Source organism: Mesocricetus auratus, unplaced genomic scaffold (assembly GCF_017639785.1).
Source record: "Mesocricetus auratus isolate SY011 unplaced genomic scaffold, BCM_Maur_2.0 Super-Scaffold_4256, whole genome shotgun sequence".
NCBI lineage: Eukaryota > Metazoa > Chordata > Mammalia > Rodentia > Cricetidae > Mesocricetus > Mesocricetus auratus.
The window spans coordinates 26,702,707-26,774,795 of record NW_024429182.1 but is presented as its reverse complement, the minus strand read 5'-3'; the positions used below and the strand labels follow the sequence as shown (position 1 = coordinate 26,774,795).

General features: G+C 40.4%; 1 protein-coding gene across 2 annotated transcripts; it reads left to right on the top strand.

The window, feature by feature from the left end:
- Positions 1 to 13,842: 13,842 nt before the first annotated feature.
- Fas (Fas cell surface death receptor) lies at positions 13,843 to 47,178 on the top strand. Of its 2 annotated transcripts, none has more exons than XM_013112078.3 (9): positions 13,843 to 14,027; positions 31,269 to 31,422; positions 36,050 to 36,187; positions 37,215 to 37,323; positions 42,464 to 42,525; positions 42,682 to 42,738; positions 43,200 to 43,264; positions 44,646 to 44,670; positions 45,351 to 47,178. In XM_013112078.3, exons 1-9 carry the CDS (start codon positions 13,998 to 14,000, stop codon positions 45,680 to 45,682), a joined length of 972 nt encoding a protein of 323 aa, XP_012967532.1. In that variant the 5' UTR covers positions 13,843 to 13,997; the 3' UTR covers positions 45,683 to 47,178. The 2 variants fall into 2 exon arrangements, with proteins under 2 accessions (XP_012967532.1, XP_021080660.1); XM_021225001.2 differs by lacking the exon at positions 13,843 to 14,027 and adding an exon at positions 14,131 to 14,412.
- The last annotated feature ends 24,911 nt before the right edge of the window (positions 47,179 to 72,089 follow it).

The following is a 72,089-nucleotide window of genomic DNA, read 5'->3' as shown; positions in this document are numbered from 1 at the left end:
TATTGCCTTAACCTTCATAGTAAATGGAAGATCATTCCGTTGTCATTCATGTTATAAATCAGAAGACTAAAATCTCAGAAAAACAAAGTTCAGAAGGTCCCTGACTTAATAGTGCCTCTGCCATGGTCTTTTGGTTCCATGGTGCTGAAGTGTAACTACATAATCATTCTGGGTTTTCCTCTGTGTGGGCAGTATTCAGTAAACCAGCGTTAACAGCATTGTTATAAAACAGGCTTTGTGAGGTCAGGTGTTGTGGCACATGCCAGTTATTCTGGCATGCAGGAGGCCAGCCTGAGCTACATAGAGAATTTGAAGCCAGCGTATATAGGTACAGTTCCTGCTGTCAAGGCCCTACCAAGCTAATTTTGGACCCTAACAGACAAAGAAAGCCAAAGCCCAAGAGCAAAAATTGTGCTTTGGAAGACCCAATAATGGATGTCTTTCCTTTTGGAATTTTATTGTTTATTTAGTTATTTACTGATTACAATTTTCTGTTTTTTTGGCCCAGGTATAAAGGAAAGAGTTTAGTTTAGGCACAGCAAGAATTGAAGAGAATGTACAGAAAAATAAGTGGACATTTCACATAATGCATCTGAAATAGAAACTCAAGAAGCTGGAGAATGAGGTATAGATATGCATCCCCAGAAGAGGAGACCATTGGTCTTTCACACTAGGACTGAAGGAACAGAGGCTGCAGAAGGATGCCATGCCTCATCAGTGTCGGGGACAGGAAGACAACAACCAGGGCAGGATGAGAACTGGAGTGTCCTGTCTACCCTAAAAAGGTGCAGAGAGGCCATGGATGATGATGACAGGTCCTTGAATGTGTCATCTGTTCTAGTACAGCAGAACTTGAAATGAAACTGGGACCATCCTTATCCTGCCTACCTACGGCAGTTCTGCGGGACCTCCATAGTACTGTTGGTCCCTAGTAGTTGTAGAATTGGGGAAAGACTTTGAGATTCAAATTTAGGCTCAGAGTGATGGGAGGTGATATAATTTTATAATATCAAAAATAAAAGAAATATATTTTTTCAAAGAAATAGGAGGAAATGCCATCAGGTACATGCCATGTAAGATCAAGTAGCTACTGATAAATAGAAGGCAATGCTGCAATTCCAGATGACTCTAGATTGACTTCAAATATTCATATAAAAAGACAGGGAACTGCATGTCACAGACCCCACTGCAGCGTTCCCACTCCTTCCTCAATCGTGCCAAGGATTGGCATGTATAAGTTATTTTCATTCACCAGACTTTGCTTTGCCCATATGAAGAACAAGAATGAGAGCTGACACTAAGAAAGCTAAGAACAGATAAGGTTGCGTGAATATCAGTTGTTTGATGCAATTAAGCTCTTGATAAATGTTAACCCCATATTAATCACTGGGCAGAGAGAGGAATGCCTACTTGTTAGAGGACTAGAGGATGTCTTATACTTCCACATTGTTTGGTGTCTGAGTTGTATTTACTATGTGACAATCAATCAATAATGTCTATTTTGAGGGAGATCTATCCTAGTATTTAAGGAAAGGAATACAAAAGGAAGAAATCTGATCCTAAGACATTAGGAAGAGCCAAGTTGGATACGGCCCTTCCCCCTGGCCCTCCAGTATCCATTTGTTAATGGTTTTATAAAGCGCTAAATGGGCAGGTGATGCACTAGAAAGAGAGACATTGAGAGGGGTGGGAAAATAGTAAAGCAGAGATGAGGAAAAGTTGGAGAAGATGTTAGGCAATGACCATTCCCCAATACTGTGTATTTCAACCTGAATGTAGGCTATTGAAAGGCTTTTAAGATAAGCATTTCATTCAAAACAACGCATAAAGCAAATGGTCTCATTCACAAAAAGGCAAGCAGTATCATGCTATTGTATATACCACAGAGTTTCCTCAGATGGACCTTAATGCCTGGCTTGCAATGTAGATTTGTTCTATTTATATGAAACAGGTAAGTCTGAGAATTAAATAAGATAATATATCCCAAAGGGTCTGGAATATTTTAAATTCTCAATTAATTAAGACTTATAAAGATAGCAATTGTAAAATTAGGGAAACAACTGCCTTGGTTCAAATCCCAGCTCTGTAGCTTACTCACTGGGTGATGGATGCATGATCTTTCCTACTGGGTTACTTTTGCTACTTGGCCTGTGAAGCAGAGCATTGTGGGAACCTCTGTGAGCATGAAATACAACCATATTTATAAAACCCTTACAATTATGCCTGACTCATACTGAGTGCTCTAGATGGGTTAATTATGATTATAATTATGACATATAAAGGAACCAACACCAGTGTAAGAGTTAGTTAAGGGCTTTTCTTGCAAGAAGTAGTGGATTTTTATATGAGCAATCGCACTGAGCTTAAATGTCTTTTCAGAACTGGAAAAACTCAGAACTAAGAGGCAAAGGGTGTGGCACAGAACTGTAAGATACAATTCCCTAGGACAGAAATAAAAAAAGGCAGAGATTCCCAGAAGGGGCAATTCATGGACATTTATGGTCACATTCTCCTGATTGGCCGAGGGACACAGCAGACACTCAGCCAATTTTCCTTCAGTTCACAGAAAAGACCAGTGTGCTTGAAAAGGAATTAAGCTTTTATTTTTTTCTTGGTAGGAAAAATATGTGTTTATGCATTCAAGGCAAACTCATCTCTGGAGTAGTGAAGTGTGTCTCCCACATACATTTATTCAAGGCAAACTGGAGCAGTGAAGTGTGTCTCCCACATACATTTACAACATGAAACCATCATAAATAGGAACTAGGTAACATGCCTGTTAGGAGGCTATTGAATTCACTAACTGTATGGCATTTCTCCTCTATGCAGCTGCAACGATGCTCACATAATAATGCAACTGACAAAAATGTTAAGGCAGAAAAAAGGCATTTTTGTTTTCATGTACTGATGGATAATTTGCAGGAATTGGCAACACTCTTGCCACCCCTTGGGTTCCCTCAAGTCATTGTAACACTTTTGCCTGGACAATTACAGTCACTTATCCTCATAACACTTTTGCCTGGGCAACTTCAGTCACTTATCCTCCGAAGATTTTAATGAATTAGACTCCAAACTTAACAAAAATGTTTGTGGTATTGGGGATGGAATTCAGGGTCACACAACACATGCTAAATACACACTCTACCACAGAGCCTGCCCTCTTTATCCCCTTCCTTCTTTATATTTTTCGATTTGAGATGGCATCTCATCAAATTTCTCACAATAGCCTTTAACTTGTGATCCCCCTGCCTCAGCCACCTCAGAAGCTCAATGTGACCCCCCTGCCTCAGCCTCCTAAGCTCAGAGTGATCCCCCTGCCTCAGTTTCCGATGTAGCTGGGATTCTAGGCATGTGCCACCAAATATAGTTGCATTTCATATTTATTTTTTTCCATCCTGAGATTTGAAATTCAGGAAGTTTACAGTGTGAAGTTATGGTCATACTATCTTAATTATTCTATATTTCCATCCAGTTGGTATGACTTTGTAGGTAATCATTATTACAAAGGAGAATAGGTACAAACAGCTGATTTCCTTCTCTATGGACTTACTTGACGAAATGAAGAGGTCCCTTGTTCACTATGTTAGGCTTTTAATCAAGCCTAGAATTTTACTTTAAAGATTTATTTTACATATATGGATGTTTCGTCTGCATGTACATCTATCTGCACAGCAGATGAGTACATCTGATCCCATGAGACTACAGTTATGGATAGTTGTGAGCCACCATGGGGGTGCTGGGAATTGAACTCAAGACTTCTGAAAGTGCTCTTTGCCCTGGCCAGTAGGGCACAATGGGGGTCAAGTCCATGGGAACCTGGAATGGTGGAACAAGAGATACAAGGAACAGACAACAAGACAGACTTTCTGATCAAGCTACGAGATTTTATTGTCCTTAGGTGTGTTATGTAGTAGTTAAGGTGGGGATTCAGGGGCAGGGGTTGTTGCCTGGTAATTGGGCCGAGGAGTGTTCTTGGTCACGTACCAAGGAGTGTTGATAACCACAGACCACCACCAAGGCTGAGAAGCAGGAATTGAGGTATTAGTAGATGAGAGTTCAGTCGCTAGGTGAGTTGCTAAATAACCTAATTGTAGGGAGAAGGGCTATTAAGTAATATAACTGCAGATTGCTATTATTCCTGTGAGCCCAGGTTCTTCTATCAGGAGGTCACTCAGCTACCACAGGATATTCTTTCTCTAAGCTGTCTTCCTATGGGAGAAGGCTGAATGGGCGGTTTGCATGGGCTCTTGTCAACTTTAAAGTTTATATAATGATTGCTGTGTTGTGCCCAAATTCTGAACCCCAAAATCACCAAGAGGCCCATCTCAATGCAAAAGCAAAGAGTCTTTTATCGTAGATGTTTAACAAGCTAACCCCATCCTTCACCCTGCCACCATGGCGAATGGCTGGAGAAAGATCCCAAGCAATCTTGAGGCAGGGACCTTAAAGGGCAGCGTAAGGGGAGTGTCTAGGTGTATGAAACAGTCTCAGGATTGGTGTGCTTCCAAGTTTGGGTGACCCACCTGTGTTGATTGGTCAATTGGTTGTTATGGCCCATAGGCCCTCCCAGGGTGGTTGCTATGTTCTGCACATCACTGTTGTGCACTGTCTGTAAAGCACACCCAGAGCCATAAAGCACAGCCCCACCAGCTAACTTCTGAGTGGTTCCTTGCCACGAGGAGGGCATCTGACCTTAGTGACCAGGACAGGAGTGGCAAGGTCATGAAAGCACATGCTCGCCTGTCATGGCTGCTAAAATGGGGAGACTGGTCACTACAGCTCCTGGCAGCCCTTAATCACTGAGCCATCTTTCCAGCCCAAGAAAGCTAAAAATTTAAGAAAAGAATATAGCAATGATATGCAGCTGGAAGCCAAGTATTTGACTGAACAACAAAACATCTAGATTTTGCACTTTTGTGATCATAAGGTCACTGACACAGTGGGGTTGAAAGGAATTGGGCTTTATGAGTCCACCTCTATAGCCCAAATAGTGATTGCTTAGGCAAGAATGTACTTCCCAGAGAAATGAGAAACTTAGGTGATATTATGGAAAACATCCACACACAGCCAAGCCAGTGTGAGTGTTATATGCCATGGATAAATGTAACACCCTAAACTACCTTTTCTCAACATAACAATCAAAAACTCCACAAATCCATTGGTTGATTTGCCAGGTAGGGGACTACTGTGTCTGTGGACACTGCCATAAAAATATCCATTGCTCCTCCCACCCCCAGTTTACTATAATTAGAAAGTCGGGCTGCCTCGTTGTTTTTGTTGCCTAGATGAAAAATCCTCGAGGTGCAGGCTGATGCACAGGGTATTGGGGGATGTCAGACATGCAGCTGCCTTCTACCACCTGGGGCCTCTGCGGCTTGAGCTAAGGTCGTCAGACTTGTGCCTTTACCTGCTGAGCCACCTTGCCATTCCCCTGTAACCAAATTTTTTATGGAACAATATTAGTTTTGCTTGTAAGCATTGCTCTTTGTACTGTGAATGCTAAAACTTTGTCAAACTACAATAAGTTACAGAATCAAGGAGGAGCTATAAATGCTGCAAGGTTCTCTATTACGTGTAGCATGAAAAACAAATGACCCAACTGGTCCTGTTCCATCACAGTTAGAAATTTCCCTTACCATATTTTATGTGTAATATTCTTTGTTAACATCTGATTTGGGTATGTCATCTTTAAATGACAATCCTGCATCACTAACTTGGATGGGTAGGCCATACCCTAGGTTTAATAGGAGGCCTGACAAACATTCTTCAATCTACTGCAGGTTTGGCACACTTCAGTCTTCTTGAAGTACGTGCAGACCCCAGGGCACCAACAAAACCCTGTGAATGGTTTGGCACAGATTTTGCATTCTTCTCCATGTTTTTCTTTGGTCATTCGTATATAAGCATTTTCTCCAAGACACATCTGACACAGTATAGGAAGTCCATGTCTTCCTAGTCCTGCCTGTTGTAGGTACTGGAACCCAGAGAAGTTGTCATATCAGGAATCCCAAGGTGGTGGTTTCCGATTAGGGAGACTTAACACCACAATCCACCCATGTTGGGAGCTAGTTGTAGAATGAAAAAAATAAATGACCCAGAGACAGATATTGGGGTTCAAACTTCAAGCTGAAAATCACAAAAGCAAAGCAGCCAGCCACTAGTTCTTACCTCTACCTCAGACTCTAAGGCTATCCTAGCTCCACCAAACCTCAGACTGCAATCCCAGGCTGCTATGCTCTACTCATTGTAGCTGGAGACTTCTGAAACACAATGTCTTCCTATCCTCAATGTGGCATTAAAGGTGTGAGCTCTGATACTCTTTTAGACTGATCCAATCTCATGTAGATAGTGTGGCCTGGAACAGAGATCCGTCTGTCTCTTAATCCTGAGCCCTGGGATTAAAGATGTTTGCCACCAACTAGCACTATAGCTTCTGGGATTAAAAGTGTGTATCACTATTGCCTGATCTCTATACCTTGCGGCTAACTTTGCTTTCTGAATTCTCAGGCAAGCTTTAATAAATCATAAATAATACATCACCACAATTCAGGAGTAAACTGCCTTAGGAAATGGTAGAAGCCAGTTGTAGAAGGATTTAAACCAAGTGTGTTGTTCAATTCCTAGTAGTAGAGGGAGGAGAATCAGATTTGAAATGGTGGATATTAATTTCATGATCCCAAGTTTCTCCATCCACCAATTCTCCCCAATTTTCTGATTCCATAGGTCAGAAAGTCTCAAATGATACTAAGACATGGCATTGAGACACAGATGTAATTCTGAATTTAAGTTTTAAGTATTAAAAGCACAAGTGGGCCACATGGAAGCACTAAAGCTATCCCATTTCAATAATTTCATTGACATATTTGTTTTAATATACTAAGAACTTTAAAGGTCAACGTGACCTAAGCTCACTGATGCAGCTCTCTCAACCTAAGAAAATCTTGTTCTTGTGTTCAATTGTTCTTGCTTGTCTAAATTCCTAAGTCATATGAGAGAGAGGGAGGAAGAGAGAGAGAGAGAGAGAGAGAGAGAGAGAGAGAGAGAGAGAGAGAGAGAGAGAGAGAGAGATTAAGACTGATTTCATCCTTGAGATCTGATGAGAGGCAACAACATATTCTCATTGGAATGTAAATCCTGACTTTTCACTACTTGCTATGGTTTTGAATGTGTCCCTAAAGATGGCACATTGGAAAAAATTAAACTACAGATTTCAATATTGATATTATTTGGAGTTGGGGGATCTTTGGAAGTATTCAGAATCAGATGTGATCAGGGTGGGGGAAGTGAAGCCTCCGGGACTGAGTGGTGACTTCATGAGAAGAGAGACCTAAGCCTGCATACTCTTGCTCTCTCACTGCAGGATATCTCTACCCTCACACCTCAGGATGTCTCTCCTCTCTCACCTCAGGATGTCTCTCCTCTCTCACCTCAGGATGTCTCTCCTCTCTCACCTCAGGATGTCTCTACCCTCTCACCTCAGGATGTCTCTCCATCACCTCAGTATGTCTCTCCTCTCTCACCTCAGGATGTCTCTCCTCTCTCACCTCAGGATGTCTCTCATCTCCCACTGCATGATGCTTCTGAGTGATAGGAAGCAGTAGGATGAGGCCCCCCGATGGTCAATTTCCAGCTTTTAGAACTGTACAAAATAAATTTCCTTTCTTTATGAATGGCTTAGTTTGTTGTATGCTGTAATGGCAACATGGAAGAGATTGAGGCAGCTGTTTTCTGAAGCTTTGAAAAGAACAGAAAAGTAAAATAAAATCAATACATATGATCACAGTAGAATAGCCAAGGCTATAAGTAATCATATACTCCCTGAGCTAGACAGAGAGATGATGCAGGTGAACATACTGTCCCAATTCTGGTACCTATAGGTAACCTAGAAAGGGTGTTGGTGAACCACATGGTCCTGAGAAAGCCATTTGTTGAAAGATTATAAAACTGCAGAACACAAGAGAAATTCTCAAGCAAGTCATTATTACTTAATAGGCTTCTATTTACTGAGTGAGAAAACTGAAGCTGAGAGAGGTTAAAATTATGCTTAGCTAGTGAAGTAGTTGAATTAGAGCATATGTCCCTGGAGTCTGCCCTTCACAAAATAAATGGCATGTGTGGCATGTTCGCAGAGAAACAAACCAAATCTTCTAGATTCTTTTTCCCTGCTCCCAGTGTATTAGCCAGCAATCCCATGACCTATACAAACAACTAAGGCTCCCTTCTGCAGAGAATCACCGTACACTCATCTCTGCTTTGACTTGAGTACCCTAGACTCTAGATTGGGCCTTGGCTCTTTTGTACTTTCTCTCCCAACTTCAGTTTCATGATATCTCTCTAGCTGCACAGGACTCAATGTGGTCTTCCCGTCTTGCTGCCCATTGTCTCCCTCTAGCTGTCCCTCAGCATCCACTGACAGGGAAAGGCTGAGCAAGCAGAGGCTACTGATCTCAATCTGCTGGAACGGATGGGCCTTCAGGGATAATAAATTCCTTCACCCACCCCCACCATTTGCAGCCGACTGCCCCAGCATTTTCATTCACATCAACTCTTTGCCAGGGTTCAAGGCCAGGTTTGAGAGCCTTAGTTTGTCAACTGGGGGAAGTTCACAGGCTAAGGCTGAGAGTAGGCACTACCCTGCCTGATCCCAACCCTTCCAGAGATACAGGGTTCTTACTGGTAATGACTTGGGAAACAATTTTCGTGGTATGAAGGAAAATATTTTACTTCATATTTATTTTTGTAGATATTTTCTATTTCTGGCAAGGAATGTTGATTTCCATTTTTGACTATCATGTAATGTCTTGTTTTAAAAATAAAATGATTGAAGAAACAAAGCAAGTTGATTTTTAAAAATACATTTTACTCAAACATGTATATAATAAATATTGTAGGCATTCATGTGGTGCATATACACACAGGAAAAACACTCATACAAATAAAGTAAGTGAATCTAAAAAAGAAAAAGGAAAGAAATGGCTAACACACTGATAATAATTAAGTATGTGATGTCAAACTTTTAATTTTGTCATCAGTTAACCATATGTCTGTTTTAGCTAGGTGCCCTGCTGATTGTAGAAAGATGACACACTTATAGTTGGGCACATGCTTTAAATTTTTACCCGGAAGTGGGATGAGTTATGCTGAGTAATTTGCAGCCCATCAGCCAATCTTTCCCAATGTAGAGATGGCGCTAGATCATCATGTCTAACACTGTCTTAAGTGGAGCCTACTTGAGGCTAAACCCCCATCAACACCAGGTCAGGTCAGCACTTCTGAAGACAAGTTCCCTCTGTGTGTCAGTTCTGAGCACCTGGCGATAAGGGCACTTGTGCCTGGAGTCCCGGAATGTCTGTTTAGAGCAGACTTACATGCAGAAATAGCGGGGGAAGGATGTTCCCTTGGGTGTTGAAGTCTGGGTCTGCAGATCAGCTATTTTTCCCACTTGCCTGCTGCTAGCCCCACCCCTCACATCTGCATCTCAGTTTCTGAATGCTCACCAACACATTGTCATCTCCATGTGGTTGGTCAAGAGGGATAGTGGTGTGCCAGGTTTTAGTGGTGGGAGTATCTGGAAGACTAAATAGCTTCTTCCACATCTCAAGGGCCAGGCATTCAGCTCTCCCCTGTTAGGTTCTGGGAGTCTTTTCTTTGGGCAGTGCTGTTCCTTCAGGCATGTGAACATGCTTGTACAGGAAATATCTTGGGGAAGGACACTAGAAACCAGGTAATTTATCTCCCTTTTCATCGTATCTGTGACTCCAAGTCAGTAGTTGTAAAAGTTGTCAAACCACCCCAGGACTAGTCATGTATATTTTGGAGCTGGCTTCCTGGAGTGCTAGCCTTTGCAAACATAGTCTCTACCCTGTGGGAAATGCAGTCTTTGGAGGTGAAAATACCTGAATGATCAGTACTGCAGGCTACTTGTGAACTTAAAGCTCTTCCATTTCCCTTTCTATGAACCTAAGTACATTCATTTTTATTGGTTGATATGTCATTTGGTCAGTGTAAGCTCTGATGCCCTCTAGTGCCAGAAGCTGTATTTTGTAGACAAAGTATCTCCCTGGACTCCATGTATTCTCTAAGGGAGTGTGGAGGTATCTTCCTTATCTAAGTTTGAAAACAGAATAGCTAATGTTTAAGCAATTATTATTGGTAACAAAGGATTTCTTACACTGGCCATAAGCTTTAATGGAACCCAAAGAACCTGAGAGTTGTAAGAACTTGGCTTACATAGAGGCTGAGAATTGACTGGGTGAGGCAGTGTGGGGAGCCCGAGTTTTAATCCCAAGGGAAGGTCACCCAGGAGTCAGGTGGAACCCCAGGCTCCAACTCTCCACATGACTTCCTTTCAATGTGAACACTCTGCTTCTAGCTCTGTGAAACCATGAACTCTTTCCTACAACCAACCATACCAATAGCACATCTCACAGATAGGTGTGTTCCTATTTCAAAGCCAGTGAGAAAGTGTTTGTGTCTCAATTGCTTGCTGCAAATGACCCCAAGGTTTATTACAATTAGGTATGAAATATTGCTTTAATTGACAAAGTGGAGTTCCTAACCCACATATCCACCTACCCTGGTACTAGGGGTTGGTGTTAACTCTACCATGACTGTTAGTATTATCTGTCATGCACAGCAGCTTGTTGTACCCATATATTTAAACATTATTCATATTTTTGAGACATTCTATTTGGGATGAAATTCATATCTAAATCCATGGACTGTTTATAAAATTATAGCCTTTCACAATGTGACTAGGCCTCATTCAAGAAGCTCAAGGCTTTATGAAAAGGATTGATCACACTTGAGAAAGTGGGAATCCCACCAGCAGGCTGCCTTGGATTTGAGCTACAACGTTTTCACAGGGCTCCGTCTGGCTAGCATGCACTATAGACTCTAGACATACCAGTTCTGTAAACATGTGAACCAGTTCCTTAAGATCTATTATCTCTCTTCTCTTATCACCTCTCCATCCATCCATCCAACACCCACATTTAGGGAACCAGGTTTGATTCTATGCTGGCTCCCCATGAGCTCCCACTTGCTCAGGTCAGCTGTTTCTGTGGATTTCTCCAGCACGGTCTTGACCCCTTTGCTAATTGCTTTATTATTATTGTTTGTGTATTCATGGTATATGTGCCATGGTTCACACATGTGGAGGTCAAAGAATACCATTTGAGAGTTCTGGTGATAGAAATCAGGCTGTCTGCCCTTCCTGGCCAATATTTATAAAGTAATTCTATAATCACTTACCCCACCCAAGTTGAAAAGTATTAAGAGAATGGATCGAAAGTGAAAGTTGCTGACTCATAGTTTATACTCAAGGAATGTTGACTTTACCAAATGCCCTTTTACCAAAGTGCATGCCTGTGCTGCTGCCTACCCCAACCCCAGCTTCCCCCTCTACTTCTCCTCCTTCCATTCTTTTCTCTTCTCCTTCCTTTTCTCTTTGCAGGGAAGCTGAGGCTTCTTCACGGCACCGATAATCTACAGGAAGATGATACAGTATGGGGGTTGGAGGAAAGGAGAGATGGGTGAGGGGTGGTGCTGCGGTAGAAATACTGAGACATCTGCCAAACAGAAAGAAGAAACACAGGCAGGAAGGAGGGTGACAACCCAGATTCAGAGCGCTAAAATGAATTCAGAAGAAAATGCTACAGGAGGTTCTCGTGTGTGTGTGTGTGTGTGTGTGTGTGTGTGTGTGTGTGTGTGTGTGTGTGTGTGTGTGAATCCTCCAGGGAAGAAAAGAGGTGATTAGATATTAGATATTTGTATCACAATTCATAGCAATAGCAAAATTACAGCTATGAAGTAACAGCAAAACAACTTTATGGTTGGGGATCACCACAACATGAGGAACTGTATCAAAGGAATGTTCTAGAACCTGCACACAAAACTAAAGTGCTATCTACTTTTCTAAAATGATAGTGACTTTGAGCTATGTTAATTAATTAGAGCAGAAGAGAATGACAGAAATAGGGTTTTTTTTTTCAAAGAAAATTGGTCAGGAAATAATCAAGACAAAAGGAGGAAGTAATAGCAATGTTTAATATAGCTGGTGAGGTTTTTTCCCCCTTTTATTGAAAATCAAATTTTTCTTCACATAATGTATTTTGATTACAGTGTCCCTCCCACTCCTCTACCCCCCACATCTGCCCCTTTTCACCCCTCCTTCCATCCAGGCACTCCCTTTCTGTCATTAGAAAACAAACAGGCTTCTGATGATAGGAAGAAAAAATAAGATAAATTTAATGTACTGAAATTGGACAGAGCAAGCAAACAGAAGGAAAAGGGCCAAGAGAAGGCACAAGAAACAGAGACGCACTCATTGGCACACTCAGGGGTCCCACACAAGCACTGAACTGGAAGCCATGATATATCTGCAAAGGGCCTGGTGCAGACCCCAGCAGGCCCTGTGCACGCTGCCTCAGTCTCTGAGTTCAAATGAGCTTTGATCATGTTGACTTAGAGAATCTTAATTTCTTTGTGTCCTCCATCCCTTCTGGCTCTTACCCTTTTCCTGCTGGTACCTTGAACCCTGAAGGGAGGGAGTTGATGGAGACATTCCATTTCAAGCTGATTGTTCCTTGGTCTCTTACTCTCTTCATAATATCTCCTGTGGGTCTCTGTATTTGTTCCCATCTACTTCTCTGATAATGTCTGAGCAAGGCACTGATCTATGAGGACAGCAAATATCATTAGGAGTCATTTTATTGCAATGTTTCTCTTCTTTTCTTTTCTTAGAGTGGTATTTGGTTCCCCCTTGATCCCTGGGCTATCTAGAGTCTGGCTCTGGGTCACCCAAGCAATGTCAGGTGTGTGTTCCGTCTTTCGGAGTGGGCCTAAGTCAAATCAGACACTGGCTGGTGAATCTCACATACTTTGTCCCATGATTGTACCGGCACATCTTGCAGGCAGAACACCACCATATGTGTATCAGGTCTCCATATTACTTCCCAAATGGCAGTTAATTCTAGCTATTTCTCCCTCTCTTTCCTCCATCTTCCTCTTCTCCCCTTCCAACCTGATCCTCCCATCCCAGTCCCCTCCCTCCAGTCATAACTATCTATTCTATTTCTCTTTCCTAACAAGATCTATCTGACCCTCCATCCCCTACCCTCCACCACCACCATGGTCCCTTACTCTATTCCTAACCTCTGCGGTTCTGTGGATTTTAGCTTGGTCACCACTGACTTATCAACAACAGTTATGTGATTTGTCATAGGCCATTTAGCTTTGTTCTCCACTTGGGAAATGCAGCCAGGATGGGCTTTCCCTCAGGATCACACAGCCCAGTGTCTCTACCTCCTATATGGTGACTGTCACTCCATACACTATTCATGGACTCCCTCACCAGGATCCCAGTGTCTGTATGTCCTCTATGGTAATTACCATTCTGTATACTATTAGGTGTCCCAGGAGCCTCACCAGTTCAGTCAATGAAAAATTCTGAAGGCTGAGTGAAGGCAGGATGGTCTTTGTCTCCAGCAGTTAGTCAAGGGCCAATTCACTCAGGAGTTCAGATTTCTCTCCAGGGTGCAGCAGCAAAAGGAGGAAAAGGCTCTCCGTTGAACTGGGGTGGGGTGGGGGTGGTTCTATGGAAGCACCCAGGATGGGGGAATGCCCAGTTGTACAATCAAGCCTTACTTTGGCTTTCCTTTCCCCAGCCCCACCCCCCACCTCCTCCCGCCAGAGAGTTGATGAGTCAGTGGATTTCCCCTGAGTCCAGTAGAACTTCCTCCCAAACCATGGGGTTTTACATAGATTGTGTCTGGTCCCTCAGAAAAGTGACATACAGGTGTTCAAAGTGATTTCTGGGGACACCCGAGGGAAGTGGTTTGAGAACCACTTTGCTAACAGGCCAGGGGCGGGGCCAAGTAAAGTACACATTCAGAGGCCTTCTAGAACAAGGGGGTGGGGCGAGCAGACTGCGGGAGAAGGTGACTCACCCTGCTGAGAGGTGGAGACTTGGGCTGGCTTTCCCTTGCTGCACAGACATGCTGTGGATTTGGGCTGTACTGTCTCTGGTAAGATTGGGAGGGACGCCTGAGATATGGGACGATGCGCATTGGGGACCACCGCGCAGGAATCCAAATGCGGCTGGCATTACGCCACCCTTTCCTGCCCAGATGTCCAGAAAGGCGGGGAAGCTGCTTTCTTTTCCGACTCTGCTTAGGGTAGATCTCCTGCTCAGATCCTGAAGCTCTTGAGCTTTTCTGGGAAAAGTGTGGGTAGGGAACAGCCAGCACTTGGTGCTGGCGGAGTCTTGAATGGCTTTGGCTTGGCTGGAGAAAGACTAGGGCGAGAGACATGCCCTGACAAAGATCTACTTTGAGGCAGGAGAGGGCTTCCCTCCGAGGCTGTGTGGCACCGGTGGACTTGGCACTTTCAACAGGTGGTTCAGCTGGGGAAGTAAGTTGACTCTGGGCTGTGGTTACAACCCAGGACTCCGGAGGAACCAATTCTCAAAGTAACGTTAGTTAAGACAGTTACTTTGTATTAATAAGCCTCTGAAGATTTCTTTACATTCTTGTGACAACGCGGAAAAATGAAACTTCCCTTCCAGGAATTCAGCTGTGAAACTGTGGGTGACTGGACTGGTGGATATTTTTGTGTTGTTGCTCTGTCCTGTTTCTTCTCTCATTTTTTCTCTGCTGGCCCTCTCACAGCAAGTTTGTCAGGTAACCCTTGGGCTCTGGGTCTCAGCTAGGTGCCTACTGCAGGCACAGGAGTAAGAGCCCACTCGCACTTGGCCTCTACAGGAGAGTCTCCTTCTCAGAAATGCCCGCTTGATGATGGTCAATCAAAGGGATTCTACCTTGGGAGGTCCATCCAGTTTTGAGTTTATACAGATTGTTTTATTGGGCCCCTAAAACCTCCTGAGTACGATGATATGACATCAGTTTTCATAGCAGAGAAGAGAGGAAGACAGCCTCTGCAGGCTTTTACAAGTCAAAATGAAGTTCAGTGAGCTTAAGAACTGCAGAGATAACACAGCTAGAGCGTGACAGCTCTGCACTTGAACTCAGCTCTAATGCTTAGGCACAAGCAGTTTGTGTATAAACTGATGAGTGACTGTTCCGTGGTGTGGTTAAGGGAAAGGATTTTTACTATAGATGTGAGAGAACAGTCATAGGTCTGTGGGACAGTCCAGAGTATATAGAGAAAGGAGTAAAGTGAACGTGATGGGCAGTAGACTGGACATGGCGAGGGCCACCTATGAGAGAGGGGAGAGTAGCAGGGGATAAAGGATAGAGAACTCACGGTGAGAGGAACAGGAGCAGGACACAGCACATAGTGAGAATAAGGAGGGTGAGTAGCTCTGGGGAGGGAAGCTGGTGAGTTAGAGTAGGCGGGGAAGGTGAGAGGAGCTAGGATGGACTTTGAAAGGGGGAACGGGTACTTGCTTTGATACTCTGATAGGTGCCATAGGCAGTTATATGTCCCTTTTGCCAGAGGTAAGGGAAATGACTTTCCAGTAGGTTCGAGGAGGCACATTTAGTCAAACCATGTACAAGCAAGCCAGACAATTTAAGGACATGATGCAGATACTTGTCCTTGGCAGGACATGCATAAAATTATAATCCCTGAAGGTCCTCTTCTAGCCCCCTTTCAACCTGACTTACTGACTCCTGTCTCTCCTCTGGTAGGGACTTAAGAGAACAGAGATCTGCATGAAAGAGCTTCCCATCCTCAACTTTTCTGAATTCCCAAGTCCAGGGTTGGGTCTCATGGGATTCATGTACCCCAGGTTAGTAAACTTTGGTCAGTCTTATCTTTAAGAGCCCAAGGTCCAAGTGACAATCCGTCTGTCATCATCCACAGTGGCCTTGTTCAGGGATCACACTGGGTACTTTGAAGATGACTGGAGAGTCCCTTCCAGACAGACTCCAGGGTCTGGGCAAGGATCTTCAGTATCCAAACCAAGTCTCCTGCCTAGAACTGGTAGGTGGGTTCATAGGTCAATGCTTATCAACGGCTTGGTGAGCATCCTGTGCTATAAACAAGGTATAGAGTTTTAAACCCTTTCTGTTACAAATTTTAAGCTAACTTTTTGTTACAGATTTTACAAGTTTTTTTTAACCACACCCAGTGAATTTGCTTCCTTAGATACAGGAAGTTTGCACAATAGTCTTACAAATTTTGCGCTAAAGTTTATACTTCAGTAAACCTTTTAGTGTTACAAGAGAGTTAAGTAAAACCAAGAAGAGGAGTATGAGACAAGGAGTCACAATCCCTATTGGGAACTGTAACATGAATAATAATAAAAAAACCCAGAGACAGATATTGGGGTTCAAGCTGAAGATCAAAAAAGCAAAGCTGCCAAGTCACCAGCTCTTACCTCTACCTCAGACTGAAAGGGTGATCCTTGCTCCACGAATCCTCAGAATGGTTGGAGTCAGAATGCCTCCTGTCCTCAACGTGGATGGAGGCTAATTGCCAGCTCTGAGATCCCAATCCTATCTTATATACCTCTCTAGTGCTGAGATTAAAGGCATGAGTCTAAAACAGACTGATGTGCTCTCATATAGCCCTGGGTGGCCTTGAACTCACAGAGATCTATCTGCCTCTGTCTCCTGAGTCCTGGGATTAAAGGCATATGCCACCATTGCCTGGCTTCTATGAGTGTGGCTAGCTTTTCATTCTGATCTCCGGGCAAGATTCATTAGATCATAAACAATATATCTCCAGAGGAAACAACTTACTTTTTAGCTGTTTTAAAGCATAGAGTGTCTTTTTCTGTGTTTTTCTGCTGCTGTCCTTCTCCTACTCAGAAAGACAAGTGTCCCTGCTTGACCCAAGACAGATTTTGTAGGAAACTTATACACAATCATTTTTAGACTTAGAGAGGGAGGCTATAGCCCAACTCCAGAGACAGATGTTTCAAAATAAAGCAGAATAGCATGTGAATATTATCCACACACAGAAGACATTTGAATCTCTGTAAAATTGAATTTAGTGATGGGGGAGAGGCTAGAGCAAAGAAGGCTCAGAGATAAGAGCAGGGAGCAGAGAAGGTTTAAAGATAGAGACTTGGTGATCATTGGTTTGCACAGTGGCAGAAGTTGTTACAATGTGTGAGAATTTGGAAATCTAGTGAGTGACCTTTGGCTGTTGAGCTGTACTGAGGTCAAGCCTTTTGTAGCAAGACAGGGAGGTTTAATGGGATCTCAAGGTCTGAGGAATAAAAGAGATTAGAGAAGAAGGTGGGAGAGGAGTATTCTGAATGGAGAGAGAGAGAGAGAGAAAGAGAGAGAGAGAGAATATGCATTCCAATAGGCTCAGGAGAGCATAAACAATGCCTGATATACCTGTAAGTCTCCAATGTCAGGGACCCAGTGAGCCTATTAGAAGGATAGACAGAGTAGGAAACCCCATGGGGAGATGAGGAGAGACAAATAGTTAGCCATGGTTAGAGACAGAGTTAGCTCCAGAAGGGAGCTGAGAGACAGAGATAGCGAGGAGGCAGTCAGGATTAGAGTGAGGAGATGGACAAGAGAGACAGAGCGAGCTCCAGGAGGGAGCTGAGACCATGTCAGGAGACCAAGGATGGGAGAGAGAACGTTAAGTGTCCTGGTGACAAGAATTCCAATCCAAGGCATCCCCAAGTGGACTGAGAGACTTGTCAGGGGGAAATGTTTAAACTCACAAAGGAGAAGCATCCCTTTCCATGTGATGGGTCCCAATAGGGAGGGAGAACACACCTGATGACTTTTGTACAGTAGTAGGCTCTATCTAGCAGCTGACAGAGAAAGAGCAGGTAGCTTCAAGGAGAGAACAGGTGGAGGGAAGAAGCAGCTGAAGAGGAGGACTCTAAAACGAAGTGGGGGATGGTGGGCATCAGGAGCCAGAAGAAACACATACTCCATACCTTAGGAGAGTAAAGTCAGTGGCTTGGTTTGGCTTGGAGAGGTTAGGCACCTTGGAAAGGCGTCTCTGTGTGACGGCATGGCTGATGTATAGTATGGTTAAGGCGAAGGATTTTATTATAGATATGAGAGAAAGAACAGCCAGAGCAGAGAGAAAGAAGCAGACTGGGCATGGCCAGAAAACTGGATATGGCCAGAGCTATTTGGGAGAAAGGGGAGAATAGCAGGGAATAGGGAATAGAGAAAATACAATGACGGAAGTAGGAGCAGAGATGGGACAGTACGTAGTGAGATTAGCAGGGTTATAAGGAGAGTGAGTGAGTAGCTGTGGGGAGGAAGCCTATGAGCTGGAGGGCGTTTATGTTAGGGGAGGAGGTGAGAATGGCCAGGGTGCTAGTGTGGTACTTCTGATACCAGCATGCACTATGATAGACTGATAGGCCTTCTGCCAGCAGTAAAGGAAATTGGTTCCTTGGCTGCCTTTTTATTCAACTGCCAGAAATTCTTCTATAGTCCAGGTTGAACTTGTTTCTGGATATCTGTACTGCCTTTTGGAGTTTGAGGAATTGGGGTTTGCTTTGGACTAGACAGTTTGCTAGTTGTATCTGATATCCCTGGTATGCCAGGAGTAGAATGACAGAGGCTCTTATATGCGGCACCTTACGAAGGAGTGAAAAACGTCCCTGTGGTTCTTTAAGAAGTACTGTATAATGTTTAGCCTTTAGAAATGTCTTTAGGGGGTTCTAAGATTCTCCTTGGTGTAAACGTGCTTGTCATCACGCCATCACTGCAGGGTGGGTGGCTTGGAAATACTCTCAACTCTTAGCAGTATGCCAAAGTCTGGAGTTATGCTCGGGTTAGGCACAGCTGTGTCTTTATCATAGGATGTATGCCTCAAGAACCCAAGAAACTGTCTTCCTGAAGGAATGAGCACAATATGTGTATGCACATATGAATTTTTACACATGAATTAGTAATAAATATTAAGTTATGATTTAAGCTAGGAAATTAAAGTTTACTAAATAATGTTATAAAGACAGAGGAGTAAAGTTGTAATGACAGCCCTGTCACCCACATAATTGTTATTGCATCTCACAATTCCTTCCATCCTCACATGAGACTCTGAAGTTTCCCTACTCAGTCGGAACCTGGCCTAGTCCAACATGGAGCCCCCGTGATTATAGCATTGTATCACCCAGTGTGTCTCCTAAAAGATGTGTCCCTGTGTCGCAGGGCTTCCTCAGTCGTAGCAGAGGTGAAATAGAGGCATTGTGAATTGGAACACACAAGTAATTTGTTAAAGGGAGTAGATTTGGGGACGGGTTTTCTTTTATTCCTTTCCCCAGGTTCTCCTGTCTCCAGTGCCGTTTACAGACACAGCAACTGACACTTTCTTTACCTTTTTCTTCTTTCTGCTTCGTAGAGATTTCCTTTCTCTCTTCCAGTTTCTAGAAATCCAATTGCCAGTTGGAGAAAAATCACAGTTTTTCTGAGATAATTAGAAACTTGAATAAGGAAATCCCCCTGCAAAAGCCCCTTCTAACTTGTATGCTTTGGGTGAATTTTCTTACTTCCAAAAGTCCCTTACCAAGCACATGTTTTACACTATGTACCAGAGATCACTTAATAAAAAGTAACAAAAATCATGTGATTTAAAACTGCAATAAAATAATGCAATAAAAAGCAACTTGAAGCCAAGTTTAGGATAATGAATCCCTCTCTTCTTTTTGAGTAGATAAATATTTAAAAATTGCCCAAACAGAATGAAATTAAGCATAAATACTCGGAAATAAGATCATTCATTTTGGAAAAAAAATCAGCCTTATGGGAATCTTTTAAAATTTTACTTACAGCTTCTGAGTCTTATCCACACAAGTACATAAATGTATGTTTAATCAGTACAATGTATGGTCTGCCCCTTGACACTTTCTATGTATATTAACCTGCGTGTGTTTCGGTGTAATTATCATTTTATAATTTCAGTATTTCATAGGAGGGTATTTATTAAAGGAGCTTGCCTTTTGTTTATTAATTTTATAATGTATACATAATTGTCTCTTGGATCTGAGAAGTATCTTAGTGATAGGGTTTGCCTAGCATTTGCCAGGCCCTGAGGTTGATCTCATTACCCTAAAACAAATAAACAAATAAATCAAACCCATAAAAAATATAGTAGATAGAAGCGCTTGCTGCCAAGCTTTACAACCCGAGTTGGGTCCCTGAGCCCCACATGATATCAAAGAAAATGGTCTTGCAGGTTGCTGCTTAACCTCTAATTATGTAGGCACACACACACATGTTCATGTAAGTGCCATAGCCTCTAGTTTTGTATTGCTTTTGCTTTTTGCATGGATGTGTTTATGTAATTCACAAAAGCAGAAAGTAAATTTACTCAGCTTCCTGCCATTCTTTTTCCCCTTGGCAATTCTTGCTCTCAAATAGAAGAAAGGGACTTGGAAGCTGGAATCATTAAAAACAAAAACAAACAAACAAAAAAACCCGGCTTCCTATGCAAACAAAGTGTTGCTATTACAAGACTGAGCAACCTTTCCTTTTTAAGAAAGAAACGAGCTGGTCACCCTCTCTAATTACCACTCCTTGCACTGTCACACAGCCCAGTGACCCCCTCGTCATGGGAATTTAGAAGCAGCAGTCACAGTTGATTCGAACAATTGTCCAAGACCTACTCAGTGGAGAGGCACCGCTGGGGTCTTTGTGACCACAGTGGCCAGCATAGTAATGATCCATGGGGGTCAAGAAGGCAGTTCAGTTCAACACTAAGTAGTTTGTGTTGGTTCAAACTTTGGGAATCTGACTCTGAGTAGCTTATTTTAGGTATATATAAAGATAGCAAAACTTTGATGAAAACTCTCCTGGTGATAATTAACCAGATCTCATATGTACAATAGAGTTTAAGATATGACTACGTTAAAACTTCTTTGTAAAGTACATATGACTTCTTCCATAAAGATGGGTTCCAAACCTTAATTATATGTGACACTTTCATAAAGATAGGTTCTATAGATTGACTAGCTGACAATAAGGGTCTGGGGGAAGATCAGGGGAGAGACAGTGCAGTAGCAGGACTCATTTAGGTCCATAACTGACCAAGCAGTTAAAAAAGGTTAAGTGGAAGGGACCCAGGAAATCCCACCTGGATTCTATTCTAAGTTTAATACTTAAAGTTTAAATTTTAGAGATTAAGTTCACAATAAGGGTCTGAGCCTTCCAGAGACTGGCTTGAAGAAAGACAGATTACATATCTGAGATGGGGTTACTTTGTACACTTACACATTCCGAAATAAGTAAAAACACATAGAACTGTCACTTACCTCTTTCATGTATATTTTTAAATCTTTATTTCTTTTTTAGACAGTGTAGTAATACAAAATGGAAATACTACTTAACTGGTTCACACAACTTTAGATGCATTAAGTCCCTGGTAGATTTGAGAATCATTTGCTGGTGCACTGCTAGAACAACAAACTCTTTGTTGATTGCCTTTTTTAGAAGTTTTCAGTTGAGTATTAATAAGTACTAGTGAGTCTAGGCGGCAAGCTGGTGGAGGTGACTGGCAGATCTCCATCTGTTGCTTTGTTGTTTTCTTTCCCAGTATAGAGCAGTGAGACTTCAGTGCAGCCTTGCATGGCCAGTGAGTCCAGGAAGAAGCCTGGCTTGTATCTATCTGCCTTTGGGTGATTTCTACTGTAAATTTCATGGAAATTCTCTTATCCATTTAGCTCTCTGATCATTCACAATGAGAATCCCTGCAGCTGTGAGATGTTCCCAGGTTTACATGTGCCACTGGTGTTCTTCAACTCAGGAGTGTGAGAGGAGAGAGAGGCTCTTCTTTTGCATTTATATTATCATGCTAGGGCTGTTATAACCAGGTCCTACATGCGGGGTAGCTTGAACAATTCTCAGAGTTCTCCTCTCAGGACATTGAAGATGAAAGTGACAGGGTTGTCTGCTTCTGAGGGCTGTGAAGGGTCTATTCGGGCCTCTGTTTTTCAGTTATAAATGGTCCTCATCTCTTTGTGTCTTCATGTCATCTTCCTCTATCTGTGAGCACCCACATTCCCTCATAAACGAACACCAGCTGTGTAGTGAGAGATCCACCCAGCACACCTCTGACTTACATAAGTGACTTCTCCCCACATAAATTTAACCTATATTTAACCCAAGTCCCGTGTATCTTAATCTGTACATCTACACAGCTGAACTAGTCACTGTTCTATTGCTGTAAAGACACACCATGACAAAGGCAACTTTTATAAAAGAAAGCCTTTAACTGGGTGTAGTTGGACTGTCTTCATACCACCAGCTCCCAAATAGTGACACAGAGGCATCTGAAGTATGAACTTATGGCCTTTTGGCTTAGGCTTGTTCTCAATTGGCTCTTAAAATGTAAACTATCCTATTTATATTCATCTACATTCTGCCATGTGGTTCATAACCTTTCTTCAGTACTTAACATCTGACTTCCTCCACATATGGCTGGCAAATCTACTCCAGATTCTTCCCATAGTTCCTGTCTCCGCCCAGAAGTCCCACCTATCCTCTCTTGCCCAGCTATTTACCATTCTACTCTTTATTAAACCAATCAGTAGGCACCTTAGGCAGGCAGGGAAGGACAAAGACTCATCTTCACACAGTGTGATCAAATATCCCGCTGGCTTACAGTTTCAGAGGTTAGTCCATTATCAACATGGTGGGGATCATGGCTGCAGGCAGGCAGACGCGGTGCTGGAGAAGTAGCTGAGAGTTCTGCATCTTGATCAGCAGGTAGCAAGAAGAGAGACTCTGGGCCTGGTGTGGACTTTTGAAAGCTCCAAGCCCACCCTGAGTAACACAATTCCTCCAACAAGGCCACACCAACTCCAACAAGGCCACACCTCCATATTCTTTTCAAATAGTGCCACTCCCTTGTGACTCATCATACAAATATATGAGCCCATGGGGGCCATTCTTATTCAAAGCTCCATACCAGCCAAATTGGATTAAGACTGACCATACTGAATTCAGCCAAAGCATCTCTGAAATGGCCTTATCTCAAAATGTGACCACACTTTAAAGAGCTGTGGGGGTTAGGACATTGCCAGGAGGATTTGGGGTGGGTGAACAATGTAGCTACATCAATCTTGAGTCAACAGCAACTTGTGGTTTGAGCAGCAGCTGTAACATTTTGAAACATCATTCTAGCTACCAGAGAACGGGCTTGGTCAAATCACCTTTCAGGTCCTTTCTTCTCTAAAATGCTGAATAAAGGGTGAGAGAAAAGAAGTAAAATTGTAAATCCAATGAGATACCAAACTGTGGATCAGTATCAGAGAGCTTAAGAATTACCTGGAAGTTTTGCTAATGTAGACAACTTTAACATATTTTCTCATTTTCTATTTCTGCCATCCACCCAAATTTACCGGATTCCCACTTCCTGTAACATCTTGACTAAATTCTGAAAGACAAATTTCATAGTATATAAAAGGATACTATCCTAGAGACCATGTTTTCATCCACCTATTAGAACTTTGGAGTTAAAATGCCCACTTTCAAATTGAGTTGTCTGTCAGGTAATTCCATTAGCATGCATTTAAATAATTTTAGAAGAATTCTTTTATTCTATTACATTCTCATATTAGGGCTACAAGAATACTTGCATAGTAAGGTGAATTTTCCAAGGTATGGTGTAACTATAAAACACTATCACAGACAATTTAAAAGCAACTATCTAAATTATGTATGGGAAAAATGAATAATTTCTTGTACTTTCCCTAAAGTAGTCTCTATGGATAACTTGGGCCATCACATTTGTCACATTGTTTTCTTTCTTTCTCCATGCCCCCCCCAAAAACCCCTAATTCACAGAAGACAGTCAGTCCACACCTCTCCAGGTATAAAGTAATTTTTAAGAAATATATTTACTTATTCCCAGTTCTAGAGAAGCACTGAATATTAACTTCTAAGTCATGTGTTCCTTGCTGTCCCAGTGACTCTGGGTTAGTTTTCCACAGGGACCTGTCAGGACATGGTTAGGAAGGCATACTTTTACAGTAAGTATTCTGTAAGAAAAACACAAGAGACACATGGGAACTGCAGTTACAAGTTTGTGATGATTTATGGGACCAAACTTTCAATTTCGTTAACAGTTCTTTTTAGTGTAACTTGAAATAGCCTCCTTTCTTTTTGTCCAGTCTGTTTAAATAAGACAGACTTTTCCTCATGATGAAGCAAAGCCAACAGGTCAAGGGATGACATAGCAGGTCTCAGATGACCAGGAGGAATGGAACAGCCCCCAAAAAACACACCAAGTTGGGAGACAGGATCAGCTAAACAAAGGTTGTATTTTGGATGCTTGATTCAGTAAACCGATAGGAGTGCCATCAAAACCAGAAGACAAAATACTATATTTTTGTGACAGATCAAATGCTGCTCACTCAAACACAAACCTTTCCCATCTTTGATATATTAGGTGATTCCTGTTATAGATTTGCTACTGCTATCATGTAGGTTTCCAACTTATCAGAGAACACAAATCAGAAATCATTGCTACTCATTTGCTATTGTACCATGAACCCATACTCTCAGCAACCAACATTACTCAAAGTTTGACGTGTGTTAAAAGAGAATTTCTTGTCCATGGTTTTGTTTATTGTTGTTCTTCTTGCTTTTTGCCCCCCCGCTTCTCCCCTCTCTTTGGCTCTTTGGGCAGTGTCTCTGCATGTAAGGGCCAGGCTAGCATCAAAATTGTGATCCCTCTGCCTCAACTTCCCCAGGAACTGGGACTATATGTGTGAGCTCTGACTGGCTCAGACTTGCCGTTTTATTCCTCTTCCCCCTACTTTCCCAATTCCTCGGCTTCTAGGCTCTTATCAAGGGAGCATTTTCCTGTAGTCCCTGTTCACTACAGTCTCACTGAAGAAGACACCCTGTGGCTTTGGTTAGAAGTAAATCACTTTTCATTTTATTGACTACCTCTTGTGGGGCTTAGGCTTCACTGAGTTACTACAAACTGTATTAAGTCTGATACTGGCCTATGTATCAGCCACGCTGAAGCAACTCATTCTTGCCATGTGGAGGGCTGACATTTTCATCACCTAACACCTTTTTTTTCCCCTTACACTTTAAAAAAAAGTCTTTTCCTGTTTTTGTTTTGTTTTGTTTTGTTTTTGAGCCTGAGAACAGAAAAAAAAAGTGGTTTTTCTTTCTTTTTTCTTTCTGTCTTTTAAAAATCTACTTCAGCCCTCAAGATCAGTCTTCTTGTCTTTGGGAACCAGCTTTGCCAGGAGACCCAAGTTCTTTTGTGCGTGTGTGTGTGTGTTCAAACATTTAAATATTTTAATTTTTATTTTTAATTTAAATTAGAAACAAGCTTGCTTCACATGTCAACCCCAGCTCCCTCTCCCTCCCCTCGTCCCTAACCCCTCCAATTCCCCCATCCCTCCTCTGCTTCCCAGGGAGGGTGAGGCCTTCCATGGGGAATCTTCCAAGTCTGAGACCCAAGTTCTTTTAGTAGGTAGTTTATTTCAATCACTCGGGTGTCACTCTGCTTGTCATTGCCCTGTTACTTGTTGAGCACGACCTTTCCTAGGAAGGTGTGGTGAGCCTGCCCCAGCATGTGACATGGGGCGGGCATTGGCTGTACTCATTCCTGTACCATGTCTTCTGTTTGAGAACAACTCTGAAAACCAGTTCTTTATGATACTGCAGGCCAAGAAAATGCCAACTGTTCTGTTTTTCATGATCTGGTAACAGTGACAGGTGCTCACAAACCTTGCTTCGGGGATCCTAAGGGTACAAATGTGAAGATTAAAACATCTGCATTCCAGATCCACACCTCTGCCAGACACTGCCTCATAGCCATGACTGTTTGTACAAATGCTGCCCCGCCTGGAGGGAAGACAGGCAGGCTGAGGTGGACTGACAAGCTTCACCTTCCCTGAACCTTCCCAGTCCTGGCTTAAATGGTCCTCCTACATCACTCCTTTTCCTGTCCCAGGCTAGATGCTTGAGGTTGACTTCTGGGTCTGAGCAGAAACCCTTTCAAAATCCTCCCTTCCTGCCAGCATGTGTTTTGAAGGTGCCTCATAAAACTAGTTGCTGATTTTTGTTCAGAGTTGTTTGGAAACAATTGTTAGTGTGCCTAAATAAGGCAAAAGCAATTAAGGAAATCCTCTAAAACAAGTGTCCGAGCCCAGCCCAAATTTGGACAGAAGTGCTGAGCTGGAGTCCTTTGTCAACCACTCGTAAACATGGGCTTTGGCAAAGTCATTTCAAGCTGTGTTCAGCTTCAACTACAGCTCCAGTAATGAGTCTTCATGAGTATTTTACTGTAACTGAAAAGGTAGAGTATGCTAATGAGGTTGCAGAGGGCCAGCCAAGTGCCATGGGGGAATGTAAATAAGGGTGGGTGCTCTCATATCACATGGTCACAAGGGATTCAGAAAGGGCAAGAGAAAAACAAATTTCTCATGTGCAGGATATTAAAATCTGTAGGTAAGGAAATATTCAAGCAGCCACTACTTTAAGAAGATTTATTTTATTTTTAATTGTGTGTATGTGAGTGGACATGGGCACATGAATGCAGAGGTGGCCCATGGAGGCCAGAAGAGAGCAACAGACCTCCTGGGACTGAGGTTAGAAGGGCTTGTGAGCTGCCTGATGTAGATGCTGGGCCCCAAACTCTGGTCCTTTTCGAGGCCAGTGTATGCATCATACTGCTGACCCAACTCTAGCCTGAAGGAGATCCATTTTTAAGATCTGAAACTGAGCAGATATCATGATGCCTTTCTAAGTTGACATCCCAGCTTGTTTGTGAATGCACCATTAGAGAAATTGGGTCCGCCTGTGACTGTGAGCACCAGTGGGATTCTTCCCTATGTCAGGAGCCCTGGATAAGCCAGTCCTGAACGTGGCTGTCCCTTATACACCAACAGGTCTGTAACTTCTCAGCGAAATTCTTTTTCTTTTTTAGTAATTTTTTTCTCTTTCATATGATATATTTTGATCATATTTCCCTCTATCAGATCCTGCCCATCTCCCTACGTACCCAACTCTGTGATCTCTCTTTCAAAAACAAACAAAACAAAAAGAACCTCCCATAGAAACACAAAAATGAAAGTCAAAACAAATAAGCAAAAAAACTAACAAGACAAAAAATTGCCCAAATTAAAAAAGACGTTAAAAAAACAACAAAATAATAACAACAACAACAAAACAAAACAAAAGCCCAAAATGCACTGAGTTCATTTTGTGCTGGCTAACTAGTCCAGGGCATAGCACCTGCCCTGGAGTGTGGGTAATACGCTCAGTAACACTCTAGCTTGGAAAACTGATTTTCCCTTTGCCAGTGGTATCAGTTGCAAGCAGCTTCTCGGTTAAGGGTGGGAGCCAGTGTCCACTTCTCCCTCTCAGTGCTATGACCCCATCTGTCTTGAACCCATGCAGGTCTTGTGCATGCTGCCTGGGTCCCTGTGAGCTCATTCGTGCATCATTCCTGTTGCATCTGGAAGGCACTGATTCCCTGGAGTCATCCACCCCTCTGGCTCCTACAGTCTTTCAGCCTCCTCTTCCACATAGGTCCCTGAACCTTGAGGGGCAGGGTTTGATGAAGACATCCTAATTATGACTGAGTGCTCCGAAGTCTCTCACTCTGCACATTGCCCACTTGTGTCTCTGTGTTAATTCCCATCTATTGCAAGAAGAAACTTCTCTGATGAGGGTTGAGGGAGGCACTGAGCATTGGGCATAGCAATATGAGTTATGAGTCATTTGGTTGCTATTTGCCTTTAGCAGAATCATGCTAGTAGGTTTTCCCCTAGCTGAGACCACTTTTTCTTACTGAATATGCCCCCAGTCCTCAAATTCCTTATACCTTCCAGCTTCCTTTGCTTTTGTGTATAGTATGATTTCTCCCTGACAGACCTATTACATTTCTTTCCTTATTCAGCATTTCTTCCCTGGTTAATATCTTATGTCGGCTTGCACCCGGAGTTTTGGTCAGGCGTTCTGCATGTGTCCTGAGATGAATATTCAAATGGATGTGCTGTTGTGAGCCAAGCAGCTAATCCTCAGTATTAGAGGTGGACCTCATTCAGTTTGTTTAAATGCTTTACCAAGCAAACAGCAGCATACTCATCTCCTCAGTAAGAAAGCTTTCTGTCCCCAGACCGCCTTAGGACTCGAGATGCAGTTTTTCTGGTTGGTGACTTATGCCATCTGATCTCTCTCTCTCTCTCTCTCTCTCTCTCTCTCTCTCTCTCTCTCTCTCTCTCTCTCTCTCTCTCTCTCTCTCTCTCTCTCTCATGCTCCCCCACACTTCCCTGGTGATAAATTTCTATCTCTCTGATGTCAAATGCAGTCACTTGTATATAAACAATGGTAGTAGAGAAAATTTATCTTTCCACTGGCTTGTTCTCGGCATCTACCAGACAATGTGTGACACACAGTAGGTACTTAACAGGGTGTTTGCTTACCTATACTTCTCTCAGCAGACTGTAATATCAAGGTTTCTCTTGCTTTAAAATGTCTTTCTTAGGAAGGTGAATATTTAGATAACTTATATTTCCCTCTTTCTCCTATTGTCATTTGCCATAGTTTACCTTCTTTTCCAATCCTTAACTCTTTTTATGTTTTTTCTGCTTCTCAGAAAACAAAACAAAAATCACTCAGAACATTTAGATTTGTATGAGGTTCCCGCCCCATCATAACTGAAATGCCCCAGTCTCTGTCTAAATAGTTTCAGTCAGACCATTGCACTCTACAAAGATGAGTACATGCAAACCTTTTTAAATGCAAACTGTGTGCGGTGTGGTGTGGCTTGCCTTACCTCTGCAGTCAGGACATACACTTCAAGATAGCGCTAGAGACTTTGTGTCTCTACTCACTTTGATTGCGATTTCACATTTCTCAGATTCTGAATGGGTTTTGGATAATGATTCCGTGCCCTGAGTACACTTAAAGTGCTCAGGTATGCTAGGCAACTTTGCTACCTTGGGGCTAAATCCCCAGGCCTTCTTTATAAACAACAACAAAGGCAACCGTTTTACTTTGAGATGGTCTCCTTAAGTTGCCAAGCTGGCATTGAATTCACTTGGTAGTCTAGTAGACCTTCAACTTGAGACCTCAGAATCCCAAGTAGCTAGGGTGAAGTTGGAGAAAGGTACTACATTTCTTTTAGAAAGCTCCAAATGGTATCCTTTCCGGGGAAAGTACTACTGACAGCAATCCGTAAATGTATGGATTTCTGTCCTTCTGCTCTGGCTGCCTAACCATTTATGCTAGGAATCAAGGACGGCACATACAGTTTCTCGCAGATGCTGGTTAAAAATTTCATACCAAGGATAGAGTGTACATGCACAGGGCACATACGCATATGTATGCTTTAGATTTGTCAGTTTGGGCTAGCCCCAACCCTGTAAATGCCCTCTCTCTGAGTTTCAATCTGTGTCATTTTCTTTTTCTACTGGAAAAAGAAAAACAGAACTGACAGGAAAGAAAAGCAAGTTTGACTCAACACTAAGATTACTCTTTACAGCAACCAACATGGCTGATGGACTTGCCCCTCCTCCAGGTGGTAGTTTAGACTCAGTTTTGATTATTGTTACCAGTAGGACTTTTTGATTGCTTCCAGCCCCTGAGATATTTTCTTAATGAGAGAATTCTCTTTCCCCTCCATCCCCTCTCAAATCTTCCCCTCCCCATGTGTATATTTAATGAGTGTGTATGGAGATTGAAAGTCAACATTAAGTATCTCCCTCAATGACTCTTCATCTTATTTTCTTGAGAGAAGCTTTTTTTTTACTGAACCTAGAGCTTGCTGATTCGCCTAGGGTGGCTGGACTGCAAGCCCCAAGAATTACCCTGTCTGTTTCCCCAGTGCCGACACACGACTTTTTCATTCGGGATCTGGAGGACACTACTCGGGTCTTCATGCTTGCATCACAATAGATCCACCATCCCTAGTTTGAGGAATTTTCCTGTGTTGCTAATTCCTGAAATTTCAGACTGTATGATTCATTCGTCATTGACCAATATGAATTTGACACAGTTATAGAGTAAGGAGCCATAAGAATTTGAATGACTTTTGTGCAAAACCTCCCTTATTTGAACAATTAATCTTTTGGTGTATTTCCAAATAAATTACTATTCCCTACTGTTCCCAGTTTGTCACCATGGCCAATGTGTATCCAGGTTGAAAGAGGGCCTGGCATTACTGGACCAGCACACAATCTTAAGTTGCTGAGAAAGCAAGAGACAGAAATTGCCATTATGAAAGGAAAAGTTGGTGCCAATAAATATACTTTATATAAGCTTTCATGTTAGAGATGTCTTAAAGAACCCAGATTTGAGTGTGTTTTAAAAGCAATAGATTTTGGGTGGAATTTAGTGGCTGATAACTCGCTTGACATCCTTGAGCTCCTGGGTTCAATCCCTCAGAAGGGTAAAACATACTTAAAATTTTGAGAAACCTATAAGTTGCTTAAATACACATTTTTGCTTATTTTCCCAAGGAACTCCAACTCTATAGCTAGAAAAGAGAAATTGGAAATAACTTCACTTGGATTTATGTCTTCAGGATAAAAATAATTAAAAAATAGATTTAAAGATTAGTTCTCCATAAGGAATATAAATATATATATGTATATATATATATATATATATATATATTTCCTGAACAAGGTGAAGAGACCTGTGTGGATTTAGTAGGAAGTTTATTGTATCCTTGAACAACAGTGAAACATTGATCAGAACTTTGATCCTAGGACTGAATAACAAGAAGGAAGCATAGACATGCTTTGAGTAAGTATCCTGTCGGATAGAAATGACCACTTTTATCTTCAAGATTAACATTTAAAGACAGAAAATACTAGTCTCATTAACACATAAGGAAATTAAGGCACGGAAAAGTTAGTGACGATTGGTGGCCGAAACTAGGTTTCAAACTATATTTGCTCTGAGTTTTCCCTCAATTTTGTTAGTGGAACTTCATGTGACAATAGTAATACTGCCACTTTCAGGGAACATTTTTATTAAGTACCAGGAATTGTGCTGAGAGCTTTAAAGGCATGGTTCCATTTCATTATCACAACAGACCTGTGAGGTAGGGGTTATTTCCACTGTTGAGATGAAAAGCTGATAGGTCATATGGGATTTCCTGCCTTCCTCCCCCATCCCCAGGCATGGAACAGTAAGGGCAGCAGGGTTCCCTGCATTTCTAGTTTAGGCTAGAAAAATCCATGATTGGACCTGCAGGGCCATAGGGTACCACTCCCCTGGCCATCATGATCATGACCTTGCTTAGCCTGTCACAGATCAAGTCACTTCTGCTGGGTGACACATATTTCCCACACCACTTGAACCAGTAACCACTAAGATCCTTAGTATGTTTTTCTTCCACAGGTGCTTACAGGATCACAGGGAAATGTTCATACCCAAGAGACTGATAGCATCTCCAAGGCAACCATGTTGAGGAGGAATGTTCGTGAGACGGAGACTAGCTGCCCAGAAGGATTATATCGTGGGGGTGAATTTTGCTGTCAACCATGCCAGCCTGGTAGGTCACACGAAGCATCCAGAGATGATTAGGAGAATCAGGGTGAGGGATTGAGATGATCTAAGGTAAGAATGTGTTGGACAGTTACGTATACAGTTACTGGCTGTCCCATAGTGGATAACATCACAAGGGGGAGGGGGGACTATAAAATTATCTTCCAAACATGAACTGTTTTTTTTTTCTTCATCTTCATTTTGCTTCTCTGGGGGTGCTTATGAAGAGACATAGTTTACAAATGTTATACATGTCTAAAATGTGAAGAATCATCTACTTAGCTGTTTCTCATGAGCTAAGGAAAACTCATTTGTGAGGGTTAAAAGCCTATCATCTCAGAGCTGACCAGGTTGCATGTGACTGCTTCTGGGCCTCCTTCAGCAAAGACCTTCCACCCTCAGTGGTATATCTCAACCCCTCCCCTCAGTCTATCGCTAAGGCTCTCTCTCTCTGTCCTGGCACAGAAGCTTGCAAAATACATTTGCATTTTGCAGCTGAATAACCAGTTGAGCTAGAAAAGCAATGAACAGCAACCAACAGTTTTTCAAAAATCAGTGTTTTGAAATGCAAATCACTTACAGACTGGAACTTTTTCAAGCACCAGCAAACGAGAGGCTAAGGAAAATGTAATTCTGTAAACAGTTTCCACTTTGGGGTTGTCCACAGTCACCGCAAATATGGGTCTGTCTCAGGTGCATTGCAAAGATAAAAAGGTGACCCAATGGCATTGTTTGACAGGTTTCAGGAAATAGTCATAAACCCCCAAAAGGCTTCTGTAGGCTTCCTTGTTGGCCTCTCAGACTTTCAGTACCAGAAGTACAAAGCAAGACCAGGTCATGCACCTACAAAGACTCCAACAGTCATCATGGAGCACCCTCCTGTCCAGGTTTTACTAAGTCTAGCAAGAAAGTCTCCCCTATGATGCAACCTCCTTATACCTAAGTTCCTACACAGTTACTGTTTTCCAAACAGCAATTGGGAATCACCCATTGGATTTTTTTTCTTAAGTTGCTGAAGACAATCAATTTAGCCTATGAATTTTTTCTTAGAGACAGGGTTTCTCTGTGTAGCTTCGGAGCCTGTCCTAGAACTCTCTCTGTAGACCAGGCTGGCCTTGAACTAACAGAGATATGCCTGCCTCTGCCTCCCAAGTGCTGGGATCAAAGGCACCACCTGGATTAGTCTATGAATTTTAAGTCTATGTTTATAGTTTGAAATTTTGGAATTTTATGTTTAAAATTTAAAGTGCAAGCTAAATCAAAGATGATGTGTTTTGTAGCTTTCAAAGATTTCTGCTGTGTGTTCATACTGTACTTTTGTCTTAGGGAAATCTCATGTCTGCTGCAAACTCTTAAGAAGGAAAATGGGCCATGTGTTGAGAACTGGACAATGTCATTGCCCAGTGACACAGCAATGGGTTATTTATAGCAGAATGCATTAAAAATTGAAAGTTTTGTGTGTATGCCATTTCATTTTGATAACCAACAATGTAGGATTGTGCATGTAAATTCTGGAGTAATCAATGGCTAGAAGAGTTTCTATTAACCAGAGTCTAAGTGCATCAGCATTTCTGATATATGTTTAATCTAATCCTCGATTGTACTGATTTCTCTTAGCAGTTGATAACTGGCATTCTGGCTGTGCTAAAGGTTTTTCTCTGTCTGCCCCTTCACTAATTTATCCCACATGGTATTAAACATACACAGAACTTATATCACCACTATTCTCTCTGGTTGAGTTTTAGGCTTACCAACATTCAAGTTAGGTTCAAATCCTTTTACAGTGTCGGTGATCTGGTAGTAATATATATTAATGATGATATAAATTATTGAATATCAGATATTGGGGAATTAATTTCATCTTTAAGAAAACCAGGCTGAATATTTGGGAGAACTTCAGGAATTCATCCAGATTGTTGGTGTGATAAAGCTTTCTTTTTCATCAAAGGGAAGAAGAATGGGAGAAGGGGTTGGAGGGAAGCTTAAAAGAAACCTTAGGTGATGCACTGTGAATGTGACTTAAGTGAAAAGAGTCTACAGCTTATCTCTATGTCAAATGATTGGCATACTTTTATAGAGACTCTTTAAAATAAAAATAAAATACATTTTTCAGTGATCACACATGTGAACTGTTATTTTTGGTTGATAATAATACACTGTGCACATATACAGAAATTAAAAAAAAAGAATAAAAATTAAATACTTGAGAAGTTTTCATCACATCTTGCTATCTAATAGGAAAATTCCAACAGTGTATTTCTTATTTATTATATTTACATATAAACACATATCTGCTGCCTCTATACTACTATATATACATATATGTATATATAGTGATTTGGATGCATAAGAATGCAACAAAATAAAAATATCTCAAGGTAGTTGGTATGTAGGTGTTTCAAATAATTTCCCATTTCTTCCAAAATTTTTAAATTTTTTTTTAATTTTAAATAGCTTGTTTTACATGTCAATCCCAGTTCCCTCTCCCTCACCTCCTCCCGCAACCCCCCCACTATCCCCCCCCCATCCTCCCACCCTATTGCCAATTCCTTCCGCATAGGGGATATCTAGAGTTTATCATTTCATTCAGGGTAGGGTCCAGGCACTTCCCTAAGAGTCCAGGCAGAGAGAGCAACCCTCTTTGTGTTATGGAGCAAGCATGTGGCTATCAGAAAATGATGTGTTTTGAAATCCTGTTTTTTTGTTGTTGTTGTTGTTTTTTAATAACTTTTTTTGTAGTTTAGAAATTTAGATTGTATACTTTAAGGGAAATATTCTTAATTGTTGAAGACGGAGTTTCTGTCTGCACGGCCCCACCACCCTTCGGTTCCAAATAAACACACAGAGCCTTATATTAATTATAAACTGCTTGGCCGATGCAAGGCTTCTTACTGGCTAGCTCTCTCTTAATTATTAACCCATTCGTATTGAAATATTTATTGCCACAAGGCTGTGGCTTACCCATAATGTCCCTGCATGTTACTCCCTTGGTGGTGTCTCTCTGGCTGCTCATGCTCTGTGTCCTCTCCCAGAATTCTCCTAGTCTGGTAGCCCCGCCTATACGTTCTGCCTGGCTTCTGGCCAATCAGCATTTATTCATCAACCAATAAGAGAAACATATATTTACAGCATACGGAATGACATCCCCCATCAAATAGTATTCATGTAAAACTTGGCACAATCTATAAATTAGCTTATTAGATACTTAAGTTCACTTAGCAGTGTCCTACCACCTGCAAGGGACAACGCCTCCTCTGCTCTGTCTCCAGCAGAACACTGCTGTAAAAGGTTGTGTAGCTCTGATGTGCCATTTGAATTTTGCTCCAAATTTTCATGATCTAGTTTTTAAAATAGACTTGTTTGTGCTTACTGAAAGATCACAGGATGTCATTTATATTTTCATGTAATAACTGGCTTTACATAGTAAATGTTGTTCAACAATAAGAATGCTATGAAGAGATTCACCAAGTCATGGAGTAGGAAACACGACATGGATAACATTTGCTGTTCTGTGCACATTGGACAGGGTTGACCGCGTTTGTCTGTTACCATCATTTACGCCATTAACGACGAGATTGCTAGGACTGCATCTCTGCTGCACTTCCCTGTGTATTTTGCTAGGACTGCATCTCTGCTGCACTTCCCTGTGTATTTTGCTAGGACTGCATCTCTGTTGCACTTCCCTGTGTATTTTGCAGCACGTTGCTCCTTATTCACCAGCCACTGCCACTTGCTGTCACTTGGCATCTCTGCCTGAGAAGGTGAAGGCCCCGGAAACTTATGCTTTTTCTTACTTCCTGCAGGACTTCCTTCAGCTCCTAGAGATCCCTTAGCATATAATAGGCACTTTAAAAACACGTGTTCAATGTGTTATCTTTCCAGAATGCACTGTTCTATAATACTTAGTCACAGAAATAGAATGACTTACTTCAATAAATCAAAGCAAAGATGAGTATTATTTCAAACCGTTTGCAATAATAATAAATCCTATGGTATTTTCACTAGAAACAAACGTTTGTGTTTGTCTACAAAATGTACTGCTTTCCTGGGTAGAAAATAGATAGAAAGGGGAGAGAAGACAGAATTGTGGCTATTTATTTGGTGGCATGTGCTCAGTTCATGTAGTAATGACAGAGAAGTCTTCATCATTTATGTGACAAAAAATTAGGCTTACAGACAGTAAGCACTGTGCCAAAGATTTGATGGAGATTTCTAGAAACTCCCAATGTTCTTTTGCTTAAACTGCATTGTCTATGACCAGGATTTGTAGACTTGGGAAGACAAAATGAGAATAAGAGCAAGTTTGTTTGGTACTCTCAGAGGTCAAGGGCTGTCACCTCTACCATCTATCTAGTTTCTTCTCTTTAGAGAGGTATATTTGGTCACTCTGATTGACTCTTTCCCCATGTGTTTCTGTTGCTAACTATCCTACTTTTTATGGGAATATTTTTTGCCTTTTGGTTTTGAAAGGCTCTTAATGTGATTTTCTCCCCAGTAGCTGTTTGTCTGTCCCATTGCATTTGCATATAATTAGCCTAACATGTTATTCCCTGGTTTTAAGTTTTGTTATTATCATCTTTGCATACTTCTCATGATGTTGTTACAAAACTTTAATATCTTTTTTCCCATAATAGGTAAACGAAAACATTTAGACTGTACAACCAGTGGTGGTAAACCAATATGCCTTCCCTGTGCAGAAGGGAAAGAGTACATGGACAAGGAACATTATTCTGATAAATGCAGAAGATGTGCACTGTGTGACGGAGGGCATGGTATGTATCTAAGAAAGCAACTGAAAGAGACTGATCTCGATATCATGCATGACACTGGAGATTGGTACCTACTCTGGGACCATGCTGGCATGCAGGAAGTAGCAGAATGAGGCTACCTGGGTAATGTGGAGCTAAGGTAGTAATCACTTTTAAGGGTCTTCTCAGCAATTCCCCAAAATGGAGACAGGACTAAATAACCCTATGTGTAGAGACACACCAGCTGCAATCAAGCCACCCATAGAAGCCATTTTCCCCCACCTCTTTTAAACTGGTTTTGTGGCTCTTGTCCACTATACAGAGAAACCCAAGGTATAGAGAGGATGTGCCTCATCTTTGTGGATCTGGTCTGTCAACATCATTCTACTTGGGGACCTAAATTCTTGTAGTTATTTCAATCTATTCTCAAATCTGAGAAGAAAGCAAAACAAAATGACAACAACTACCATATTTTGGTTTGATATCAAGAAAACTCTGGGCATCACATTTTAAAGCTCTTTCTCTCTCTCTCAGGCATAAATCTTTTACATCAAACTATTTTTACATTAGAGCTGCTTAAGGAGCTATTGAAATACTAATGCTTAGGTCTCAGCTCCCAGCTAAATCAGAATTTTCAAGTGGAGCCTGAATATGTGTCTGTTTAAACCTAGTTTAGGCTTACCATGTAGCATTCCTATATGCTAGACATGATGATGATGATGATGATGGCGGCGGCGGTGGTGATGGTGGTGGTGGTGGTGGTGGTGGTTTCCAGGCCATGTATTTAAAACTCAAGGCTTTCAATTAAAGGAACAGAAGGGCCACGGAAGCACTGGTGGGGAGTGTTTGGCTTTCTCAATTACCTATCCACTAACAACTCTACTTGATTGCTGGTCCTTTCAACTTGATACTACTGGTTTTTGTTAGTAAACACTGTTATTAAAGGTGTGATAGTATGACAGTTGATAATAAGCAGTAGGTGTGGCTACTATTTTCATAGCTTATTTTTAACTAGCTGCTATGATTAATAATTTATGAACTGGCTTTCTAGGTTTAGAAGTGGAAACAAACTGTACCTGGACCCAGAATACCAAGTGCAGGTGTAAACACAACTTCTATTGCAATGCTTCTGTCTGTGAACACTGTGACCCTTGCACCTCGTAAGTTTCAGTATTAAGTGCCTAAAACACTAGCTATAACTTGGGATATCCTACTTTCCCAAAGAAGAGTGGGAGTTAGGAACTGAGTTCTGTTCCTGTCTCCCATTTGCTCAGTTACCACCAATCAGCACTGGACATCACTGAGCAGTCTCTGAACATTACCAAAACTGTTCAAATGACACTGCTGGCTGCTTAGATTAGTGATGGGAGGCATGAGACTATCATCAAGGTTTTGGTTCTCAGAGCAAAGAAAGCCAAAAAGCCAATGTGTCTTGCATGTCTACATTTTATGGTGTATAGCAAGCCTAGAACATTTGTGCTTGGAGTGGTGCAAGTTATGCATAAGACCTTTTGACTCTGTGTGAAAGGTGGGAGTCTTAAGGAAGCAAGAAACAGCATTACACGTAGGTGGGAGTGTGTTCAGGCAGGGAACGACAGTTCTAAAGAGGCATAGGTAACTCCCATATCTGCTGGAGGGTAGAAAAGCCTGAAAAGGAATTGGATCATGAGGGTTTTGCCATAATGCTAAAGGGTTTGCTTTTGATTCAAATCTAGAAAACCTGGCTGCAATGTTCACCTGTCTGCTGATAAATTTGGCGAGTTTGAGCAGATCACTTAACCCATCTGAATTTCAGTATATTTAATTAGCTGCACCCACCTGCCACATTTCTCTGGAGATCACACTAGCTACTACGATTTGTAGGCCCAGTGTTGGCATGTCAGGGTACAAGGTCTTGGGCTCAATTCCCAGCACTGAAAGAAAAGTAGCTATTGGTTTGTAAGATGTTGGTTTTCTATAGAATGCTTAGATCTGCTATTTCCCTGCCATTGCATAGGTCTGAAACTTGCCTTTGGAACCTATGGGCATTCTTTTTTTTTTCCAGGTGTGTGTGTGTGTGTGTGTGTGTGTGTGTGTGTTTTCAAATTACATTGATGTTAAGGAAAGAAAATACAGTTCTTCTTTGTCCTTGAATGTTTACGTATACACATTAACATATACATAGATACATATATATGTATACATGTACAAATTCACATATACATACATTATATTAAGCCACCTACTGTATGAGTTAAGTGGGACCACCTTGCTTTGGAGAAATCAAGATTACATATACTTTTACATTTAGATATTAGCTCTACATGGCAACTTTGATAAGCTCACTTGTTTTCAAGCCAAGAAGTGTTTCTTTTGTTTTTAATGTCAGATTTCAATTAGGATCAGGCAGGAATTTCTTTAGATAATTTTTATGTATGTCTTGATTTGATTCACTGTATTCTTAGGTTTTCTGATAATTTTGATATGTAACTGTTATAACTGTGGTGATCTGAAAAACGCAGTCTTTCTATGAAACATCTGGACAGAGACAGCACATTATGAGAAATCAAGGGTTAGTTGTGTCTTTTCCTCAAATTATGAATTACCTAGATGTTTCTTAACTGATGTTCCCATGATTAGGAATTTCTTATGAATGAATCATATTCTCAATGAAGATAATTTACCTGTCCATAATCCATATTGAACATAAAGTATACATATAAAATATAGGTCAGAGATTTCTCCTTTGAAATATTAACAATCTATTATTAATATCTGAAAAGATAATTATTTTACTAAAATATCATGTACTATCAACATTTTCCTATTAAATAATCTGCCTCATTTTTGAAAACACCCATCTCTCTAGGACTGAGCATCCATGACCCAACCTCACATAGTTTACTTTTTTATTATTTAAATTAGAAACAAGCTCGCTTCACATGTCAATTCCAGCACCCTCTCCCTTCCTTCCTCCCCCGCCCCCACCAAACTTTCTAACTCACAGTTTACTTTTTTAAAACAAAGTTTCAATAGTTTTCTGAAGCTGCAAATGGTTGTCAGAGACCTGATGCTTCCTATCTTATTTATTAGAAAAATCATTTGTTTTTGACGTCTTCCTTTCCAATTTGTATCCCCTTGATCCCCTTTTGTTGTCTTATTGCTCTAGTTAAAACTTCAAGTCCAATACTGAAGAGTATGGAGAGAGTGGATAACCTTCTCTTGTTCCTGATTTTAGAGGAATCACATTGAGTTTCTGTCCATTTAGTTTGATGTTGGCTGTTGGTTTGCTGTATATAGCTTTTATTATGTTTAGGTATGTTCATGTTACTCCAAATCTCTCCAAGACCTTTATCATGAAGGGGTGTTGGATTTTGTCACAGACTTTTTCAGCATCTAGTGAGATGATCATGTGATTTTTTTGTTTCTGAGTTCATTTATATGGTGGATTACATTGATGGATTTTCTAATGTTAAACTATCTCTGCATCCCTGGGATGAAACCGACTTGAGCATGGTGGATGAATTTTCTGATGTATGCTTAGATCTGATTTGCCAGTATTTTATTGAGTATTTTTGCATCAATGTTCATGAGGGATATTGGTCTGAAGTTCTCTTTCTTAGTTGTGTCTTTGTGTGGCTTAGGAATCAAGGTTATTGAAGCCTTGTAAAAAGAGTTTGGCAAAGACCTTTCTGTTTCTATTGAATGGAAAACTTTGAGGAGAATTAGTATAAGCTGTTCTTTGAATTTCTGGTAGAATTCTGCACTGAAGCCATCTTGCTCTTGGACTTTTTTGGTTGGGAGAGTTTTGATGACTGCTTCTATTTCCTTAGGGCTTATAAGTCTATTTAAATTGCTTATCTGTTCTTGATTTACTTTTGGAAAGTGATAGCTATCCAGAAAATTGTCCATTTCCTTTAAATTTTTGAATTTTGTGGAGTACAGGTTTTCAAAGTATGACCTGATGATTCTTTGGATTTCCTAAGTGTCCATTGTTATGTCCCCCTTTTCATTTCTGATTTTTGTTAATTTGCATGTTATATTCACACTCTGTCATTTGGTAAGTTTGGATAAAGGTTTGTCTGTCTTGTTGATTTTTTCAAAGAACCAAATTTCGTTACATTGATTCTTTGTATTCTTTTCCAAGTTTCTACTTTATTGATTTCAGCCTTCAATTTGATTATTTCCTGCTGTCTACTCCTCTGGGGTAAGTCTGCTTCTTTGTGTCCTAGAGCTTTTAGTTGTGCTGTTAATTTTCTAGTGTGACTATTCTCCAGTTTCTTCTTGTGGGCACTTAATGTTATGAACTTTCCTCTTAGCACTTCTTTCAAAGTGTACCATAAGTTTGTATATGTTGTGTCTTCATTCTCATTGAATTCTAGGAAGCCTTTAATTTATTTTTTGTTTCTTCTTTAACCCAGGAATGGTGCAATTGCACATTATTCAATTTCCATGAGTTTGTAGGATTTTTTCAATATGTGTTGTTGTTGAATTCTAATGTTGATGCATGTGGGTCTGATAAGGTACATGGAGTTCAATTTTTTTGTACCTGTTGAGGTTTGGTATGTTGCCAATTATGTGATCAAGGTTCCATGTGGCACTGAGAAGAAGGTATATTCTTTTGTGTTTTGATGGAATGTTCTATAGATGTCTGTTAAACACAACTGGGTCATGACTTCTATTGGTTCCTTTGCTTCTTTGTTAAGTTTCTATCTGGTGGTCCCATCTAGTGGTGAGAGTGGAGTGTTGAAGTCTCCTACTATTATTGTGTGAGGTTTTACGTGTGATTTGAGTTTTCCAGATGCTATGATAGGTTACATAAGTGACTCAAAAAACTCTACCAGTGAACTCCTACAGCTGATAAATACCTTCAGCAAAGTGGCAGGATACAAAGATCAACTCAAGAAAATCTTTAGCCCTGTTATATACAGGCAACAAAAGGGCTGAGAAAGAAATCAGAGAAACATCACCCTTTATAATTGCCACAAACAACATAAAATACCTTGGGCTAATGCTAACAAAACAAGTGAAAGACCTGTATCACAAGAACTTTGAGTCTTTCAAGAAAGAAATTAAAGAAGACAGAAGAAATGGAAAGATCTTCCATGGTCTTGGATAGGTAAGATCAACCTAGTAAAAATGGCAATCTTGCCAAAAGCAGTCTACAGATTCAATGCAACCCCCATTAATATCCCAGCACAATTCTTCACAGACCTTGAAAGAACAATTCTCGAGGGCTGGTGAGGAGGAGGGGAGGGAGAGGGAGCTGGGATTGACATGTGAAGCAAGTTTGTTTCTAATTTAAATAAATAAATAAGAAAATCATTTGTATTGTTCCCTTTCCTCTCCTCTCTAGCTCCAAGTGTCTAAGAGTGATGAGGGGCAAGGTAGGAATGGCGGGAAAGTTAGTTAACTTGGTCAAGCAATAACAGGATAATAGCTCTGTAGGCTTTATAATTACGATTCGCTTTTCTTCTCATCGGCACTCTGAGGTATAGTGTAATTATCTCCAAGCTGCCGGTGAATTTGCAGTCTCCTGGAGGTTACCTGATCTCTCAGCACACCTGCATAGGCTTCAGGAAGAGGTGGGCTGTGAACTTGGACTGTTAGAGTGTACCTATCTGAAGAAAATCCCACAAGTGCCTCTTGACTGTCCTGATCACTGCCTGCTGGGGCCCTGGGCAACATCCTAGGTAGTGACTACCTTCAGGCCATTTTAATGATTTATAAGACTTTTTAATTTTGCTTTGAAATTGCCCTTCATAAGTTATTTTTAAATAGCTTATTTTAAGCTCTTGTATCTTAAGAATTCAATTCATTACCAATTTCAAGTTTATTTTTGTCTATCCCTTTCTTTTGTATATCAGTATTTTATTACCTTTTAAAACTCTTGATGTCACTTGGATTTTTAGTTTTACATTTTAAATACATGGCACAGGAATAAGCATGTAACTGAAATGGTGGGGAGACCAGAAGATGCTGTTGGATGCTCTGGAGCTGGAGTTAGATGTGGTCGTGAGCTGCTCAGTGTGGGTTCTGGGAACTGAACTCTGATCCCCTCCACAGGCAGCAAGCACTCTTAACCACAGAGCCAATTCTCTAACTCCTATATCTTAAAGCAGATATGACATTGTTAAACCGAACACCCAATCACAGTTCTTAGCTTGTACCAGCTTTTGGTGGTGATCTAGAAACGTCTGAGAGGGAACAAGTGCAGGACATGAAGTGGCAAATAAAATGAACCCTATTTGTAAATGTTCAACGAAAAGATGGAAGGAATCTACGCAGGTCTTCTAAGTTTCTTCTGCCTTTTCCCCCTAGGTGTGAACATGGAATCCTTGAGGAGTGCACACGAACCAGCAATACCAAATGCAAGCAAAAAAGTAATCATTTGTTTTTATGTCTACATCCCTTCCCCATCCCCATCATCATGTCAGAATAAAAGCTCATTGGCTTGTTATTGATTGAGAAGGCAGAGCTTTACATTGTCTTAAGAGCTGCTTAACTTCATATAAAATGACCAATATTCTCCACCACAGGTTCCAAATACCGTCTCCTATGGTTGATCATCATTCCTGTTTTGGGAGTAACTTTTGGTAAGTCCTCTATCTATTTGTTTAAAATATACATTGAAATGGCATGAGAAGTAGCCACTGTGCCCAATGAAAAACTACAGAAAGCCAGGTAGAGTGTGACAATGACACCTGGTGAACATGACCTTCTCTGGGCCTGCCCTCCCTCAATAAACCATTTGTTTTAATGTATATTTAGTTTGAATGTTTATTTATTTTTAATTACTCTATTATTTTGTGTCTTTAAAATCTATGACATGTTTGCCAGTAGTCAAGGGGAAGCTGGGTGTCATCATAGTTATTCTGGAAAATCACCTTGAAGCCTGGCAATGATAAGACCCACCAACTTTCAGTGACTCAGAATCTTCTAATTTTTCCTTCTTTGTTGGAACCAGTAACTGTCCCTTCAATTCACTTCTCTTAGCATGAGAAATTCCTATCAGAATGGAATGTGAGTCTGATAGCCATCTTTTTTGGTCTTTCAGTGTTTATATATAAAAAGTATTGGAAAAGACGTCAGGATGACCCTGAATCTGGCATCTCAAATCCTGTGAGTATATAAAGTCACATTGACTTCCTTTAAAGGAAAGAAAGGAAGAAGGAAAGAAAGAAAGAGAGAAAGAAAGAAAGAAAATTAGTATATTCTTTAAAACAAAAAATGTGGATACACAAAGTTGCATCAGCTTTCTTGAGAAAACAACAAAATAAAGGAAGAAACAAACAAACGAAATTAGTACATTCTTTAGAAAAAATGTATCTCTCAATAAAAACATAAAATAAAATAAGATAAAAAAGGTGTTTGTCCACGCACAGGTTAGAGCAACATTAATATTGAGCTAACACAGCAGCAGCTAACTTATTAGTAAGTTTTTGTGGGGCGCTACACAATAGCATCTATCCCTCTAGTCATTTGAGTGGAGATGGAGCCTGTAGTGACCCTGCGCACTCTCAGTCGGGCAGCACCATGAAGCATGGTATTGAAAAGCAATATGGAATGTGGTGTTAAGGACTCTTTTACCAGTTTTTCAAGGGAAGAAGTTGTTTTTGGACCCCTTACTGACCCAGAAGAGCACTCAAACTAGAAGCAGAGTTTATCAGCCTGTGTTTACTTGTTGCCTTCAGCATTTACAGTGGATAGTTGTCAAGGTTGCTGCCAGTCACTGGCTGTTTCCAGGGAATGATGTCAGACTGAGTCGTCACAGCACTCATGCACACACACATTATCTATCTGGGCGAGGGACGTGATAAAGGAGTACAGTTTAAGATTAAAGGTATTCATTACAGTTAGCTTGTAAAAAATGTCTGTGGGGGGGAGTCCCAGGCCTTGGATTGGTTGCATTGTTTTCTCAAAAGTGGGTTAAATCTACACAGTAAGGAAATAGAGTGAATAGACAGTTTTAAATAGTTTCAAAGCGTATTACTAAATTGGGTGAAAAAAAAAGTTGGACTTCTGAAGGCAAGCTTACAAGGGTATTTTTCTAGAATAAAATAAATCTTTACAAGGCTTTAGACAAATCCTATAAGGAGCAATGAAGGAACTTGGAAGCCTTCCGGTGTGACCTGGAAAAGGGATGTGCAAAATGCCAGGTTTCACCTTGCTATTTTCCCTGCAGAAACATCAATTGCCAAAATATGGTACTCAGATTCCAGAACCCAGCCGAGGCTTTGCTCTTAAAGTCCACCTAACAGCCACAGTATGGCTCTCTCTAGCTAGCTGCAGAACTAATGCTAGACAGTATCTAACACAGGAGGATGGAACCTTTCAGAATCAAAATTGAATGAGTGAAAGAAATCATCTTAACCACAAAGTCTAATTTCCTAATTATGTATATCTAGCAGGCAATTGTATGACATTTCTTTCTGAATTTAGAAAGAATTAAATGATATTTAAGTATGTATTTGTTTCTTTGCCTTTGTCTTATTCTTCCCAGGAAAACAAGCCAATGATTTTCCCAGGTAAGTCTTTCTATTTTTATTTCACAGAAGTGACTTCTTTGCCAGAACAAGCCTAAATCAGAACAGACTTTAATATTTTCGAGTGAAATAATGCTTGAATTCCAGTGACACTTTAGGCTGTCACTTAAACTGTCAGTTCTAGCAAGAGTTTGAATTTATAATAATCTTAATTAAAAATAAACTAGGGAGTGATAAGACAGTTTATTGTGAGAGGTTTAAGATAAATTTTCTAGATGACCAGTTAGCTGTATCACAAAACTTCTTATAAACTGATGTCCAAGTCAAATGCAACCATAGCCTCAGTTAGCATTTTCTCCCCTCTGCAACAACACGTCCAATTCTGTTTGGTTATATCCTTTGACCTGTGACTCGGAGACTGGAAGACCTGTCCTTTTAGGTTGTGGGTTTGGTCATCAGGTCTCTAGGGGGCATTAGATACGATCCCTTTTTAAGCTTCTGATTTCACAAATGAGATAAGAAGACATAAAGATATCGCGTGTCACGGCCAGCTCAGAGAATCAGCTATAGGAGTCACAACAGGCTTGGGAGGACAACACAAGTTTATTCTGTCTGCATCTATAGGACCCACCCATACTCCAAATTTTAAGGGGAGAAGTAAACATGGTGTCAGTAATGGAATGACAGAATGACATTTTCAGAGGCTATTTTCTGTTTTTCAGACGTTGACTTGAGTAAATACATCCCGGATATTGCTGAACGCATGGCATTAGATCAAGTTAGAAAATTTGTTCGGGAGAATGGGATCCCTGAAACAAAGATAGATGAGATCAGGAATGACTATTTCCAAAACACAGCTGAGCAGAAAATCCAGATGCTTCAGTGGTGGTATCAATCTCATGGGAAGAAGGATGCATATCACACTTTAATTAAAGGCCTCAAAAAAATCAACTGTTGTGCTCTTGCAGAGGAAATTCAGACCAAGATCCAGAAAGACATTGAAAACTCAACTTCAGACAACAGAAATGAAAATGAAAGACAAAGACTTGAATGAAAACTACTTCAGTTCCAGCTATCAAGAGAGAGAGAGAGAGAGAGAGAGAGAGAGAGAGAGAGAGAGAGAGAGAGAGAGAGAGAGAGAGAGAGAGAGAATCTTTTAATCCAGTACTGTGGCTGGTATCTAAGTCAGGAGCTTGCCATGAGTTCAAAGCCTGACTGTACAACATAGTGAGCTCTGGACTAGCCTGGATCATAGAGTAAGACCTTGTCTCAAAAATAACAAAAGAAAAAAAGTACAAGGCAAAGAAGAACATTTTTAATAATGGAAGTCTATAAATGTTGCTTGACTTCTTATTGAGTGTGTTTTCTATTTCCTCAGATTTATAGAGACAATATATTTATAAAATTTGAAGATTTCATGATTCTATTTTGAGTAATGTTGATATGTATGTGGAGGATGGACAGGCGCAAAAGTAACTGCAGTAGTAATTTATGTACCCAGATAGAAATCTACACAGAAGCATATAAACTTAACACCATGCTCTCTAGCCAAGAGTGTAGTTAGTGTGTGCTAGGCCACCCCATTCTACGGTCACAAAAGACATGGCTATAAAGTCTCCTACACAGTTTGTCCTAACCCAAACTCTAAAATAACCCTAGAGATTTTGCCATAGATAGAGAGTTGGCTAGCCATCCTTTGAACATATACATGCAAAGCTTGCACATGCATTTAAATGAAGAATTAAATAAGGTTCTGTCTCAAAGATATTTTTTGTGCAGACAACTGGTGGATTGTGATGTAATATTTCTGATCTAAATGTGTGTGGAAAATGTAGAATAAATCCGAATGCTTGAATATATTCTATTTATATACCATTTTATTATTCCAAAATAATTTGCTTATTTCTCAGGTGTCAAAAGTGCTTTTGAATAGGTGTGTATCACTCCAGTCACACTACCTCTCGTTTTCTCTTTGTTGTTCAATCTGATACAGCCTTATGCACTCCTAAACTTGGAAACATTCCTAAAGAAATAACGGTCCCCCACAAAGCTAGGACTGCCATTGTAATTCTAATCTGTTTCAGTAGGAGGACTACATTGCTTTTCTAGAGGGTAGCTGTAGGCCATGTTATGGACTCTTGCCTACCTCCAATAGTGGGGACACAATGAAAGCCCACTTTGTTGCCATTTGGCAACTCCTGGTATGTTCACTTCCCCTACAAATGACAACTGATGCCCAGAAAAGGTAAAATGGCCAGAAGGTTCCAAGAATTGCTTTTGTTCTTCTCTTCTGGTTTGAAACCGTTTCCTCCATCTACTGCTATGTTGTTGCTTTTACATTTAAAGCTCTATGAAAGATGTATTAAATGTGAACTGAAATCTGCAGTGTTTGTGTTTATAGTCATGTACTGTGAACTGAGGAGTTTTAGAAATGGAAACAAATACTTGCAGTTACCTAAAGGTCTTCCACTGATGGGGGATTCTTTACTTCTATGTATGGAAATGTATAATAGAGGAAATAATTTTTTAAATTAAAATACCATTTTGGCATTTCTAGTTCTCTTGCTCATTGTTTTATTTTCCTTCACTCTAGTGACCACTCAAGTGTTACTTGTTAAATGAATCCTCAAAACTTGCTTTGACTTCTGAGGAGGAAATTCCTTTTGTAAAGCCTTTTAACAGTTTAACAGTTTGCTCCATGATTGTTACTGCCAAGAATACTCCCAAATAGAACACAGACATTTGTCAAACTGAATTATCTAGGAGCAAAGTACAAAATACAAGTGTTAAGGTAAGGTTTTTTTTTGTTTTGTTTTTCTTTTGAAAGCGAGCTGCAAGGAGGAAATACTCTAGCTACTTGTGACCACTAGCCCACTAGCTCTCTTCTCTCTCTTTCTTCCCATTAAGCCTGTAAAATCTATCTATTACCTTGGTTTTATTTCTATTTTTGAGTCTATCATCTGAACACTGATATTCATAAAATAATAGCTTTCACGTTAAAATCAAATTTAGCTGAAGCTACTTAATAGTCACATAAAATAAGCACGTTAGTATTTAGGGGAAGTGTGATTATGGCTCATACGTTACCATGTTACCATTTCAAACAACAAAAGGAGGCATTGAGGATCTCCTAATGTGGGAGGTACCTTTTTCTCCCCCTCTTAAGTCAGTGTGAAAAAGCAATCCTCTTTTCCTATCATTGAATTATCTTTCACATCTTTAAAAGTTTTTAATCACAGTAATACATTTATTTAACCCAATGTTTCAGAGAATTTCCATTTTAGCATGCAGTCAGTATTAAAACTATTAACTAGAACAGGAAGAGCAGCTTTGCACAGTAAGGCCATGGATTCAGTCCCCAGCAACACAGTTGAACAAAGCAACTCTCCCTAAAAAATAAACAACAGTCAAACAAAAACACTACTAGCAAAGCACTGTTGATAAGAAAGCTTACATTCACCCATAAAGTGTTAAGTAAACTGTGGCTTGTATTTTAGTTACACCTGCAAGCACATCTCCTTTATGGTTATCCACAATTCACAGATCCAGTGTCCACATGAGGACAGTGGCTACTGCAGAAATCCTTTTCATCTTTCTCTCTGTTATAGAGTCCTAGCCTAACTCTATAGCTACTTAGCTCTACTAGTTTATGTCTGGATTTTCTGGGTATGTGGTCCTAGACAGCTTTCCTGTTGTGGGTTGGAAGTCCAGCATCTCCCATTCATGAGTTATTTGTTTTGGGGAAATGTTTTGCTTACATTCATCAGAAGCTGTTCTTTCACGTAAAATTGTTCTTTGCCTGGCTCTTGGAGCCTCACTGTCTCGGAGGAACATCTGAGTAGATCACAACCTGTTTGTCTGTGTAGCCTGCTTCTCTTGAGGACTCCATTCTATCTAGGCCAATGGTGACAGCCTCCTGAACTCCAACTCTGCCCTTCAGCTTGGCAGGTGACTGCTTTTCTTGAGGAATCTGATTGCGGTGGTCTCAAACCGCCCTTAGGAAGAAAGATTGAGTGGCATCAGGATCTGCCTCCATTTCTCCGCCAAGAGATGACGTTATTGGCTCTCCTGTCCAGATTTCTAGTTGGAAAGAGCAGAAGGGCAAACCCAGTACAGTTGTTGGGCCAGCAATGAAACTCCTGTTCTTCAAGGTGAGATTAGCTGTGAGAACATCCTGTTCCTACTTTGATGAGTTTGAACTTGAATCAAGAACTTTGAGTCCCTTCAAAAAGACTTTGCACTTGAAGACGTGACTCTTTCCTCTCTAGACGCTCCAGGAATGAATGACTGCTCCCACATCAATAATTACAGCTGTGTTCTGGACTCAAGTGGCTTTTGGTCCAAAGTTACATTGCTTTAGTGATCCACATTTTGTGTGGTAGATATCCTGATCCAGAATATCACCCAAATGTCGTTTATGGGCTTCAGAAAATGACTATCAGCAAAAAAAAAGGTCAGAACCCCTGTGGGTGTTGCATCTTACTAAACGTTTTTAGTAAGTCTACAGTATTCTCTGGTGTTTGGTTTGGCCAGGCACCAGGAGTTACTGAATTGCCAATTTCTGTTCAGTGATCTGGATGAGGCACACGTGCAGCATTATTTACAGTTGTTTTCATTGCTTTCTTCTGAATGTAAACTTATCTGAATCAGAATTGTATACCAGGGGCTGGGATGTATCTCAGCAGTAGATGACTTTGAGCCTCCCTAAGGCCCTGGGATCAATCCCTACTCTCAAGAAAAATGAACAAACAAACAAAGAAAGGGAAAGTCTCCATATTGCCAGGTATTTGTAGTCTTCACAGCACTTAAAAACCTGTTCATAAACACTTTCATATTTGTTGCTGATGACAAGCCCACTGCTAGTCTAAATATTCTTTTCTAAGTATCACTTACTTTTCCTGTGGTAGATTTTTGAAACTTCCTCTACTACTCTTCCTTGGTGTTCTGCAGTTTCACTTAAAAGAGTTTCAATGTGGATTGATTTAACTCTTCCTCCTTCTATCTTCCTCCTCCCCATCATCTTCCTTCTCTTCCTGTTTCTCCTTTTCCGTCTCTCATCCTCCTTGTTTTTGGAAGTCTTTCTCTATGGTCTAGGCCAGCCTGAAATTTGTGTCAATCTTCTTGCCTCAGCTTCCTTTGTTGGAATTACAGTGGACTTTTACTTTTAACTCATTTGCGAAGCAGTACATCTTTTTTGAGATGATGAAAAAATTATATCTTTTCTCCTTCCCTTTCCTCTCCAAACTCTCCCATCACCCCCCACCCTCACTCTTTCAAGCTTGTGGCCTCTTTCTCCATTAATTGTTTAATGATGATAGTCAATGCAATAGGGAATACAATATATCTATTTACCAGAGAGAGAAAGAATAACACAAGGTGGGAATCAGAAGTGTGGCCGGCTTCCAAAAGAGGAGGTCCTTTTTCCTTTCACTTCCTTTTATCTCTACCTGTGCTAATTTACTTGTCCCAGCCCTCATGGGCAGATAACTTTGTAGGGTTCACTCCTACAATTGTTGATATATATAGCTCGTTAATTTTCAGGGCTGACTATCTGATATTGGATAACTAGCTACGTGCTCTTCTCTGGGGAATACTACTTCTCCTGCTCTTGGCATTTGTAGTTGTCTGTAGTTCTTTGTGTAGAGTTGAGGCTTCATAAACTTACCTCTAACCACGTTAGCTTGTCCATTGATGTCAGTCTTGTTCAGATCATCTTTAAGCAGTCATGCTGGTGAGATTGCATGGCTGTACTTTCTGGCATTCATAGGAGACACAACAATCACACAGCAAATACTCTGTCCTCTCTTGTGTCTTTTATAAGAAAGCAGAATTGTTTTCTTCTTCCTTTTGTTTTGATTTTTTCTGTTTCTGTTCTGAAAACTCAATTGTTTTCTCTTTGAACACGCTCCTGTATGGTTCCCTCCATTCTTTCCTTCCAAAGCACAGCACTTACTACCCAGTGAAGTTTCTTGAGCTTCTCTCTACTCTCATAATTTTTTGGAAAATATAGTCATATGTACAGATTGTATTTAGGGAGACATTTCATTATTTTACTAAAATAAACCATTTTATTTTATTGTTTCATTTAATGTTCTTAACATTTGTGATTATTTTTAAATGCTTACCTGTACAATCTGTTTCTGCTTACTTTTCATGGATATTTTAACACGATGTGGGAGATTTTCTCTGTTAGTTATTTTTCTTGTTGTAAACACATATCCAACAACAAACAAACAGTTTTGAGTGGGCAGTCCATTATGGCAAGGAGGGGATGGCTGAGGGACTGTGAGGCACCTGGTCACATTATGACTGTAGTCAAGAAGTAGAGACAGAGAAGTGTTGGTGTTCTCGAGCCTTCTCCATTTCCATTTTATTCAGTCATGGACTCCAACCGTGGGATCTTCCCCTTCACTTAAACCTATCATGAAAAACCTCACAGACCTATCCAGCGGTGTGTTTCTTAAGTGATTTCAAATCCAGCCAAGGTTGCAGTCAAGATTAATCATCACAATTTTATTCCAACATTGCTTCTGTAAGGATTCTACGGTGCCCTGGAAGCACTTTCCAGAAATTTTTTTTGTTTGGTTGGTTTTTTTTAGATTTATTTATTGTGTATACAGTGTTCTGCCTGCATGCATGCCTTCAGGCCAGAAAGGGCACCAGATCTCATATTAGAGGGCACCAGATGCTGTCATTTGGCACCAACTCTAATCCTTCAGTAACAACAAGATCCTGCTAAGGCTTTAACTCTTTAGTACCCCTGGCTTGCCCTTGTGTCTTCATTGGTATGTCTGAGGACAGATCACAGACTTAGAAAAATGTAGTTGGCCATCTGCCATATTTGTTAGCTTAAAATTTCAGTCGGCATAGATGTTCAGTTAAACTGTTTGGCAGTACAGTTAGAAGAAGGGAAGATGTTATGTAACCAAGTAGCTGCAAGGAGACATGCTGATTTAAAAACTACATATCCAGAGTTATTGTTACAGGTTTAATGTGTAGTCAGAAAGATGACACCTCTATCCCAGATTACCAGAGACATTCACCATCAGTAAAATTGTGGTCAGTCTCTAACTTTGTTTCTCCTGTGATTATGTTTGAAGGGAAAGAGTATGACTTTTTAGTGAGAGGACACAGATGTCTGATACCTTGAGTTTCATTAGAAGATGCCTTCAATTATTGGGTTTGAGCATCTACCTGAGCCACATATCCAGAATCACACAAGTGGCCAAAATGATCCTGCTTTCCAACAAAAGAAAAAAGAGAAGAATGAGAAGAAGACTCCCAATCAACAAGCAATTTTAATAAGCGAGGATCTAGGCTAGAAACGTGTTAGTTACATATTTATTTCTCACATGACTCTAGTGACCTTATGGTTCTTATTCTGGATGAGTAAATTATTGTAATCTAAGATTAAAATGTCTCAGTTATGAAATCAAAGACCCAAGGATCTGATGATAAAATGTCAACAGTGAAGGTTGAAGTTGGCTCTAACCAAATCTATCACCTAAAGCACTAGGGAGGCAGAGGCAAGCAGATCTATGTGAGTTCAAGGCCAGCCTGGTATACAGAGCAAGTTCCAGGACAGCCTCCAAAGCTACACAGAAACCCTGTCTTGAAAAACAATACAAACAACAGATAAAAAAAGATGTACCAGATTGGAGGAAAGATTGCTGTGGTAAACAGTGCTGTGGTTCCATGTGGCCACATGATGGCACTGTGTCTCCAGTGCTGAGCCAGACCCTGGTTGAACCTTTATCCAAATTTTGTCACAGCTTGACTCTCCCACTTAACCTGACAAAAGAATAGAACAAGATAGAGTAAGGCAAGAGTTGTATCTAGAGAAAGGAAATTTCTAATTTAAAGTCTACCCCTTTTTCACAACCTTGCCATGTAACTTTATATTTAACATCTTGAAAATTTGGCTTCCCTATCTGTAAATTAAAGTTGTGTTCCATCAGTCATTCACATAACTTTAAGGCACAAGAAGGAGCTACACATAGAGTATGTGATAAATTTCTGTACCATGATATTGGTTCTCAAGAGTAATGTTCATAAAAATCAACCGAGGTCATTTGGAAGTTGTATACTCCTGCAGATGATATAACTCACCCGCATGAGTCCCCAGGTTTGATGCACAGCGCTCTAAAATTCCAGACATGCTTCCCTAGGCCTGACACTGGAAATATTCATATACTGCATATTAATCTGCAATTACGACAACTGCAAGGCCTTGGGTTACAATTTGAGACTATGCCCCCACCCACAGAAAGAACTTACTTTCAACTTACAGATTAAATTCACGATTTAACTAAAAGTTGAATAAGTGCAAGTGCTCCAGCACTTTTAGACAAACCAAAGGCATTCGTCTATATTGTCACCACTCTCTTCAGTTAACAGGAAGCACTTGGGAAGGAAATGTTCCCCGGATGAGAAGCAGGTCTCAGGGCCTGGTGTGGAACACACGAAGGTCAGCCGACTCCCAGGTATATTCAGGATACAGGACCCTGACAGAATCGGTAGACTTCTCCTTGGCTTTGCCTAGGGACCCTGACGTACCCTCATTTGTTCATAAATAAGTGACTTGGTGCCTTCTAGTAAAGGCTGGAGTGGTCTATCCTGCTCAAACAGTGAGAAGATTTAGCAACGATGTTCCATGACTAGTTTAGAATTTTGTTAATATGATTACAGACTGCCAGGGCTTGCTGGCTAGTGTCAATGGAACTTTCCTAATCCCTCCTCATCCATAACCTCCATCTCTGCTTCCCAGAAAAGTGCAGTCGGGAAGATTTTAAGTCCATCTGCAGGCCTGAGGTTGGTGTGTAATAACTTGCATGTGTTATCCTTAGAACCTGGATACAGATGTTCAAATCCCATCTGCAGCAAAGCTTTTAGAAGTTGCTGTGAAACTGGCTTCATTTGGAAATGCAGTCAGAACTGATCACGAAAAGATGGAATTCGTTTTGAGTTATAGGATTCTTGGTCTTTCTACAGCCACTTATAGAGTAATTCTTGGGTTTTATAGTCAGGCATTTTTCTAGGCTAAAATGCCAATAAAATATGTAAAGACTGTCAGTGTGGAGCTGGATTTCTTGCAGCAGAAGGCAGATGAAGACATGTGTAATAATTGTATAGAACACTGCATGTTATAAGATTATAAACTTTCTGGCTAGCAGATGAGTATGTGGAAGACCAGGACAAAGGCCATGAGAGAGAAGAAGCAAGGCACATTACTAAATAGGGTGATCAGAACAGGCCTCACTGAAATGGAGCAAAGAGCTGCAGGGGGGTGGTCCAAACTGGACAGAGACCCAGAGCAAACTCACAGAGCCAGTGCAAGCAAGGCACATGCGAGGACCAGCAAAGATATCAGTGAGGCTGCAGTGTACTAGTGGGGAAGCATGACACACGATGAGGCAAGAGAGATAACAGGATCTAGATGTCCTATTCACAACAACAAACGTGAAAACAGATCCCAGGGGACAGAAAGAATCCAAGGGGAGAGACAGGACAAGGATGCAGGACAGGCCTCAGGAAATGAACATCCTTTTGGGAAGAGAGAGGTTGTGGGAAGGGGTTTCAGAGGAGATCCAAGACCTCACTGTGGCTTGGGGCAGGGGTCTGCAGAGACCACTGGCTGAGTCAGCAGGACTCCGAATGAGCAGTGAGAGAGTCCCCTGCAGCACTTTCTCCTCTCTGTTCTGCTGCGCTCTTGTATGGGGCACACTCTGCCTGTGGGTTTCTCCATTCCTTTCTCACGGTCCTAGCCCTTGACTGACCTACGCATCACACCTTACTCATCCTCTCACTGAGAAAGGACTTTCTTAAGAACTTGGATTTCGGAAAGTCCCTTCTTCCCATCCCTTTTGTTTTTAATCTAGATGAAAATCACATAACATAAGAACTAACCATCTTAAAGTATACAATTCAGTGGTATTTATTATTTCACAACATTGTGCAACTTTTACTTCCATCTAGTTCCAAAAACTTTTATTGCTTCGAAGAAAAAGTGGAGTCTATTAAGTAGCTTTCCCCTGCTCTCCCCTGACACCAACCCCCCATCAGGAGTCAGTATTCAGATTTCTGTGTCTGTAGGTTCAACTATTCTGAGCATTTCCCAGGAATAGTCATGGTCCAAGCAGACTTATATGCGGGTCATCTTCCAAAAAAGAATTTCTAAGCAGTAAAATAAAAATGGTGCAGTGAAGATGCAGATTTTAGTTGCTTCACAGTCAGATGAGGAATATAATAGTAACCAGTTATATTATGTGACAGCAGAGGTCAAAGCTCTCAATTTTCCTCAACTTTACAAAATGACACAATGGAAATATAATGCTTACAATGCTTCTCAAATGTCAAGTGCATGTACATGTGTGGGAGTGGGGTGTAATATGAGCCCTTATGTTTCCTAGGGTCTCTACTCATGCCTGAACAAAAATTCAGAAAAATGGGTGACACTGTTAATGGCATCATCATGTCACCTCATAGCCCGGTAACTTACTTCTGCCCTGTCAAAATCAACACAGGCTAGAGTCAGGAAGTTTGCTGTGCTTGCGTTCTGTGGGTGTGGTCATACTCTTCCATTTAGGGTATGGCACATGCAAAATAAAAAAAAAGTCTTTTCATTACTAAGTAGCCATTCTGATATGTCACCATGGCCCCATTAGTAGTGAGAATTCAGAGACAGTAATCTAGACATATCATGGAAATGGAATGCCATTTGTGGTCCTTCGTGAGGTGACTATTTTGTTTCACTTAAATGTTTTCAAGACTCACCCAATTGTAACATTTCAGTACTATGTTTCTGTTCAGGGGAAAATCCTATTCCCTTGCATGGCTGAGTCTGGGTGGAGGAAGGGCAGTCTATGTGGTGAAAGATGAATACTTAAGCAGAAGATGCTGAAAGTGCTCTGCACAGATATGCTGCTGGCCGCACAAACCATTGAACTATCTACTTTAGTCGTGTGTAAAGGAGAAATTTCCTAGCTTACTGCTCTCATTTCTTTTCTCACCCAAAAATGGCCACTGACTAAAGCTGTGTTTGGTTGTCTCCCCCCCTCAACTACAAACTTAGGACAAAAGCTCTGCAGCTTATTGAGTGTTTAATGAGGTTTTCTCTTTGCCCCAAAAACTGAAATCAAGAACTGGACATCACAATTGGATAGAGTAATTTTTAGTTTTAATGGGTTTCAAATGGTTCTGACAATTTCTCCAGCTACTTTTGTATCACTCTTCCATAATATGGCCTTCTTACCTCTAAGTCATGAGCAACAACAATGAACTCTGCCAGCGAAATGCAACACTTCATAAGTATGCCCTTATGGACCAGCCATGACGACGCCAAAGGCCACCTATGTATTGAGTATTGCCACTAGAATATCCAAAGCACAGAAATGCTGTTCATCTCTCAGATCTGGTAGGTGAGTCTGTATTTTTCATTAAAAAATGTTTAATTCAGTCTTTCATTTAGTTATACAATTACTTCCATGTTCATTTCACTATAAAAGTTATTTAACTTCCTTATAGTTGCCTTAATATTGAATCAAAATAAATGTTTCAGGAAAACACTATATTTTCCCCTATTGATTTTCATAAGCTCTGTGGCTATAATTTTTGTTTCAGTTCTGTTAAGATGTTATGACATAGCTGCTTGTTGGAGAAGTCCTGTGTATATGTCAATAAAACACTGTTGGCCAATAGGGAAACAAGATAAGTGGGACTAGCAATCCAGGAGGACTCTGGGTAGGAGAAACACAGGAAGTCTCGATGTAGCCGAGATAGGGATAAGAAGTTCGGAACTATTCTCCGGTAAGAGAAATACTTAGATTAACAATTATGGGGTAAATACTTAAGTCAGAGCTAGCCAGTAAGAAACAAGCAAGACCAACAGCTTCATAATTAATACAGCGTCTTGTGTGTTTATTTGGGGACTACAATATGGCAGAGCCCAAGCAGCTGGCAGGGAAAAACCAAAGTGGCTGGCAGAGGAAAAGCCTCCCTTTACAGCTGCTCTAACCTCTCCTTGAACTTCCCTCCCTACACTCTTTGACATCTTCCCCATACAGCTCAATGTGACTTATGTCTGAGGGAAGTTGTTAATGCCAAGAAGTTGTCAGAAATTACATAATTACATACTGAGAGAAATGGAAATATCTATCTATATAATATACATATTTAGAGAAATACATATATATATGTAGACAGATAGTATGTATGTGTAGATTCATAGAAGGAGAAAGGAACATGAAGATATGTGAATAAAATAGTCAAGTATTTTTTTCAATGTGTGAATTCACAATGATAGAGTATTATTTATAACCCCAAATTGTTCTTAACCAAGCTATTGAATTCAGCAGTTTGTGATGACAGATCAAGGAGGTTGAAAAGAAATTGGTAGATGGGGACTAAGTGCATTCTGAGTCATCCCACTAGATTTAAGTGCAGACAAATCTCTTCAGAAGTGACAAAAGTTTTGGAGAAACAGGGAGAAAGAGCAATAGTATGTAAATTGAAATCTGCATTAATGAAATTTCTTTCTCAAGTAAGGTCTTTTCTTTGAAGGTTTTCATTCATCATTTAGCCAATCAACAGATGCTTTTTCTTTCCTACGAAGTTTATGTCTATTCAACCTAGATATAGAAGGTGGCAGAACAAAGAAAAGATGTATCCAGCCTACCTTGGGAAACCAATGAGAATTATGGCCCATTTGAAGGTAGCTCCAATGCCAAGAAATTCCCTGTGCAACTTCCTGGATGCTGTTATACTGAAAGCCTCCTCTTCTCAGTGACTGTTCACTGCATGTTCTCCAGGAGGGAAGAGACATCTTCAGCCTCACCCCACCCTCCACCTTGGAATGTTAACAGGCTTAATCTTGTGAGAATCTAGGGTATTTGGACCATAGCTGCTCTGATCCAAGAGAAAAATATCGTATCTAACACAAGGGATACAACCACCCAGCACCATCAGTCTCTCAATTAGTACTTATTCCCATGTACATTTCATGTAAAACCCTTAACAACAAGAATAATGTTCATCAATTTTTATAGTTTGTACCTAGCCTGAACTTTATTTGCCCATTGTTGTGTAATGAAATTCTCCTTAAACTTAGCAACTTGCAATAACAAATGAGTTGTCTTTTACAATGAGGGTCCGGAAGCTTAGAGCTATTTGAGTAGATGGTCTTTCATGGATTATATTCTAGGTATTGGTCAGGGTTACAGACTTGCATGGAAGCTCCTGTGTGTGTGTGTGTGCGTGTGTGTGTGTGTGTGTGTGTGTGTGTGTGTGTGTGTGCTTGTATGCACACGCATGTGCATGCATGCATGCTTGTCTGTGTGTGAATATTTCTAAGTGCAGTCACATAAGTGTTGACAAGCTTTAGTTACTTAGACTAGTCAACAATTTCATATCATTTCTTTATGGGAATCTCCACAGGCTTCTCGAATGTCTTCACAGCATGGCAGATGGTTTTCCTCAGCCAAGAAATCCAGGGGAGAGGGGGAAAAAGTAATAGAGTCACAATTTATAGTCACCTTACTATGTAGAAGTACAGCAAGTCTTTGTCAAGTACAATTGAACATACAATGACTTTGGTGCAATGTGTAAAGGAATTCATGAGGGGATGAATATTAGCAGGCAGTAATCTTTGATGAACCATAGTAGAACCTGAACTCAGAGATATATTGCCAAACAATATTGCCAAGTAAATGACCAGATGAATGAATGGAAACTCTATGCTGTTTGCTACAGTCCAGAAATTCCATGCTGATTTTCAATTATATTCTTAAGAATCATAATAGGACTGTATCCTTCCATGAGGAAGTATTTGGGACAGGGCACAAAAAATCATGATCAGAGAGTTAAATACAATAAAACTATAGAATGCTGGTCAATTGATAGGAAACAAACTAAAATAGTCTTTTCCCACAACCACCAGAAGTCAAATACATCACTTAAATACTTTATATTTTTGGCTGTTAGGATACATGTGCTTTGGAATAATTTTTTAATTCCTAAAAGTTAAAGAAGCCAAGAATCATGTGTGTGACCAGAAACTTTCATTTGTATCATATAGACTCCTATTTTAATTCATGAGAAAATACACAGATATATAAGAGCTATTAGTTACATTTACTGAAATCTTAAATTTTGTTGTAGAAAGCATGTTCTTAATATAGCCTATAAAACTGAAAACAAATAGTTGAGTTTCACGAACAGTTTTCAAGTAAATCAATGTAGACTAACAGAAAAACCCTGGGTTCTAGAACTGGTGATGTTTAATTAATGTGGTTGGTTCTCAACAACTCTCACACTGAGGTTTGGTCCCTAGTGTCATGGTGTTGGCACTTGGTGCCTTAATAAGATGATTCAGTCATTGGCAGGAAGTAATACTGTTCCCTGAGGGTTGAACTGGTTAACTCGTGACTGGTCGTTGTAACACACATCCGGTTTCTCTGGCACCCTTTCCTTTGCTTTTTCTCTGAACCACCTAGTAGTCTGCCATGTTGTGAGGTAGCATGGGCCCTCGTTAGAAACTAGTACCATGACTTTCAGATACTGAATGCTAAACAATTGCATGGATTCTTATGAAATGCCCAGTGTTAGGAGTCCTGTGATAACAACAAAAAATAGACCAAGATGGGGCCCATAAATCCCAAATTAAATCCAGGCATCAACATTTACTAGCCATGTAGCCTTGATCAACATACATAACATCTCTGAGACGTAACCTCTCCAAAGGTAAAATGGTATATAGAGTTATTTTAAATCAGGCCCCTAATGTGGTACCTAGAGCAATGGTAGCCAAAGAAGGATTGTGTTAGGCACACAAACTGTATGCATCTCTAGGACTCCCTCAACTCTGCCTACCTCCACAACTGTTTGTCTCCACTGTCTCAAACGCATTGCTCTACTTTCTGAGTGTTCAGGGTATTTGTCCTGGGTGTTCTGGGGCTTCACCTGACCGCCTGCAGTTAGAGTTGAAAATTCTGCTCGACATTTCTTGGTGTCAATAGAATACTACTCAGCAAAGTTTGTGATCAAGTATCTTTAAATGCCACTGCAGGGGCTAGGTTAAACATCTAAAAGTGTATGAAATAGCTATGAGGAGGAATTTCAGCAGGTACATCCTCTCTGCTCTTTCTTTGAAGGATACTCTTTCCTTGTCGCCCACATGTAGGCAGCCCAAGAAGAGACACCTGCTGAGTGGTCTCTTCTCTCCTGGCATCTCATGCGACAGCAGGTAGCTGCATGTCAATTATAGCACCAATCATGCTGTTTGCCAGGAATTCTCAGATACTTGGGTCGAGTTCAGGTTAACTAAATCTTAGCATCATTTCCTGATTTGGTCTGATGTTTTGCTTCATGCAGATGTTGGGCAAGAAATGAGAATCCAAGGCTCATGACAAAAGCATTGATGACAAACTAATAAAAAGCTCATGTCTGCTTACGTGCCAATGTTCCTGGGTGCCTCGTTAGCAGGGTTGGTCTTTCTAAAAAGCTGGAAATAGCAACACACAACAAAAAGCAAACTAACTCTTTAGTTCTCCTGTGTTTTAACCTCCATTTTAAAAAATCTTATCTTCTGTGCCTCATTTCTCAGCAGGATGGTCAATGCAGCATTTCTAAGTGTTTCCCTGCTCTTTGCCCCATTATCAACCTTTGGATGAGATCCTCAGAACTGCTATCTTGACGGCATCCAGTCTCACTTGAACCCATTTTCTAAATCATCACCAGATCTGTCTTTCTAAAATATAAGGTTGATCATTCTTCTCTCTTCTCCTAACTACTCAATAATGCCTCATGCGTTTTAGGGAAAATCTGAACTCATTCTGGGACCCCACCCCACCCCACCCCCATCCTTTCCTTTGCCAGTGAATAGCAAATATAAATAGTATGACAGATAGTGAAACAAAATATAGCAAAGGTGTAGGAGTGAACCCCAGAAGGCTATCCACCCATGAGGGCGGAGACATGTAAACTGACACAGGTAGATATAAAAGGAAGTGAAAGAAGAAGGAACCTCCCTTTTTTTTTCTCCTGGAAGCCAGCCATGCTTCTGACTCCTGGTCAGCGCGTCTCTCTCTCTCTCTCTCTCTCTCTCTCTCTCTGATAAATAAATATATTGATTTCCCTATATAGCCTCGATACAAAGGCAATGGCAGCAGGGAATCAGTCATCCTCACTCTCGCAGAAATGCTGCACAGTAATGTAAAGCAGGCAGGCATTCGGATTTTAGGGCAATTTGTGTTTTCTATGAAACTACCAATCACCCAAGCCATTTACTCCTTTGCTGTTTTTTCTTATATGAGGATGTTCACTCTGGTTTCTCACATGATCCCAAGGATCCCTTACTCCCTGTGAGGGAGTTGTGCACACACAATGACCTGAATGATTTGTCATGTCGTTTTCTCTACCCCATACAGATGGACTGTATGTTCCTGGCCTCACTAAATTAATTCATGTCAACCTTGGCCCTGTGAATGGTTTATCCACTGAAAGGTGCCTAGATTAGGTGTGCCTGTTCTAAGTAGAAACCTTAGAAGCCATGTTCTATGGTATAGCAATGCTCTCCCTCTTCCCCTCCCTCCTTCATTCTTTTTTCTCCTTTTCTTACATTGAGATCATCATGTTACATATAGAGGCTGCTCTAGCTGAGCTGTGATGGATGAGCAGTACATGTGGGAAACTAACACTTACTGTTATATGTCGTTTGAGATATTAGTATTGGTTATTACAGCAGCCCTATATCCTGATCTAAGCTCATCTGTACATTCCCTTCCATTGTGTCTCATGGATCGATTACTGTTTATAATCTACCCCCAAACAGTTGTTTATACTAGCAATGGTTTGCCTAAAAATGTACAATCCTGGCAGTGCTCAGATGCAGTCAGAGTGCAGACAGCATCCCTCTGATTCCCCTTGGTGCCAATGCAATGCAATAATTAAGAACTGGCACCACAAAATGAGGTATCTCATGCTTGCACATGTCTGTTGCTGTCACCCGGAATCTCAACTGAGCTGTGGCCAGAAGACTACAATGCAGATGCTCACATGACTGCTCACTGTCCTCACGTGTGACCCAGGGTCTCAACAAAGATGCCCAGGAAATCATGCAGAAGCCCCATTGCCTTATGTGACCTACAGACACGTTTCTGTATCCCATCTCACTCCACATACAGAAGGACAGCAATAAGGCCAAACTAACATCTAGATTCTAGTTCTTTACAAAGCAACACAACTAATAAGAAGTGTTTGTGTGTTTGTGGAAAGACAGGATGGGGGAGATTTTAAAGTAATTAGCTCATGCTCTTTTCATGCTGGACATCTGCACAGCAGACTGGCTGCAGTCTAAGTGGCAGCCTTGTCTGAAGGTGTCTGGAGGAGGCAGAATTACTTTCAGATCTAGGTCACATGTTATGAGTCTCCTGGGAGAATGTCCTGAAGGAGGCTCATCAGTGTGTGTGTTTACGTGCATGCTCATGTGTATGTATGTGTGTGTGTGTGTGTGTGTGTGTGTGTGTGTGTGTGTGTACACGTGCACTCATGTGTCTGATTCAACTTTCAACTTCAAAAATTCACAATGAACATTATGAAAAGTGGCTGCTATGTAGAATAACGCACAGGGCAGGGGTGGAGGAGTTGAGGGCAGGAAGTTTGTGATGCACGCTCAACTTAAAATACTTTAACCACAATGAAAAATACAAACCAACCTAGTGAGAAAGAAAATTTAATTTTTCTGCAATGTAAAAATAAAGGAGAAATTGGTAGAGTTAGATGGAAAAAATGCCCTTAGAAATATAGATTTGTTGAAACTGGCCAGTTAACAAAACAAAGCAACGGTTATCAAGTGCTCTCTAACCACAGCATGCAGCACAGATAAAAGAAGTTCAGGAAGATAAGTCACCAGGGTTTGCAACCAAGTCCCATGTTCTGAGCACTGACTCGGGCTTTCCCATCGTCTTCACAAATACAAAAGGATAAGCAAGAAGGCTCTCACTGTGCTGGTTATGGCTCCAGAAGCCTCACTTTGCAATTATAGAGTCTCCAGTCTTTCATGCTGGTTCTAGACTTCTGATAGATAAACAACAGAATGAAAACTACCAGTTGTCAGCAGAAACTCCATCTTGCTTGAGATGGCAACTGCTGTAGACAGAATCTTTGTGTACCCTTGAAATCCAACTCTCACCATCCCAACCCCCAACATTGCCAGTTTGATATTACAAGCAGGCTAGGCTTTTTGAGAAGAATGGCCAAGTTGTGAAGACAGAACCTTCCTGAGTAGGAGTAATTTCTTAGTAAAAGAGACCCCAGCAAGTTCTTTCAACTCCTTTTCTCACATGACATAATCAGAATAATCTGGTCACCTATGGACCAGGAAACAACCTCTCATCAGTCATTTAACATACTTTGCACTTGCTTTGACTGAACGGCATGTACAACCTTGCCTTCTATTTTGTACCCTCCCCCAAACACCAAAAACAAAAAACAGAAAACAGCACACCACCAACAACAAACCATTGTGTTCAGCCCAAGCTAAGTTTTTCACATTCATCTTTGATATGTGGACTTTAGTCACTCTGGAGTCTGCTTAATTTGCTCATGCTATTAATGTTGTCCTGACCTGTTTCAGGGAGTATGGTAAGTACAGAAAAAGTTTACTTCAGCATTGAAAATTTAAAGTAGAATACTGTGTATATGTTTTATAGTTGCAAGGTCCTTAAAATATAATAGCATGGTATACAAAAATAAATATTCTAATGCCTATTAGCCAAGTAGAGCAAACATATTTATATTTGGCATATTTATCTAACTTTTAAAATGAGAGCATTTAAGTACATGAGAAAAAAGCTGTAAAAACAATCACACAGAAAACTCCATCCTAAGAATTTATCAGTCTACCTTGAATCAAGTAAGAAATTGTGATTTACAGTCTTAGGAAAAGCAAAGTGGCAATTACGATCTCCAATAGAGATTTAATGGAAGTCTGTCCACTTAAGAGGAAAAGAAAATATCACATGAGCTTCCTGTAATGTTAGGAAATGATTTAAACAGGAAAGAATACAGGATGATGAACAAACAACCTTTCATATGCCTTTTCTAGAAAAACACAATCATGACATGCTCAGATGTGTGCACATACAGAATACACACATATATACACATGAGAAAAAATTACTCTAGTGAGTTATTTGCCCTCGAGAACTTCTAAAATCATTAGGAGCTCAGATTTATTTTGTTTCTAATAGTGTTTTGACTCTTTGATCTTATTGTCTAACCAACTCTCACTATCATTGTCATCACATTCCTCCATTTATACAGCTAATCACACAACTCTACAATCCTTCCAGGCCTTATCCTTAATCACTGTATAGTTTCATATCTTCTCTCCCTAACTGAGTTTCTTTAGACATTCATGAGTATTAATCTGATTTAGAATAGCAAGATCTGGTGACTTAAATAGTTATACGCTCTGCAAATTTTCAATAAAACAATATGAGTAAATAGTATTTTTACCTTTCTTTCTTAACTGTATTTATGAAGCCATCTTTGAAGTCAGTTAATACCAAGTCTCTACTCAAGTCCACACTTCCACTTGAAGCCTCTGAACCATGCAAGCTACAGGCATTGACATGTCTAATCCTTGAGCTTTCTACAGAAATGTATGGTGTACTGCTTGGGAATAGCTCATGCTTGTCTTATGCAATGTGCTACAAGTTATGTTTTCACATTGTATGTTTTCAAACCATATTGTATAAAATTTAGCAGTAGTGAACTCAGAATATCTACGTCCTGAAGTCAGAGGCATGCTCTGGAATCACGGGAAAGCCAGACCTACTAAGTGCTTCCTAGATGTCTGTGAGACAAAGAAATTTTTTAAAGTAAATAAATAAATAAAATAATTTGAATCCTATCAGTTTAGTTTTTTAATCTTTTAGATGGGGGATAATTATAAAAATTACAAAATGAATGTCAAAAAATTATAAAATGAAGGAGAATCAAAGGCATAATGTCTTATACCAATGCATATATAAAATAATCTTTCATAAATATTTATTTTTAGAACATACTATAGGAGTTTGCTTGGCTTTTTGGTTTCCTACAGATCCAGTGCATTTTCTCTGTTGAAATTCTAAAGGCGCCAATGCCCTACAGATTCAATGCAATCCCCATTAAAATCCCAGCACAATTCTTCACAGACCTTGAAAGAACAATAATCAATTTTGTATGGAAAAACAAAAGACCCAGGATAGCCAAAACAACCCTGTTCAACAAGGCAACGTCCGGAGGCATCACCATCCCTGACCTCAAGCTCTATTATAGAACTATAGTCCTGAAAACAGCTTGGTATTGGCACAAAAATAGGCAGGTAGACCAATGGAATCGAATTGAAAACCCGGATATTAACCCAAACACGTATGAACATCTTATCTTTGACAAAGAAGCTAAAAATATACAATGGAATAAAGAAAGCATCTTCAACAAATGGTGCTGGCATAACTGGAGGCTGGCATGTAGAAGAATGCAGATCAATCCATGTTTATCGCCATGCACAAAACTTGAGTCCAAATGGATCAAAGACCTCAACATAAATCCAGCCACACTGAACCTCTTAGAAGAGAAAGTGGGTGGTACCCTTGAACGAATTGGTACAGGAGACAGCTTCCTGAACATAACACCACTAGCACAGACAGTGAGATCAACAATTAATAAATGGGACCTCCTGAAACTGAGAAGCTTCTGTAAGGCAAAGGACACAGTCAGCAAGACAAAAAGGCAGCCCACAGAATGGGAAAAAATATTCACTAATACCACATCTGACAGAGGGTTGATCTCCAAAATTCACAAAGAACTCAAGAATCAAGTCTCCAAAACACCAAAGGATCCAATTAAAATTGGGCTGCAGAACTAAATAGAGAATTCTCAATAGAGGAGTCTAAAATGGCTGAAAGAAACTTGAGAAAGTGCTCAACATCCTTAGCCATCCGGGAAATGCAAATCAAAACAACTCTGAGATATCATCTCACTTCTGTCAGAATGGCTAAAATCAAAAACACCAACCACAATTTATGCTGGAGAGGATGTGGTGAAAGGGGAACACTACTCCATTGCTGGTGGGAGTGCCAACTGGTTCAGCCACTTTGGAAATCAGTATGGAGATTCCTCAGAAAAATGGGAATTAGCCTACCACAAGACCCAGCAACTCCACTCTTAGGCATATATCCAAAAGATGCCCATTCATCCCATTCATACAACAAGGATGTCTGTTCCACTATGTTCATAACAGCATCATTTGTAATAGTCAGAACTTGGAAGCAACCTAGATGTCCCTCAACCCAAGAATGGATAGAGAAAATGTGGTACATTTACACGATGGAGTACTATTCAGCAGAAAAAAACCATGGAATCCTGAGATTTGCAGGCAAATGGATGACACTAGAAGAAACCATTCTGAGTGAGGTAACACAGTCACAAAAAGAGAAACATGGCATGTACTCTCTCATAAATGGATTTTAGACATAGATCTGGGGAGTGCTAGCCTACAATCCCATGGCCAGAGAGTCTGGGAAACAGAAACTTCATTCAGTGGCTGATGGAAGAAGAGGCAGACTCCCATGGTTAAGTACTGAGCTGAACTCAAGAAAGCCAGTAACAGAGAGGGAGGATTGATGACCAAAAGGATTAAGACTGGGCTGGTTTAACCCCCAGAAACAGCTGACCTGACAAAGGTTAACTCTTGAATCCCAGGCTGATGCCTGGGAATCCAGCATGGGACTGATCAAGACCCCCCTGAATGTGGGTGTCAGTGAGGAGGCCTAGGTAATCTATTGAGCCTTGGGCAGTAGATCAGTACTCATCCCAAGTATACACATGGACTTTGGACTCCCATCCAACAATGTGAGACGCACTCTCACCCTGACCTCTTGGGGGAGGGTCTAGGCCCTGCCCTGTGTGAAATGACAGACTATGGACATCCCCATGGAGGGCCTCACCCTCCCTGGGGAAATGAGGGGATAATGGGGGGTTTGGGGGGGAGGACATGGGAGGAGGGGAGGGAAAGGGAGAGGGACCTGGAACTGACTTGTGAAGCAACCTTGTTTCTAATCTAAATTTAAACTGAAAAATAAATAAATTAAAAAAATAAAAAAAGAAATTCTAAAAGCATTTCTGTTTCTCCTTTAAATAAAATAAGCCTAGTTGTCTTCCTTGTTCATGCTGTGCCCACGCATTTCTTGGTGTGCCTGCCACTTTACTGAATATGTCCTTCTGTACATCCAGCTACACTGTGTGCATCTTTAGAGAACCTGCCTAACCACTTGGGCCTTCTGAGAATGGGTACCATGATGCAACAGTGTAAGTATAGGTTACTATTCATGGTCACTTGTGTGAGTCAAACCCAGGAGAAAAGGAAACATTTTCTGCTCCCAACCCATCCCTAACTGAAATAGAGAGAGTGGATTCTCCTTCATTTTGAAAAGGTGTTAGAGGCCACTGAGTGAAAGAGTGGGAAATACAGATGTTCCTTACAGATGTGTATTAACTCCTTCAGCACCAAAGGATTTCTTCCTTAAGGTAGGAGTTGTAATGTTTAAATATTCAACAACATTCAAGTACACAAAAACAAAGAAAGGACTATGTTAAAAATCCAAATTTCCCCCGGCTTCATTTATAGGGAATTAATCTGCTTGATGCAGTACCTCCCCCCACCCCCCACCTCCCCCCAGCCGCAGCAAACTGCTTTTAGCAGCCATAGCTCAAATGGTCCATGGCCTTAACTCAGGAAGGACTGTCAGGTCACCAAGAATTATCCTCTCTGCAACACCTTCCTTAGATGGTTGTTTCTAAATTCAAAGTGACATATTTGGGACTATTAGTAAGAAAAAATGTTGCATCACTTTTGCTCATATTTCTATCTTGAATAAGTCAGTGGACATTTGTAAACTGAAAAAAAGCATAGAAGCAGAAAAATATTAGATTGAGATAGAACTAAGCACCAATAAGCCATTTTGAGTTGATTTAATTGATAATTGACTTAATTGATTTGGCGATCTTCCTTCTAATTTTGTGTGTTGACAGCAAATGAAGAAAAAGAGGACTAGGACTGAAAATGAAAGTGACATTGTAAAAAAGCAGGAGCCATTTAACAGCACATACTTAGGGCTGGGATAAAGGTTACTGAGAAGATGGAAAGTGGTTGGTCCCAGGAAACAATTAGTGTCTAATTAAGAGCCTTCTGCTAATCTTTTCCAAATTTTACCCTACTTATTTTCTATCACTCTCATCAGTTTCTTATACCTTTCCCAATTGGCCATAAGCAATAAAAACCTGTGGTACAGAATAAGGAACATGCTATCTCTGGTACGTACACAAATCAACTCCTGCTAGCCTGCACTAGCTAGCCTTGCCTTCTCATGAAATAGAACTATAACTAACCACATTTCTAGTTACCAGTTGCCAATCAAGAAGAAGCCACAGTGCAACCAATCAAACTATTTCAAAAAATCCCTCTGGAACAATTTCTTTATCAAATGTGATGCACACAGATTATGAGTTTACCACAAAATAAACTTCACCTTGGTCCTAAAGAAGTGTAATCAAATGATTTTTATAATCAAGACTGTAACTTGCGTAGAGACAGCACCATATTCTATAAAAAAAAGTACAGATTCACTTGACAGAGTTCTTGGTTCACAGTAAGCATTTGACAAACAAGTACTCATCTTTGTGTTTTCTTTATTGCTCACATTATATCTTGTCTTACATCACAGGAATAACTGCACACCTGAAAGCAAGACCTATCCAGGAAGGTTGTCTTTACAGAAAGCCTCTCCTCTTCCACATTTTTTGCTGGTTCCTGGAAGTCAGAGACACCGGACCTCTGACTTACTCCCTGACCTTGACCTCTGGACTGTTGTCAGTGAAATGAGAGACACAGAGAATGCCCATTCTCCGGTTTTGAGTTCCCACCAACACTCCCAGAATCACTCTTGCACATGAAGACTGCATCTTATTTTATACTTCTCTCCCAGCTCCCACAATATAACCTGTGGCCTGCTCCGCGCCATATTTGTTGGGTTCTCTGTGCCTTCAGTAACATTAATCTTATGGATTCATCCACAGTACTATACTTTAGTCCTGGGGCCTCACTCTCTTTAAAGGCTACAGGAGCACTTTGTTGTCAAGTCTTCCAGACAAAGAACAAGCAGGATGGTTGTCTACCCAAGCATACTAATCTTCAGGAGCAACTAGGCAAGTTTGTCTCCGTTTTCTACAGAAAGCTCACTGAATGAAGGAAAGCATTTAAGAACTTTGCTTTTCCCACCAAGAAGACCGCTCAAGTTTGTATTTATCACTCGTGAGCTGTGTGGACTCCAGCAAGTCATTTACTGCTACAGGGCTTCCCTTTGCATAGGATGAGAGTGGTACTAGCAACTAGTAAGCTGAATCATGAATTGGATTTGGCAGACTTCGTGATTCAGAGTAAGTGTTTGACAAACACAACTCGTCTTTGTATTTGTATTATTGCTCGTATTACATCTCATCTCACATCAGAGGAATAACTGCATATCTGACAGCAAGACTTATCCAGGAAGGTTAATTTTACAGAAACTCCCTCCTCTTCCATGTTTTTGCTGGCTTCTAGAAGCCAGGGACACTGCAATTTTTATCTCCCCTTCATGTGTGTCTGTCTGCCTGTCTATCATCTATCAAAAAAATCTTTTTTTGGTGGATAGTACAAACTGCTGGGATGATGGATTTGATATTTTCCTATACTTTGATATTGGCTTAATTATCTTTGAGCTACCCAAGGGACATTTATTTAAATTTTACTTAATTGACTTGTAAAACTGTGATGTCATACAAATGATTTTAGATTGCAAATCCACTTCACCCCCACACCAACGGGATCTCACTGTATAGCTCTGCCTGTTCTGAAACTTTTATGTAGACCAGGCTGGCCTTAAATTCACAGAAATATGCCTATCTCTGCTTCTTGATGGCTAGAATTAAAGGCCAGAACTTACTTGTCTCATTAGCTTTACAGGGATGCAAATTTTGAATTTCAGTAACTTTATATATATATATATATATGTAAATAAAATATTATATATTACACATACATTTGTTTTTATATCATATAATATTGTACATTATATAATATACTGTATAATATACATTATAATATACATAATTATATATTATATTTGTTTATATATAATTATATAATATGTGATATATTATGTATTTTATATATAGTTATTATACATAATATATTTGTTTGTCTCCTTTAATGACATTCACATAGAAGTCCGAGGACAACTTGAGGGAGGAGGTTCTCTTCTTCCATCACATGGGTCTCAAGGGTCAAACTCAGGTTGGCAGGCTTGGTGGCACATACTTTTACAGATGGAACCATCTTGTCAGTCCCTGAGCAACTTTTTATTCTTTTTCTCTGCTTCCTTTACTTTAAGGGTGACTCTTTATCTGTGAAACTATAATTATGGTGGTACATGTTCATTGTAAAAAAAAAAGCTAAAGCAAAATATTTTCTTTCTTATTACCAGATACCTTGAATTTCATTCAGAGAAGCCATGTACTAGGTTCTAAATGACTCCCCAAAACCTTGCTTGTGATGGGAGTTGGACAGTTTTGTAATACATTTCTAATTAATTAGACAAAAGTCAAAATTAGCTAAAGATTTCTCAATGTTCCCCCTTCTAACATAGATACCATCCCTGTCTCTTCATCTTTTTCATTTCCCTTCAGTCTGGAAAGAAAACAAAAGGCTAGAGTAGGAAATATGTGCCCATGAGGTAATGCTGATGCCAGAGATTCTTTTTATGGACCACAGGAAAGTGCCCAGAAGAGTACAGGGCCCTGACAACATCTGTGGTACCCCACAATAAATGCTCCCTGAGTTTCTTCCCTCCTTTGCTAGGAAACAAAATATACCAATACTAATCTACATATTGGGTTAAAACAATGTCACATTGGATGATAGATGTGTTGAGGTACTGACCTTTCATCCTAAGTTGAGTGTAGAGGTGGTGTGGGGAGCCTGGCCTGAGAGGACCTTGGTTAATTGCTTCAAGTCACAAACAGCCTTTACCTTAAGTATTTAATAAGATATTATAAAAATTAATCATAATTTCCTTTTCTTTGTTTTTGTTTCTTTTGAGTCAGGGTTTCCCTGTGTAGCTTTGGAGCCTGCCCTGGAACTAGCTCTTGTAGACCAAGCTGGTCCCAGACTCACAGAGATCCACCTACCTCTGCCTCCCAAGTGCTGGAATTAAAGATTTGTGCCATCACCACCTGGCAAATTATAATTTTCTATGTGCTCTTGATGTCAGGCAGAAGTTAAACCACTGTACACATATCTCTGAAATGCAGAATCTATGCTAATTGACCTCCCATTGGTCTTCATTTAGCATTTTCTATAACATCTTGATCATTCATGAATGTCTCCTTCAACACAGTAGTCAAGAACTTTCCCATCTTGAGCTTACCATGGCACTTTATTGAATGGCTTTCCCTAGGAAAGTGTGACAAAAAGGTTTCTGTTTACCAGAGATGGACATCAGTGACAGATCAGAGAAATGATTCCACCCAAATCAATCTTAATGAGCCAGTGAGTTAGAGTTACTTATTAAGCATAGATGATGCGATGAATGCCACATCTTCACTAAGTTCACCCCAACTCATGTGACAACTTGAGAAAACTGCATCCCTGGCTCTCCTTGGCCAGCTTGCAGTCAGACCCACTCAGTCCTGTGCTTTCACAGCCTCAATGAAACATGCCTCAGGATCTCTGAGAAAGCCTACCAAATGTGAGCGTCTAACATGTGGTGCTTCTGAAAACAGAGAAACAGACTCGTCTTACGATGCTTCATCTTGCATTATTCTATCTATCTAGTTTGCAAGAATGAGTTGGAAATATATGGATATTTGCCACGGGATTTCTCAGAATAGAAAAAATCTGAGGAAATAAACTAAATTATCAATACTAGAATGCTATCAAATAATTCATTTGGTTATTTAAAAATATCTTTAAATGGAAATTTACTTAGATGAGTATAATGTTTGTTAGTACTAAGGGACAAGGCAGATATACAAGCATATCACATGACCCATATTTTATAGTAAATTAGATGATATTTAGCAAACAATATGATGATTATACTATATGATTAAAATAATACTTGAATTTTTATTGATTTTTTTCTCCTTATTTTTAAATTTTCATGTCTTAAACACCTACAGTCAGAAAAAGACTATATTAATGAGGTGGTGATAAAGAAACAAAATACTAAGGACCTACATGTAAATTTCATGAAGATACTATAATCCTTTAGAGAAATAGAATAAATACTGAAATCACATTAGTAGATAAGATACTTTATATTAGAAAATACTATTGCTCTCCAAATTATCTATAAATTTATATCCAATACAGCCAAAATCAA

Bases quoted from the DNA above. Each gene is read 5' to 3' on its own strand.
- Fas (XM_013112078.3), top strand. From the start codon at position 13,998: ATGCTGTGGATTTGGGCTGTACTGTCTCTG. The intron at 36,188-37,214 runs GTATGTATCTAA...CTGGCTTTCTAG, and splicing joins ACTGTGTGACGGAGGGCATG to GTTTAGAAGTGGAAACAAAC. The intron at 42,526-42,681 runs GTAATCATTTGT...TCTCCACCACAG, and splicing joins TACCAAATGCAAGCAAAAAA to GTTCCAAATACCGTCTCCTA.